At 39.5% G+C, this 72,089-nt stretch overlaps 2 protein-coding genes across 2 annotated transcripts; both read right to left on the bottom strand.

Annotated features, from left to right (window-relative positions):
- Window positions 1–21,674: 21,674 nt before the first annotated feature.
- On the bottom strand, window positions 21,675–23,036 carry LOC135465430 (gastrula zinc finger protein XlCGF49.1-like). The gene is made up of 2 exons (XM_064742669.1): window positions 22,562–23,036; window positions 21,675–21,808 (listed from the first exon to the last, which is right to left on the bottom strand). The coding sequence occupies exons 1-2, from the start codon at window positions 23,034–23,036 to the stop codon at window positions 21,675–21,677; spliced, it is 609 nt and encodes a 202-aa protein (XP_064598739.1).
- An 8,719-nt stretch (window positions 23,037–31,755) lies between these two features.
- On the bottom strand, window positions 31,756–64,830 carry LOC135465781 (3-galactosyl-N-acetylglucosaminide 4-alpha-L-fucosyltransferase FUT3-like). The gene is made up of 2 exons (XM_064743120.1): window positions 64,727–64,830; window positions 31,756–34,356 (listed from the first exon to the last, which is right to left on the bottom strand). Exon 2 carries the CDS (start codon window positions 34,333–34,335, stop codon window positions 33,034–33,036), a length of 1,302 nt encoding a protein of 433 aa, XP_064599190.1. The 5' UTR covers window positions 34,336–34,356; window positions 64,727–64,830; the 3' UTR covers window positions 31,756–33,033.
- Between the last annotated feature and the right edge of the window lie 7,259 nt (window positions 64,831–72,089).

Raw genomic sequence — 72,089 nt, 5'->3', positions numbered from 1 at the left:
ATGACTTAGCACATGATAAGGTTACTGTTGATCCCTTAATGGTTGATAAGCCTTCTCTGAATTCAGTCACAGAGCCAGTTGAAAGCGAGATAGCGGGTTTATATCCTTCCTGTGTTGTTACAAGAGCTATGTCTAGAAAAGTCAGTACGGACCAGGGTAGTACTGTTGATTTGAGCGAGACTTTTCTCAACAACATGTTGGATGATGATTCTTCCAAAGTAGACAGCCAGCAGGAAGTAGATACTAATTTTGTTAGTGGTGATCAGCCATTTTGTAGGACTGAGTTGATTGCTGAACAACACAGTGATCCAAGTATTTCTTGCTTGTTTAATGATGCAGCTAAAGATGGTGAATCTTTACCTGACCCATGCTACTATGTCAAATCTGGCATATTGATGCAGCAGTGGAGGCCTCCCGATGTTTCGTTGGAGGATGAATGGGCAATTAAGCATCAGGTAGTTGTGCCCAAGTCTTATCGAAAAGACATACTGACAATAGCGCATGAAACGCCGTTAGCAGGTCATTTAGGTGTTAATAAGACCTATCATAAGATTCTCAGTCATTTTTATTGGCCAGGAATAAGGAAAGATGTTACTGAATTTTGCAGGTCTTGTCATGCATGTCAGTTAGTGGGGAAACCTAACCAGACAATCCCCAAGGCAGCCTTGAGGCCTATTCCTGCAATTGGCGAGCCATTCAGTAGAATCTTAATAGATTGTGTTGGTCCGCTACCTAAGACAAAGTCTGGAAATCAGTATATGTTAACCATAATGTGTACTTCAACTCGTTTCCCTGAGGCAATTCCATTAAGGAATATTACTTCCAAGACTGTAATTAAGGCTTTAGTTAAGTTCTTCACCATGTTTGGTCTGCCTAAGTCAGTACAGTCAGACCAGGGTTCAAATTTCATGTCTGGTGTGTTCCAACAAGTTATGCATGAGCTAGGTATTAGCCAGTATAAATCCTCAGCTTATCACCCACAAAGTCAAGGAGCACTAGAGAGATTCCATCAGACACTGAAAAGTATGATAAGAACTTACTGCTTTGAGACAGGGAAAGATTGGGACGAGGGTGTACCTTTGTTAATGTTTGCTGTAAGAGAGTCTGTACAAGAGTCACTTAGATTTAGTCCATTTGAGCTTGTGTTTGGCCATACTGTGCGTGGTCCACTACAGTTGTTCAAGGAAACGTTTGTCTGGTGATAGTGACAATGTTAACCTATTACAGTATGTGTCAAGTTTTCGTACTAAGCTCAACAGAGTATGTGAGTTAGCCAGAGAGAATCTTACAGCTTCTCAGAGGAGTATGAAAACTAAGTATGACAAAAAGATCGTAAGACGCAGATTTGAAGTTGGTCAGAAGGTATTGGCCTTACTTCCAGTTAGTGGTAAGCCACTTGAAGCTCGTTATTTTGGACCTTATGTAGTAGACAAGAGGCTAAGTGATCTTAATTATATTATTTTCACTCCTGATCGGCGCAAATCTAGACAACTTTGTCACATTAACATGTTAAAGCCATATGTAGACAGAGATGGCACTGATCTCAATGTTGTACATCCTAGTGGAGTTGTTATCTCTTGTTTTCCAGTGCCAAGTTGTAAGAGAGAATTAAAGCGTTTTTTGGGCATGGCAGGTTATTATCGAAAGTTCTGTAGGAACTTTTCATTTGTTAGTGAGCCATTAACTCAGCTGTTAAAGAAAGGTGCTAAATTCTTGTGGTCCATTGAGTGTCAGAGATCTTTTGATAGATTAAAGGCCATGCTAAGCAGCGGCCCCATACTTGTAGCACCTGATTTTAGTTTACCATTTAAGCCAGCTGTTGATGCTAGTGATATATCTGCTGGGGCAGTTTTGTTACAAGAAAATGAAACAGATCACGTTGATCACCCTGTATGTTTTTTCTCTCGCAAATTTGACAAGTGCCAGAGAAATTATTCAACAATAGAAAAGGAGTGTCTGTCCTTGATTCTAGCATTACAGCATTTTGAAGTATATGTGACTTCGTCAAGTTACCCCATTGCTGTGTATACAGATCACAATCCCTTAACCTTCTTGCACAAACTAAAAGGTAAAAACCGAAGATTGTTACGGTGGAGTTTGCTTTTGCAAGAATTTAATCTAGAGATTAGACACATAAAAGGGAAAGATAATGTGATTGCTGATTGTTTGTCACGTGTCTAGGGTTTTCTGCAGCTTTGTTTTTATAGACTGTGGTAAACGTTATTATTATTCATAATTATGAATATGTTAAAGAAAGTTTTATGCAAAACTTTCTTTCCCTGAAGGGTGGGGGTGTTATGTATGACTATTTAACGTCTTCATGTACTGTTAGTCTGCGGACCTTTGTGTTATATGTTATAAGCATAACAGGCCCTGTTATATATGTACAGCACGGACCTGGCCGAAAGCACCTTGTTCAATGCTCTGTTTATTTAACTGGATGTTCATTGGCTGTTAATTCTGTGTCTAAGAATAGTTGAATCCACCTGGCACGTATATAAGCCGTGTTTTCTGTGCAGAGTGGAGGTATTTTTGCTGCATCCACTGGGAGCCAGGAGAGTGTGAGACGCTCTCGTATCGAGTCCATTATTTTGATATGAGCTGGTGATGCCAGTTTCATTTGGGAGGACAGTTTTTTATGCCGGCACCGTTTGTGTACCACAGTAGTACTGATGTCTGGTTTATGTGAATTTCTGCGGAAGTCACGTTTATTGGTGTTCGGATCTTGATTATGATTATACAGTGTGGACTGTGTAATTTGTTTAACACGCTGACCTCACCTGACCGACAAGGTCGTCAAGGACTCTAAACTGAAGTTTTCAGTTTTGCAAAGGACGTTCGTTCTGCCACAAGGTGACATTACTCTACGTCTCTGAACGGCTCGTTTGTGAGCTTCTGCGGGAGCTGACTGTTCTAAAAGTGGATTATACCTCCATGTCTGTGTTTACCCTGTGTTGTGCTCTGCGGGTGTGACGTCATTCAAAGGCTTGACTGTTCCAGTTCTGTGTAACCTGTGTACTGTGTTCGTGTTCGCTAACCTGGCGAAGTACCTGTCTAGGACAATTTGTGACAAGTGTGAATTGTGTGTTTATCCCATGGTCTTTACGTTGGATTTCCTGGAATACATTCCTTGGGATGCAAAGGTGAACTGGAAACTTGTAAAGACCGGTAATACTGATGTTGTTGTTGTTGTTGAACTGTCTGTAAAACTGTACGTCTCATTTTATATATAAAGCATTGTTTACATTGAAATATTGAGTCACTGAATCTGTTTTCTGTTGCTGTTTTCAATACCGTAACAAGTTGTAAAGTAAGACTATAAACCCCAAGCATTCATATATACACAAAACTTCTTAATCCCAGTAAATTGCTCAAGTAAGTAGTTTTTGCCGAGGTCCAACATGAAGCGTTTCTCGACATAACTTACGTCAAAAACTGTATTAGTACAGTATTATGTTGGTTAAGCAAAATACGTCGGCTTAAGTAAAGGAACTTATGTCACGACATATGTGCGAAGAACTTATACTAAATACCAATATCTAAATTAGATTAATTGTCTTCTTACACTGTGATTATTTACAAAGTTACAATAAACCTAAATTTACAGGAAAATCCATGTCCACATTTACCTCCAGGTGCTGTATTTTAATTTACTCGGTGCAGGGGAAGATTGTGGGGACTGAGGTCAGTGTCAGACTGGAGTGTCCGGCTGGTCAGACAGGAAAGTAAGAACAGAACTGGAACTTCATAGAAATACCGTGTCATCAGGTTATTAATTACTCCTGGGCGTGTATAGTAATTATTCAAGGCATGAAATGTAAAAAGAACTTAAGAATTAAGAAGGGCATTGAACTCAGCAGCTTGTCGCCATGTGCTTTGAATTTGACCTCCAGGACAATGAATACTAAACTTTAAACGGAACCTGCGATACTGTTTGCGTTTAGATTATATCAAACCATCTTCATTTTACTTACATTTGTGTTCAAGATTATTGTGGCCTGTATTCGCTACAACTTAAGCAGTTTCGTGAAACCTGGCCAAGATGTTTGTAATCTGCCTCTGTAATCTGTAATTGTTCTCACAATTAATTAACACTACAAACCTCAGATCTCAGTCACCTCAACGCTAGCTCCATTGACTGCATGGTTAAATCTTAGGGTGGCAATCACAACGTATGCATTAGGGTCAGTTCTCTATTTTAGTATGCCAAAAACATGTCTAGACCTAACCGTCTGAAAGGACTGGCCCCGGGGAGCTACAGGTTATGTCTGAAGATAAAAAATATAGGACTGCAAATAAAACGCGTCCACATAGTGACTAGGTCATTCGGAGCGTACGTGTAATCTGTTTATCAACAACATAGAAACATTTAAATAAACAAGCCACCAGTACCAACGGTACCAACCGTACCGGTACCAACAAATCATCTTCCAAGTTACCTATGCTGTCCAATTAAAATTTGTTTATATATCATCGTGAAGCCCAAACGACCTAATACTTCTTTTGAGATCATATGAATCATATGAAGAAGTAATAGAAGTAAAGAATAGTGAGTTCAAGTCCAGCTCATGCTGGCTTCCTCTCCGGCCGTACGTGGGAAGGTCTGGTAGAGACCTGTGGATGCCAGTGCGTTTACCCATGGCTCTGCCCGGTTTCCTCCAACCATAATGCTGACCGCCGTCGAACATGCCTAACGCAATATGTACCGTATGAATGCTACAGCTGATAGTGTGGTCATAGTAGACATGTTAAGTAAACAATGAATGTAATAATAAATATAATTTCAGACGAAATGAATGATGATTGTGTATTCTAACTTTTGTTTCATCTTCTTTTGCTTTAATGCATGGTGAAGACGCCTTTCATGACAACCAACTGGCAAAAAAGATTTTTATTCTAAAATAATTACCAAATTCGCTACCTTGAGGAATCCAACGGCTTTTCTCTGTGAGCAGTAACAGGGTTGAGTTTGGAGGGAGGGTTTCCCAGTAATCCCCGTCCACCCCTGTCCCGTCCTCTTGCAGTATAAGTCTGACAGGCTCATTGCCCACCTTAAACTTCCCCCTGCCTGTCAACTCACCATACAGCTGCCACGTCACCATGCGCCGAGAACACCTTTTATCGCAGTTCTTCTAAGCATTTTGTGTAACATTGCAAGAAGAAATTTGGAATTTGTCAGTAAACTTTATGAGCCTGTGGCGTTAGGGTGGTTTGTGCTGTTTCACAAAGGATAGTTCCAGTTGACTAGAGCTATTGGTAAATAATTACGTAACACCGTCTCATTTCTAAGCTGAAATTTCATACAAACGAACTTTGCGGTTTCTTGATCACTGCTTGTCTTGTTAACCCGATCATGGGGTTTGCTACAACCCCACTCTGCCGCAGTCTCTCAGACCCGGCACGTAAGAATTATGGCCCGGGCTGGTGCGGGACGACAATTCAAATTATAACAAGGCAGAGTGTCCCAGGGCGTAATAAATACGCGAATACTTAGTTTGCGACGCGAGATATAAGGACTACGCCGTTAAAGTATAAGCTCATTTTGAGGCGAGTACGGCCGTTGAGGCTGATCGCTGACGCCTGCTCGGGCGAAAGGCACGCACGGCTACAGCCCACCGCTGTACTGGCGTCGGCAGCGGGCTGACGTTCATTCCCCGGTCTTTGTATTGGTAATTTCTCACCTGCACCGGTGTGTTAGTTGTTATTTATTTATTTATTCATTTATTTATTTTTTGGCTATAGGTCATTCACCTATTTTGATTTTGATTGAACACACTGGAGGACTTGAACAGGGAACGGTTGCTCGGGGCGTTTTACGAGACCGAACTGCAACCGGTGACGGCCATGGCAGACAAGTTTTATCAGGTGGAGAAGATCTTAAAAAGTGAACGTCGCCAAGGAAAACTGTACTATTGGGTGAAGTTGGTCGGCTACCCACCCAGCTTTAATTCTTGGGTGCCGGCCACAAGGATGACGGGGGTAACTGTCACTCCCTATCGACCTACCTCAAGGGATGCGCGAGAATAATGGTACCGTGGCAGCCGTGCTCGGAGTTCTCTTGTACATCGGAGTTTTAGTGGTTGGATTGGCCGCGGAATTTAGCGTGCAGCTCCTCCAAGACCAGTCGACCCTTAATATCTACAAGGGCAATTGAACAAGACGCTCCTTCGTCGTTCTGGGAAGCGTTGTCCACGCCGCCGCCCTGACCACCACCACCATCACCACCGTCGTCGCCGAGTGACATCGCAGCATACATAATGACACTGGCATACAGTGGTGTTTTGACTTTTTATTTCTAACCTTCAACGGCAACACATTAGAAGGTGCATGGTATATAACCATCGGGGATAGTCCGATCAAATATCCAGGTAGATGGTGCTCACACCGTCCGGCAGTACTTTACGCTTTGCATTGTTACGGTATTGAAAACAGCAACAGAAAACAGACTCAGTGACTCAATATTACAATGTAAACAATGCTTTATATATATAAAATGAGACGTACAGTTTTACAGACAGTTCAACAACAACAACATACACATCAGTATTACCGGTCTTTACAAGTTTCCAGTTCACCTTTGCATCCCAAGGAATGTATTCCAGGAAATCCAACGTAAAGACCATGGGATAAACACACAATTCACAAATTGTCCTAGACAGGTACTTCGCCAGGTTAGCGAACACGAACACAGTACACAGGTTACACAGAACTGGAACAGTCAAGCCTTTGAATGACGTCACACCCGCAGAGCACAACACAGGGTAAATACAGGCATGGAGGTATAATCCACTTTAGAACAGTCACCGCTCCCGCAGAAACTCACAAACGAGCCGTTCAGAGACGTAGAGTAATGTCACCTTGTGGCAGAACTGAAAAAGCTGTACCACCAAACTCTTGTCAACCCTACTTACGAGAGCGTTACAAGAAGTAAAGTCATTCTGGAATAAGTATTGTTGTGCCATAACAAAAAATTCAGGTGTCAACTGCATGTTGATTCTTAACAACTCCAAACGTCTTACAGAAGAACTCGATGCTCATATGCATATACCGTGCAAAGACGTATCCACATGGGATTTCTCTACTCTCTATACTACGATTTCTCACAAAGATCTTATTGAAAGAGTATCGTCGTTAGGTGTCTCGGTATTTACTAAAACAGGTCACCGTTACATTAACGTCAGAAGCAATAAGGCTTTCTTTAGTTCTACTCTTTATACAGGTTACCACTCATGGGATGTTACATTATTTATTGAATTACTTGAATTTCTCATTGATAACATCTATGTGAAATTCAGAGATACCATTTACCAACAGTGCATAGGTATTCCAATGGGCACAAATTGAGCGCCTCTTTTGACAGACCTATACCTGTTTTCATATGAATACGACTATATACATTGTTATGTATGACTATTTAATGTTTTCATGTACTGTTAGTCTGCGGACCTTGGTGTTATATGTTATAAGGGGGGGGGGGGGGGGGGGGTTGATTTGCACTGGCGCTTTTCCGGCCCAAAGGGCCGATGCGCGCCAAAACTTGGCGTCATTGAAAATGCTTTTAAGCTGGATAGTATATAAAGGAAGAGTATATTATTTAGGACAAGGAGAAGAAGTTTCAGTACTAGTGCTATGGACATTGTAGCATTATAGCCGACGAATTTTGGGCTTCATGACTAAAAGAAGAAAAAAAAAAAAAAAAAAAAAAAAAAAAAAACAAAAAAAAAAAAAAAAAAACAAAAAAAAAAACAAAAAAAAAAAAAAAAAAGTGTTTGCAGAGGGTCATTATTCACTATGATGACCGTTTCTTAGTGTACAATCCATATTTACAGTACAAGATGGGCAGGTACATGGGTTAAAGAGAGATTTTTGGGAAAGGTGGGCGTTAGAACACTCACGATGTTATGCATATATGGAACACAGAGTATAGTACAGGAGGAGCTGAACAGTATACATACACAACACCTGGACAAAAAAAAAAAACAGTAGAAGCGTCAGCTCACATCAGTTCTGTTCGGGTAAAAAAAAAAAAAAACGACAACAACCACTTTAAAAGCAACAAATAGGCCGATCCAACCATGTTAACATTAAAAAAAAAAAAAAAAAAAAAAAAAAAAAAAACGATTATTAAAAACGACGACATCTGCTAAGAAAATTCGCCAGGGCCTGGAAAGTCTTACTTCGGTTCGCTTTAGGATTTAAAACAGATGCTAACGTAAAATGCCGAAGGCCAATGGAGCGTAAGTCCCGGTAAAGAACACGGCGAGCGTTAGAGTGCCGGGTACACGTAAATAAGAGATGAGCGATATCATCGTTAATTAGGCATACGTCACATAACCCAGATGGGTGCAGATTCATTCTGAATAAATACGTATTTGTAGGTACATGTCCAGAAATAAGGCGGAAAACTAGCGTTTCATCTCGTCGGGAACGTAATGATATTGGCGAATTTAACAAGACAGAACGATTATACTCGTGAAAAAACCTCCCCTTATTAGCTTCATCCCACTGCCGCTGCCAAATATCCACAAACTTAGGTGCGACATGACTCATGATTTCATTAATGTTTAAGGGCACGTGTATGGATATATCTAAAAAGGATGAAGCTCTCTTCGCCAGGGAGTCTGCCATTTCGTTTCCCACAATACCGACATGAGCTGGTACCCAGTCAAAACTCACAGAGACGCCCTGGTAACGAAGAGCGGTGCATAAATGCAGTATTTCAAACACAAGTGATGAAGAATTATACCAGACATAATTTGACATGGCCTGCAAGGAAGATAAAGAATCGGTAAGTATAACAGCCCTGGAAGGTTTTAGGTCGAGGAGAAACTGAAGAGCACAGATGATAGCTGTAAGTTCTGCTGTAAATACTGAGATAAAATTGGATAATCTAAAGGATTTGGAATATTTTAACTCTGGGACACAAAAAGCTGCACCAACTCTGTTGCTGTCTGGACACTTGGAGGCATCAGTGTATACCTGCAAGTACTGGGATAGGCTTGTATGTATATATTCCGTAGCACATAGTAAGGAAACATTCGGATTATCAGATTTTTTTCTATCATCGTTCAGAGTAGTCGAAATGTAGGGAGGTTCTAGATTCCATGTGGGGAAGTCAGGAACACGGGATGACTGCAAAGCAACATTATCACAATCTAAAGACGAAGATATGTTCTTTGATCTCAAACTAAATGGTAACCCAGCATAACTATTTAAGTCATGCAAGTTGTCATAAAAGGAAGGTTCGAGCAAACGAGACGAAGCATTATTAACCGAACATTTGAGCCTGAAAAAAAACTTGAGGGTGCGCAGGCGCCGACGGATAGACAATGGCCACTCGTTACAGAATACCTGTAGAACGTTAAGTGGTGTGGTGCGCATACCTCCTGTACATATCCGCAGCGCTGCGCACTGAACAGAATCTAATTTTTCTTTAAGCGTAATGCAAGCAGAATCATAGGCTTCACAACAATAATCAAGTTTGGTACGGATGAGAGAGCGATATAGCAGTAGTAATGATTTTTTCTCAGCCCCCCAACATTTGCCCGATACACACCTCATTAAATTTAGAACTTTATCACATCTTGCTATCAAATAGTCAATATGTCTACCCCAAGTAAGCCTATTATCGAATATAACCCCGAGATACTTAAAAGAAGAGGAGATTTTGATCGTCGAGTTATTAAGGGTTAGACAAACATTACCAGTATGGCGCCGTGTAAACACAACAGCTTCTGTTTTAACAGAAGAAAACTTAAACCCCCAGTCCCGGCTCCATTTCATTATATCATCTAGACCTTGCTGAATATGCTTGACACAAGAGGCAAGGGACCTAGAGCAAAACCACATGCATTTATCATCAGCGAAAAGCGTGCAATTTAATTTAGGGGATATGGCATTGGGTAAGTCATTTATGGCTACATTAAATAAAGTGGGAGATAAGACACTTCCCTGGGGAACCCCATTCTCCACCGGAACCATGCGAGAATAACTCTGTCCCACTCGAACTTTAATAAAACGTCCGGACAGGAAATCTTTTAAAAAACCCAACATTTTTCCACCAATGCCAATATTACGCAGCTTAATTAACACCCCAGTCCTCCAAACCATATCGTACGCTTTTTCTATATCGAGAAACACGGCAAGTAAATAATCTTTATATTTAAAAGAGTGTCTGATGGAGGTTTCTAAATTAACCACATGGTCAGTAGTACAACGTTTGTTTCTAAAACCGCTCTGTACTGGACTAAGTATATTGTGTTTCTCCAAAAACCACATCAATCGAGAATTTATCATACGCTCCATGACCTTGCAGAGACAGGACGTGAGGGCTATAGGCCTGTACGAAGATGTGAACGAGGGATCCTTACCTGGTTTAGCAACGGGCACAACAATTGCCGTTTTCCATTTAGCAGGGAGTTTCATACTAGACCAAACGGCATTGTACAGCAATAGTAATATAGTCATACAGTGATATGGCAAATTGTACAACATGGAGTACGTAATAGTATCCTCACCCGGTGACGAATCCGAACATGAGGATAAGGCCTGCTTTAATTCTAGTAAAGAAAAATCATTGTTAGTTGGCATGTCATCAAAAAGAATATTATTAAAAGGATGCATTTCTTCAATATTTTCCTTATGGGATATAAACTCAGGAGAATAATTGTTTGAACTGGAAACGAAAGAGAAACTGTCTGCCAAAATATTGGCTTTGTCAATATTAGTAACATAATTACTATTATTATGAACAATAGTTGGGGTGTTATTTGATTTTCTTTTACCTTTAATCGAGTTTATTTTATTCCAGACTTCTTTGGTATTTGTATTTTCAGATAAATTCGAACAGTATTGTCGCCAGTGATCTCTCTGAGCTGTTTTAATCACCCGCTGTGCTACAGCTTTAGCTCGTTTAAATAAAACAATGTCTTGGTATAGGCGAGTGCGTTTTGCACGATTTTTTAAACGTTTCCGATTTTTTATAGCATTAGAACAATCGTCGTTCCACCAAGGAACAGGTATTTTACTAGACACCTTACCTGAGGATTTTGGAATGCATTTTTGTGCAGCCACATCAATGGCATTAAGTACATTATCTGCAAAAATATCAACATCATTATTATACACATCCTGAGAAAAAGACCTCAAACATTCTTCTTTGTATACATCCCAGTTTGCCCTTTTCACACACCATCTGGGAGGCTGGCCTACAGGATTCACATGGTGGTCTATATTACAGGTGACTAGAACTGGTAAGTGGTCGCTAGGACAAGGGCTTATGGTATCAACGAACCAATTAAAAGACAGACCTATATCTGCTGAGCAAAGAGTAAGGTCTAAGTGAGACAGATTACCAGAATGAGGATCTACACGAGTGCCCGTCCCATCATTTAAAACACACATTTCATAATCATTAACTAGAGCAGTCATTACCCTTCCATTGAAATTCGTTGTAATGCTACCCCATAAGGGTCCGTAAGCGTTAAAATCCCCACACAATATATAAGTGCTATTAATATAAGACATAAGAGTATCAAAATCTTTTCTATCAATACGACTAGAAGGATTGTATATATTAACAACACTTGTGGGTGCACCAGACCTCGTAGCAATATTAAAACATTGTGCCTCAATACTGTTAAAGGGAGGTAACTTTAGTTCTGAAAAGGATAGGCCGTCTTTTAGAAGCATGGCCAGGCCCCCTCTCCCGTCTGTATTCCTATCCATTCTACCTATAAAATACCCAGGGTAGGTAAAATCCATATGTGGCTTTAAAAAAGTTTCTTGAAGACATATAACATGAGGAGCGGGCTTAAGATTTTGAATATAACACTTGAATTCCTCTCCATGAGCGCCAAGACCGCAAATATTCTGATGTAACATGTTAAAAGTCATTGATAATAGAGGTAAAACAAGATAGGAATATATATTTATATTATATAAAGGATACATTATGAATGTTCATCATCCGAGGACACAGTAAATAGAATATTGTTCAGTCTTTTAAAATCAACAGCCTCAGAGCCAAGACGACTCTGAGCGATGCTAAACACTACTTGTACCAAACTCTTAGGGTCTTCGATTTCGAAGACTTTTATTAGTATTTCCGAAAAGATGGCGATAAGCCTTGTGGCCATTGTGAAGGACATATCGTCTGTCTGAGTGGGTTCACCACGTGGGGTTTGAGTAGCTATGGACCTAAGGATTGGCTTGACGGGTGTAATCGTAATAGAATGGGGCTGTTCAGGGGGGGTATCTACTACCGGCCCTTCTGTTAGAGCTCGCTCATTTGACCCCTCTGGGTAAATTCTATGGGGGTTATCTTCTTCACGTACTGATTTTAAAGCATCAGCAAAAGAAATTTTCTTGGTAACCTTTATGAACTGCGCTTTACATACCTGCTTTCTATATGGGCAACCCATATACGCCGAGCTATGGCTCAGGGACCCGCAGTTGACACATTTGGGGCGATCCAGGTTGTGGCATTCATCAAATGTATGGGGGCCGCCACATCTTGGGCATCGCTGGCGCCCCCTACATTCCCCTGAAATATGCCCAAAGGACTGACATTTGAAGCAACGTATGGCGGGTGGAACATATTGCTTGACAGGAAATATTTCGTAACCGAGAGAAACTTCTTCCGGTAGTGCATCCGAATTAAAATATAGCAACATACATTTGGTTTTAGTTTTTTCCTTCCCTTTAGTCAGACGCTGTGCTTTCGTTACTTTGTATTTTTTCAGTGCTTGTTGTACTTCTTCTTCAGTGATGTCTTCCCCTAACCCATAAATCACCCCACGTGAAAGGGTGATATTGGAGTGCAGCCTGCAGGAGACATCTCTTCCCATCAGCGTTGTTATGCTGAGTGCCTTTTTGACTTGAGTGGCACTATTACAAACAATCATTAGGTCTTTACCGTTAATTTTCTTTACTTGTTTTACATTGCCAATTGCTTGTTGTAAACTCTGACCAAATTTAATTGGGTTCCACCCAGTGACAGGTAAGCCCCCCATAGATGAAATTACAACATTGTTATTTCCCTGCTTCTGACCCACCTGCTTTGCTTTCTTCCCTTCCTGGGAGCTTCTATCGGTTGAAAAATCGCGCGTTCGTTTTGTAGTGGATCGCGTTTCCACGACTTCCATGTCGTCTCCTTCTGCGTCATCCATGGCTGTAACTAATGACTATAGTGGTGTATGCACAGGGGAGTTATTACAAGACGACAGTTAAAAATAGCAGAAGTTGCTCGGGAGCTGCTCCGAGCCAGGGAGAAAAGACGAAAGGCGCTCTGTTAGGTGTGGAAGAGACAGTGTAAGTACAGGATTTCCTATCCCACAATTGTACACTATACCTAAAGTATAGTAACTTATAGCCCTATGCTACTATATAATACTAACGATATTACTATTATACACTATATATTACTATATACACTATATATTACTATATATACAATCAATTATAGAACTTTTTTTCTATGGATTAACTATATTTCTAATATCAGATGTGACTGCTTATCAGCCAAAAAAAACAAAAAAAAAAAAAAAAAAAAAAAAAAAAAAAAGAAACAAAAAAAAAAAAAAAAAAAAAAAATTGTTGCCAAAAAGCCCAATACTAAGCAACAAAGGTGTATTATTAATTTAGAATTTACAAGACCGAAAGCTATCACAAAAAATCCAAAAAATATCAAATATACAACACTATGAAAACCACTCTCAATGGACGCCTGTACAAGAAAGGGGGTTAAGTAGACCTTTGCCTCCTTTACCGCGTCCAGACATATCTATACCTTCTATCGAGCTGAGCAAGTAGAAATATATGTTATAAGCATAACAGGCCCTGTTATATATATGTACAGCACGGACCTGGCCGAAAGCACCTTGTTCAAGGCTCTGTTTATTTAACTGGCTGTTCATTGGCTGTTAAACTCTGTGTTTAAAAATAGTTGAATCCACCTGGCACGTATATAAGCCGTGTTTTCTGCGCAGAGTGGAGGTATTTTTGCTGCATCCACTGGGAGCCAGGAGAGTGTGAGACGCTCTCGTATCGAGTCCATTATTTTGATATGAGCTGGTGATGCCAGTTTCATTTGGGAGGACAGTTTTTTATGCCGGCACCGTTTGTGTACCACAGTAGTACTGATGTCTGATTTATGTGAATTTCTGCGGAAGTCACGTTTATTGGTGTTCGGATCTTTATTATGATTATACAGTGTGGACTGTGTAATTTGTTTAACACGCTGACCTCACCTGACCGACAAGGTCGTCAAGGACTCTAAACTGAAGTTTTCAGTTTTGCAAAGGACGTTCGTTCTGCCACAAGGTGACATTACTCTACGTCTCTGAACGGCTCGTTTGTGAGCTTCTGCGGGAGCGGTGACTGATCTGAAGTGGATTATACCTCCATGCCTGTATTTACCCTGTGTTGTGCTCTGCGGGTGTGACGTCATTCAAAGGCTTGACTGTTCCAGTTCTGTGTAACCTGTGTACTGTGTTCGTGTTCGCTAATCTGGCGAAGTACCTGTCTAGGACAATTTGTGACTTTTGTGAATTGTGTGTTTATCCCATGGTCTTTACGTTGGATTTCCTGGAATACATTCCTTGGGATGCAAAGGTGAACTGGAAACTTGTAAAGACCGGTAATACTGATGTGTATGTTTTTTATGTTGTTGTTGTTGTTGAACTGTCTGTAAAACTGTACGTCTCATTTTTATATATATATAAAGCATTGTTTACATTGTAATATTGAGTCACTGAGTCTGTTTTCTGTTGCCGTTTTCAATACCGTAACAGAAATTGGGGGCTTGTCCGGGAACCGATTGTTTCCCTTTTGTTTTGCACCGGATATTTGAAGTTAAACACAAGTGAGAAGCGATTGCTTAATTTTAACGGTGAATGATTCAGTGGCTAAATATTTACAATGGGAGATTTTGATCCTAAACAGTTTGTTAATGCGCCCGATCAGGATGTTTTTGAGAGTTTAAAGAAGGAAGACTTGGTTAAGTTAGGGACATTTTTAGGTTTGTCCTTAAAGTCTTCATGGAGGAAAAGAGATATGCAGTATACTTTGTTGAAACATTTAGTGGAGATAGGGAAGTTTGATAGTTCTGCATTATCTGATTATGAGTTCGAGGGTCAGTCTGATGCCGAGCTTAAGTTTAAGCAGTTTGAGTTAAAGTTGAGATTGGAGAAAGAGGAAAGAGAGAGAGAGAAAGAGAGGGAACATGAGAGAGAGAGGCAAGAGAAAGAGAGGGAACATGAGAGAGAGAGGCAAGAGAAAGAGAGGGAACATGAGATAGAGTTAGAAAAGTTGAAAATGCAGAGAGAGAGAGAGAGGAAAGGGAGAGGGAAGTGCAGAGAGAGGAAAGGGAGAGGGAAGTGCAGAGAGAGAGAGAGGAGAGAGAAATGCAAGAAAGAGAGAGGGAAAGGGAATTGGAGTTTCAAATGAAAAAGTTAGAGGTTGAGAGAGGTGAGAAACCGGGTCCTTCCGGTAGACAGGATTCAGGATTTGATGTGACCAAATACATTCGGTTAGTTCCATCCTTTCAGGAAAAAGAGGTGGATAAGTATTTTCTGCATTTTGAGAAAATTGCAAATAGCTTGAAGTGGCCTAAAGAGATCTGGACTATGTTATTACAGAGTGTGCTAATTGGAAAGGCCAGGGAAATTTATACTCAGTTAAGTGTAGAGAATGCTTCCAATTATGACTATGTGAAAGAGGTAATTTTGAAGGGTTATGAATTGGTGCCTGAAGCTTACCGCCAGAAATTTCGTAACTGTGAAAAAGGTAGAGATCAGACATACGCTGAGTTTGGTCGAGCTAAGGAGCAGTTGTTTGATCGCTGGTGTATAGCCAAGAAAATAGGCAAGGATTTTGAAAGTTTGCGTCAGCTTGTGCTGGTAGAAGAGTTCAAGCGTTGTATTCATAATGATGTAAAGGTGTTCGTTGATGAGCAGAAGGCGAGTACACTTGAAGAGGCAGCCAGTTTAGCTGATGATTATTCCTTGACACATAAGGTTACATACACGGGTAAGCCATTTAATTCATTTACACGTAGAAATACCCAGTCACATGCAACAGGTAGAGGTAGCTCTACACAGAAGAGTTCTACACCAGGCTCCAATGGTTCTACAGCTCATGGTTCACGTAGTTCAGATTGGAATGGTAGTCCTCGAAATAGGGTCACTTGTAATTTTTGCAAGCGGGTAGGTCACGTGATGAGTGAATGTTACAAGTTGAAAAGGATACGGGAAGCTCAGAATGAGTCTAAGCCCACAGGTCTTTGTGTTACAATGCACAAAACATTGCCGGAGGTTACATCAGCAGTTAAAAGCAGATCTGAGTTAGCTGATATGGGATTGGATAAGATTCCCAGATGCTCTATGGATAGCTTCGCTCCGTTTATCAATTCTGGTTCAGTGTCGCTTAGAAGCGACATGTCTTGTGCTACCCCTATAAAGATATTAAGGGATACTGGGGCATCTCAGTCTCTGTTGTTGATGAATACTCTGCCCTTTTCTGAAGAGTCATACTCTGGGGTTCGTGCCCTTATTAGAGGTGTAGAGTCTAGTGACTTTGTCAGTGTTCCCCTTCATGATATTTATTTGTCATCAGATTTGATATCTGGACCTGTCAGGGTAGGCATTAAGCCTTCATTACCTTTTGAGGGTATTCATTTGTTGTTGGGAAATGACTTAGCACATGATAAGGTTACTGTTGATCCCTTAATGGTTGATAAGCCTTCTCTGAATTCAGTCACAGAGCCAGTTGAAAGCGAGATAGCGGGTTTATATCCGTCCTGTGTTGTTACAAGAGCTATGTCTAGAAAAGTCAGTACAGACCAGGGTAGTACTGTTGATTTGAGCGAGACTTTTCTCAACAACATGTTGGATGGAGATTCTTCCAAATTAGACAGCCAGCAGGAAGTAGATACTAATTCTGTTAGTGGTGATCAGCCATTTTGTAGGACTGAGTTGATTGCTGAACAACACAGTGATCCAAGTATTTCTTGCTTGTTTAATGATGCAGCTAAAGATGGTGAATCTTTACCTGACCCATGCTACTACTATGTCAAGTCTGGCATATTGATGCGGCAGTGGAGGCCTCCCGATGTTTCGTTGGAGGATGAATGGGCAATTAAGCATCAGGTAGTTGTGCCCAAGTCTTATCGTAAAGACATACTGACCATAGCGCATGAAACGCCGTTAGCAGGTCATTTAGGTGTTAATAAGACCTATCATAAGATTCTCAGTCATTTTTATTGGCCAGGAATAAGGAAAGATGTTACTGAATTTTGCAGGTCTTGTCATGCATGTCAGTTAGTGGGGAAACCTAACCAGACAATCCCCAAGGCAGCCTTGAGGCCTATTCCTGCAATTGGTGAGCCATTCAGTAGAATCTTAATAGATTGTGTTGGTCCGCTACCTAAGACAAAGTCTGGAAATCAGTATATGTTAACCATAATGTGTACTTCAACTCGTTTCCCTGAGGCAATTCCACTAAGGAATATTACTGCCAAGACTGTAATTAAGGCTTTAGTTAAGTTCTTCACCATGTTTGGTCTGCCTAAGTCAGTACAGTCAGACCAGGGTTCAAACTTCATGTCTGGTGTGTTCCAACAAGTTATGCATGAGCTAGGTATTAGCCAGTATAAATCCTCAGCTTATCACCCACAAAGTCAAGGAGCACTAGAGAGATTCCATCAGACACTGAAAAGTATGATAAGAACTTACTGCTTTGAGACAGGGAAAGATTGGGACGAGGGTGTACCTTTGTTAATGTTTGCTGTAAGAGAGTCTGTACAAGAGTCACTTGGATTTAGTCCATTTGAGCTTGTGTTTGGCCATACTGTGCGTGGTCCACTACAGTTGTTCAAGGAAAAGTTTGTGTCTGGTGATAGTGACAATGTTAACCTATTACAGTATGTGTCAAGTTTTCGTACTAAGCTTAACAGAGTATGTGAGTTAGCCAGAGAGAATCTTACAGCTTCTCAGAAGAGTATGAAAACTAAGTATGACAAAGAGACAGTAAGACGCAGATCTGAAGTTGGTCAGAAGGTATTGGCCTTACTTCCAGTTAGTGGTAAGCCACTTGAAGCTCGTTATTTTGGACCTTATGTAGTAGACAAGAGGCTAAGTGATCTTAATTATATTATTTTCACTCCTGATCGGCGCAAATCTAGACAACTTTGTCACATTAACATGTTAAAGCTATATGTAGACAGAGATAGCACTGATCTCAATGTTGTACATCCTAGTGGAGTTGCTATCTCTTGTTTTCCAGTGCCAAGTTGTAAGAGAGAGTTAAAGCGTTTTTTGGGCATGGCAGGTTATTATCGAAAGTTCTGTAGGAACTTTTCATTTGTTAGTGAGCCATTAACTCAGCTGTTAAAGAAAGGTGCTAAATTCTTGTGGTCCATTGAGTGTCAGAGATCTTTTGATAGATTAAAGGCCATGCTAAGCAGCGGCCCCATACTTGTAGCACCTGATTTTAATTTACCATTTAAGCTAGCTGTTGATGCTAGTGATATATCTGCTGGGGCAGTTTTGTTACAAGAAAATGAAACAGATCACGTTGATCACCCTGTATGTTTTTTTCTCTCGCAAATTTGACAAGTGCCAGAGAAATTATTCGACAATAGAAAAGGAGTGTCTGTCCTTGATTCTAGCATTACAGCATTTTGAAGTATATGTGACTTCGTCAAGTTACCCCATTGTTGTGTATACAGATCACAATCCCTTAACCTTCTTGCATAAACTAAAAGGTAAAAACCGAAGATTGTTACGGTGGAGTTTGCTTTTGCAAGAATTTAATCTAGAGATTAGACACATAAAAGGGAAAGATAATGTGATTACTGATTGTCACGTGTCTAGTTGGTTTTCTGCAGCTTTGTTTTTAAAGACTGTGGTAAACGTTATTATTATTATTCATGATTATGAATATGTTAAAGAAAGTTTTATGCAAAACTTTCTTTCCCTGAAGGGTGGGGGTGTTATGTATGACTATTTAATGTTTTCATGTACTGTTAGTCTGCGGACCTTGGTGTTATATATCATAAGCATAACAGGCCCTGTTATATATATGTACAGCACGGACCTGGCCGAAAGCACCTTGTTCAAGGCTCTGTTTATTTAACTGGCTGTTCAATGGCTGTTAAACTCTGCGTTTAAAAATAGTTGAATCCACCTGGCACGTATATAAGCCGTGTTTTCTGCGCAGAGTGGAGGTATTTTTGCTGCATCCACTGGGAGCCAGGAGAGTGTGAGACGCTCTCGTATCGAGTCCATTATTTTGATATGAGCTGGTGATGCCAGTTTCATTTGGGAGGACAGTTTTTTATGCCGGCACCGTTTGTGTACCACAGTAGTACTGATGTCTGATTTATGTGAATTTCTGCGGAAGTCACGTTTATTGGTGTTCGGATCTTTATTATGATTATACAGTGTGGACTGTGTAATTTGTTTAACACGCTGACCTCACCTGACCGACAAGGTCGTCAAGGACTCTAAACTGAAGTTTTCAGTTTTGCAAAGGACGTTCGTTCTGCCACAAGGTGACATTACTCTACGTCTCTGAACGGCTCGTTTGTGAGCTTCTGCGGGAGCTGTGACTGATCTGAAGTGGATTATACCTCCATGCCTGTATTTACCCTGTGTTGTGCTCTGCGGGTGTGACGTCATTCAAAGGCTTGACTGTTCCAGTTCTGTGTAACCTGTGTACTGTGTTCGTGTTCGCTAATCTGGCGAAGTACCTGTCTAGGACAATTTGTGACTTTTGTGAATTGTGTGTTTATCCCATGGTCTTTACGTTGGATTTCCTGGAATACATTCCTTGGGATGCAAAGGTGAACTGGAAACTTGTAAAGACCGGTAATACTGATGTGTATGTTTTTTATGTTGTTGTTGTTGTTGAACTGTCTGTAAAACTGTACGTCTCATTTTTATATATATATAAAGCATTGTTTACATTGTAATATTGAGTCACTGAGTCTGTTTTCTGTTGCCGTTTTCAATACCGTAACAACATAAATTACTTAAAAGTAATATCTTTAAAGCTCGATCCTTTTCATTTACCAAAGCGGTATATTGATGATCTACTGGCGTTAAATAATCCCCATATTGCTAAAGCGGTGAAGGAAATCTATCCGTCTTCATTGGATTTAAAGGAGACAACAGATAGTCCTGATGGTACATCTTATTTGGATCTATATCTGTACAAAGACGAACAAGGTCTCCTTTCACGCCGCCTTTACGACAAAAGGGATAATTTCAATTTTGATATTGTAAATTATCCTCATTTAGACAGCAATATACCAAAGAGTCCTGCATATGGCGTTTACATATCTCGCCTTGTAGCATTTGTCAGATCTTGCGTTAATTGTGATGACTTTAATCTGCGTCACAAGTTGCTAGTTCAAAAATAGTTTGTCAAGGATACTCCATCAAACGCCTTCATTCTAAGTTTCTCAAATTTTACAATGAGTATAACACTCGTTGGCAGGTATGGACATTCAGAATGTCTGGCGACCTGCATTGTGATAGACGGCGCTGTTATCCCTATGTACATATCTATCACGTACATAGTATTTAACAACATAGATGGCTGGTTGCCAAGTGTAACCGTCTATCTTGTATGTCATGTGTAACGTCATAGATGGCGCCTCTTGTAGCATGAGATCTTTACATATTAACGGGAAAGACGTAATCGTCCGTTACTTTTGAATCACAATCTGATCGGTTAGGGTGTGTAACGCTCGTCATTTTCAAACTGTATCTAATACAAATTAACCTGGGGCTAGGGGCCGTAAAGGTAGCTATGCTAATTACATCAGCATGATGCCTTTATGAACAGTTGCAATCAACGCGCAACTGAGATACTTGTTTAATTGTTATTTGACATGGAACTCATTCACGGACTACGAATTTGAATTTTGATATGGAATTCATGCCTGGAATATTCATTGTCCGCCCGGCATCACTGAAAACTGATGACCACTTCTCTCTTGTGTGTTACCAGCTTCATTTCTTATTTGTATAATTTCTTACATACCTTTGTCTTTGGGAGTTAGTGTTAAACGTTGTTTTGGAAATGGATCTTGCGATTATCGACTTGAAACGCCCTTTACGGACTACGAATGGTATAAGAATGTCGGACTTGACGCTTATATCTAGTATTGCTGCACTCGAGCTTGCTTTGTTTGCGGTGGTGATGGTGGGAAAAGCGGGTCTCTGTAACACAGAAGCGTGTCGAATAGTAGCCTAAGTAGAGTAGAGTGTAGTATAGTTTAGTAGAGGATAACTGTAGTAGAGTATAGTATCGTAGAGTATAAGTATAATATTGTATAGTAGAGTATAACTATAGTATAGTGTAGTATCGCAGAGTATAACTATACTATTGCATAGGTATACTATAGTTAAACTACAGTCGGGGAATAGTATGCTCGCATAGCACGGTGACTGGGTGTAAAAGGTCTGGGGCGTGTGATGCCGTGAAACCCCCGCGCACAGTGTGTCAGCCAACGTCCGTGGGGGTTCGCCGAATATTTATAGTCTAGTATAGCTTCAGGATTGCATAGTATAGGTACAGTATCGTAGAATATAAGTACAGTAGAGTAGAATATACCTATAGTATATTTATTTATTTCTTTGATTGTTGAGTGAAAAATTATAGTAGAGTCACATCCCGTTTAAACATGTGGGCTTAGATGAACCATATAGCGCCAAAGACTGGTCCCCGTCTATAGCCGTGTCAACAAGCGGCCCAGAGTTATTCCCCATGAAATTCTCTCTCACAAATGGTATTGCTGATTCTGATGTACGAAATTGCATGATGGCAAGTGGGCATAGATTAGCCCTACAGCGCAGTCTGTGATGTCCCAACAATTATTATTTTATTCAATTTTGCATCAATCCGTTCAAACAGGTGGGCTTAGATTAGCCATACAGCGCCAAAGGCTGTTCCCCGTCTTTAGCCGTAAACAAGCGACCCAGAGTTATTCCCCCTGAAAATGCACTGTACGAAATACGACATGTGTTTGTATTGCAGGATCGTATGATAAATATGTCAGTTTTGGTCGACGGCCTTCAGGTCTAGCGTTATGTTGTACAAAAAAAAAACATCACATGAGTTCTGCAAAAAAAAAAAAAACACCTATGCTATCTGGAAAGCTGAAAATGATTTCAGTTATACCTTTTCATGTATGTGCAGAATCGAATAGCGGTGGGTGATGACCTAACAAGCATTATGGCAAGTGGGCATAGATTAGAAATGTAGCGCCATCTTTGATGTCTAATAATTATTGTTTTATTCAATTTTACATAAAAAAAGGCACCAAATCCAGAGAATATGAACACGGAAACGTGTTGGGCAACATATAGGTAAAAAATACGCTGATAACTTGGAAGCATACGGTTAGGTTACACTCGCTGTGCCGGTTCGAAAGCAGTTCACCAGTAAAGCTCAAATATCGAAAATTGAACTATTTATAGTACAAAATACGGCGTGTGTTTATACTGCATGACCGTATTACGTAGCCAAGTGGTACAAACCGTTCGTCTTTTACCAAACGATGTGTGGGTGGGTGTGTGACTTTCCTTTCCGTGTTCAGCACGTCGATGGATGGGCCAATGCCATAACCGGTAAAACGTCTTGTCACACCCTTCGCATATGTACACACGCTCCTGTTTTTCATGTCGCTGCTGGTGCCGGACCAAATGGCTCAGGCGGGAAATCGTCAGCCCGCAGGTCGGGCACGTCAACCTCGCTAGTCCTCCCTCCTCCTCCTCCTCCTCCTCCTCCTCCTCTTCATGACGCAGCCACGCGTCCCACCGGGAAAATGTCCTGGCGCACGCGCAGCAATTAAACGGAGACCTCTCCCTCTCGGCATGCTGTGTCTGAACATGTCTCATCCAATTGCCCCGCCGGGAAAACCGCCTGGCACACGTCCGACAAGTAAACTTTGCCGAAGCCTCTCCTTCTCCTCTCCCTCCTCTTCCTCTTCCCCCTCCACGTCCTCCTCCTCCTCCTCCGTAAGCCATGATGGCAGCGTAGCGTCTGTAGTGTACAAGGGGCTCCCTGGATGATCGTGGTCTGATGTTGTCTAGGCAGGTAGGATAGCCGGAATAAGCTTCACTCACTTTTTGGTTTAAATACTGGTTTTACGGTCACATTCCTGGCGGATATCGTGGCCCATCAAATCAGTGTTTTATGTTTTTTTTAATACATGAATATTTTTGATAGATAATGGCAGTGCGTTGGTATACTATTTACATATGTACATGAGTCAGTTACTGGAATTAATCCTTTTTGTGGTAGCATGTATATAGCTTATTGTAAAGGTTCAAATGCTGCCATGGTTATTTAACAGAAAGGGGATAAATAGTAAGCTATTTACAGAGATTTACGTTATCTTTACATTAGAAGTACATAGATCTACATTACAGAATTACATTGAGTTGCCTATACAGAAATTTACGCAGAGGGAAAACAACAGTACTGCTTTTATTTATTGGTTAACAGTTTTGTTCTCTTGCTTCCTCCTCTTATACCGGACGCCGTCCAGGAAAAACCAGCGTACTGGAAACCTGTGCCTGTAACAGGTGCGACAAGTATAATTGAGGAGCAAGGATGTCAGGCCTTATCCACTTAGTTGAAGCAAGAGATAGTCCTATTGTTATGATGTCTTTCATGTTTCTGGTCTTCGTTTCCTTGGTGTTAATTTTCTTTAGTCCCATGGGTCTTCTTATTGTTTTTCCTGTCTTCTTCTTTAGTTGATTTCCTTTTCTATTTCCTGTTTTTATTCGTGGGCTCCCATGGCGGCGCAGACAGCGCGTTTCATAGGCCAGTAGAACAGTTCCTGGCCTAGAGAGTTTAGGTGCCCTCCGTCGTTGGTTAGAATTTGCTTTTGTGGTCGGATCAGTCCCCTATGTCTCCAGAAGGAGGCCAATTGGTTGTTTGTCAGCTTCATGTTAATTTCATGGATTTTTGTGTTATAAGTGTGTAGCGAAATTTGCCGAGTTACCTGACGGTAAAGAAGCTGGCTAATGTAGATCCTTGGAATTTGGAATTTCGATTTAAGTGGACCAGCATAGTCTAGAATATCAGCGCAAATTGCTGATGCTGACTTGTTGGAGTCCGCATCGTTTCCCCCAATGTGGTGGATGACTAGGTCAGGTTTTGTCTGCTGAAGGAGACTTTCCAATCTTAGTATCTGAGTGTCCCAACAGCTCCCCCAGTGCCAAAGAACCGAATGCCCTATCCTGTTCTAAAGTCGATTCTAGAGTTTGGGATCGAATTTCGAAGGATACTATTCTCCAGCCTATGAACGTAACTGCTGCCGATAATTAAGATTTTCATCCTTGTTTTTTTTGTTCCAGTGAAAACAAAAAGAGAAAACAAATATACAAGATAGTTGTATTTTTGATAAGCGAATCGGTTTTGTTTATAAGATAATGTATATCTTAAGTAAGAAGATATTTGATCAACAGATACTTAGGAGCAAATTAGTAGTATAGCTCCCAATCAAAACTTGATACAGGGTCTCGTATGATCACATACACATTGGTAAATAATTAGAAAATAAATATCAACTAATAAGAATAAATAAAAACAACAAACAAGTGGGCAGATTAGTAAATGGAGAAATATTATTAACCACTACAGTCATCAACTTCTGTGGTTACATTGTTTTCGTGTGCTGTGTTTTTGCAAACGGGTTCATATATGTTTCATTTGCCCTCAAGATCAAGATATCGCCGATGTAGTCGGGGATAAAGTTGTAGGAAGGAATTATGTGTCCGTGGAATAAACGGCCCTCAAAATCAAGGTATCGCCGTTGTTAGTATATGTGTTTGTTAATTTCGGAAATGCACTGTCTTTAATCATAGAATAGTGACATATTGTTGACCAGAGCAGAAACGGCCCTCAGAATCAAGGTATCGCCGTTGTTGGTCAATAGTGTTTTATTAGATTCGGCTTTCGTAACCCGTCGATTTTATGTATTCTTTTTAGTAAGGAGAATATTTATGCTCTCAGATGTGGTTAGGGGTTAAGGATAGTCCGAAGGTCAAGCTGACCTTTGTAGATTTTCAGGCATTCTGCCAATCGTGTTCGTTCTTTACTGTGTTTAATACATTGTAGCAAATTGTGCTCTATGGTTTCATCATGCTCTTGACAGGGTGGGCAAGTTGGTGGACAATTTTGGATTATAGTTGCTAGATGTGCTTTGAGCCCTGTTTTCCCCAGTCTCAGGCGTGATATGTTTTTGTCATCCTAGTTATTCAATAATTGGAACAAATTTAATTTTGTAATCGTTCAGTCTAATATTTTATAGTGCCACCGTCTGCTGGATTTTTTATCCCATTCCTCTGTCCACTATTTGTTAATTTGGGTATTGACCAATGTATATATTTCCGTTTGGCTCATGGGGACGTCTATATCTTGTTGATATTTCTTCAGGCTCGATTTTGTTGCCTGATCTGCAATTTCATTTCCTCGAATATTAACGTGCGCTGGAACCCATGCTACAGTCAGTTCGGATTTTTGTTTCTGTATTTTGTTAGTTAGCGACATTATTTCTTGTAGGAGGTCTCGTCTGCTCTCAGATTTGGAGTTTTGGATGGAAATTAATCCGCTGAGGGAGTCCCTTAGTATGGTTACTCGGTTTGGTTTGTTGGCAAGAATCCATTGTAGTGCCTTTGTTTATTGCAACTAATTCACTGGTATAGACAGAGAGGTGTTTGGGTAGTTCATAATTTTTATCTATGTTTAGGTCTGGTATTGCAAATGATGATCCATTGTGACCCTGCACATTTTTGGATCCGTCAGTATATATTTTTAGATGACCGTTGTAGTGTTTGTGGAAGTGTTCTAAGGCTTGAGCTTTCATATATACTGGGTTTTCCAGTTTTGAAATTTGGTCGTGGAGTGCAGTGTCTATTTCGGCAGTTTGCAATTACCACGGGGGTTGTTGTTGATATGCGTTTTCTTGTTGCTTTGGCAAGGTATGTCATATTTGCAAAGTAGTCTGTTGATTTCATATCCTACTGGGGCTGAGTGTTTTGTCCATTTTTTTCCAGATATTCATATTCAGAATATGGGAGGATTAGATCGTAACAATGATTTGATTTTCCTGCATATCTGAGGGTTAGTTGTTCTCTTCTAAGGTGAAGGGGTTTTTCAAGTGTTTCTACTTGGAGACTGCAAAGCGAAGTGCCTTTGAAAGCTCCTGTTGCTACTTTTAAGGCAGAATATTGGATACTATCAATTCGCTGTAGTAGATTTTTGTGCTAAATTGTGCAAACTAGTAGATTGATAGACTATTGCACCATAGTCTGTTTTAGAGCGAATTAGACACTGGAACATTTTTATGAGTGTGGTTTTGTTGGCTACTCATTTAGCGCCTGAGATGCATCTCATTAGATTGAGATCACGTTGGCATCTGATTGTGAGGTCATCAATATGATCTTTCCATGTTAATCTGCTATCAAGAATCATACCTAGATATTTCACTTTGTCTTTGAATTCAATTTTCTTTTTACCTAAGAAAAGTTTAATATTTACTTTTCTTCTGTTTGTAAAGACAATACCTGTTGTTTTAGTTTATGAGAATTTAAATCCCCATTTGTCGGCCCAGTTCGAGATGGTGTTTAGTGTTTTCTGTATAGTATTTTTATTTTCTTTATAGATTTGCCTGTTTTCCATGTTGTCACATCGTCAGCAAATAGTGACTGTTCTATTTTTGGATGGTTACTGTCTATTGTATTTGGTAAACCGTTTATTAGATTGTTAAATAACGTCGGGCTTAGAACGCTCCCTTGAGGTGTACCATTTTGTTGAGTGTGTCTTTTAGATGAAGTTTGTCGAAGCTTAACTTTAATGTTCCGATTTCTTAGGAAATCATTTATCCAATGTTGGATTCTTCCTTTTATCCCGAGTTTATCGAATTGGAGTATAACTCCATCCTGCCAAACGAGGTCGAAGGCTTTTTCAATATCTAAAAATAACAGCCAGAGTGTATTTGCGCCTACTTATCCGCTTTCGGATTTGATGTTGTTATTTTGTTAGATGGTCGTACATACTACGTCCTTTTCTAAATCCGCTTTGTGTTTCATTTAAAACTTTATTTTTGGCAAGATGAAATTCTAGTCTGTTTTTGACCATAGTTTCCATTAGTTTACATAGGCATGAGGCGAGTGATATGGGAATAACAATGGACGATTTCCAGCTCCGTGGCAGCTGTTTTTTCCTCCAACTTGTATTTATGAATTTCAGTATTTTATTTTGTGTTTTTAGCGGTAAGTGTTATAGGATTTTGTAACCTATATTGTTTTCGCCTGGTGAGGTTTCTTTTTTTACAGCGAATGGCTTTGTGATATTCCTGTAGGGAGGAATCTTTGTTAAGATAATATTCAACGTGATCGTCGGGCTCTAGTTGTAGAAATGTGTTATCCTTGATTAGTTTGAAAGATGGATTAAGGTTTCGATCGCTGCTATTTTCTGCGAAGGTTCTTGCAAGGAATTCTGCTTTTTCCTCATTGATTTTGTGTTTGCGATCCAAAGTTGGGATTGGATTGATGATTTTGCCTTGTATATGTTTAAGTTTGTTCCATACCTGCTTTGAATTTGTTTTTGTATCAAGTGTTTCACAGTAGTTCTCCCAGTATTTGACTTTGGCACGAGAGACTGATTTTTCAGCTTCAGTATTTAACTGTATTTTTCGTGGTCTATATGTAATCTGGTTCTTTTGAATTTACGCAGTGCTCTTTTTTGGTTTCTTATATTATATTTGCACCAGGGAACAGGATTTGCAGGTCTTTTATGCTGGGAGGAAATAGGAATGTGTTGTTCTGCAATCCTGAGTATATCATCAGTAAGATTTTGGCTGAATAGGCCTATATTGGAGAGGCAGTCATCATCAATGATTATATTTTGGCAATCTTTCTTAAAATTTTCCCAGTTTGCTTTGTGGAACAGAGATTTGGGGTTGTTGAGATTTACTTCAGACCCAGTTCTGTCATGATAGCGAAATGGTCATTCCCGAGTGTATCTGGTATAACATTCCAGCCTGCTTTAGGTGCGAGATCAGGTGTGGTAATAGTGAGAACTATTGCTGAAGTGTTTGCCTGTGCCGAAGTCTATTCTTGTTCCTTCGCCGTCGTTTAAGTAGACTAGGTTGTGTTTTTCTAACCTTTCTTGTACTGTGTTACCACAATCGTCAATATGTTTACACTTTGCATCCCATAAAGAGTTATGGCTATTGAAATCGCCGCAGATAATAGCACTAGGGCTGAACATGGAAATAATACTGTCGCGCTCTGTTTTGGATATTTTCCTCCTACTTCCGGGAGAGTATATAATTATAATGTGAATTGGTTTATTTTCGTGGTATACTTGAATAGCTTGCCATTCAAGTAAGTGATTTACGTTATTCGCGCCCATATACAGGTGTACAATGTTTTCCTTGGAGAGGATAAGATTTCCACCTAATCGGTCTTGTAACGTATCCCATCGGTATGCTTTATAGCTGGGAATATTGAATTTGTTGTGGTTATTTCCTGGTTTGAGGAAGGTTTGGATGGATACAAATAACCTCTGTGTTAGTTTCAGAGGTATTTTAAGGTTGTCTACGTGTTTTTTTTAATGCCACGGGCATTCCATTGTAGGATTTTGATGTGATTTGGACTGAATTTATTGATCGAAATTTGGAGCCATGCGGATGATCATTGTTGGGACTGTATTTATATTGACGTATTTAGTCGTTCTGCTATTTTGGTTGGAATGGCTGTCTTCTGGGCACATTTTGGGTTCATTCCCCATTCAATTATTTCTTTTGGGGTGAATTTCCAATTTAGAAAGTCTATGCGATATTGGTCAGTTTTGGTTCTATTGGCTGACCGTTGATTGTGAACGGAGTTGATCACTATATTTGTAAAACCCAGAAATTCCAGTTTACTCATGCTAATTTTGTCGGTTTGTTCGGTTCCGGTTTCCTTGCATGATTTTCTTGTTCGGATAGTTCACTTTGCACTGCCATTGTGTCCTTAGAATTAAGGCTTGGTAGCGCGCTTTCTTTGGTGAGTTTTTGTGTCTGCCTGGCTTGCTTGACAGCTTCAGCGTAGCTTACTCCTTTATTTGCCTTTATAAACTCGATTGCTTTGGCTCTTTAATATGCGCTGCACCCTTTGTATCCTGCTGAGTGGTTTTGTTTACAGTTTGCGAAGGTGGCTTTTTTTCTGTACAGTTTTGATATTCGTGTTTTCCTGAACATTAAGGGCAAACTATGTCGGATTTACAAACTTTCTTTGTGTGACTAAATATTTGGCACTGGTAGCAACGTCTAGGCGCTTCAGGGAAAGGCTTCACAATAATGTTGTGCAGGGACAGCTGAACTGTTTCTGGTAATTTTAATCCTTTAAAGAGAAGCATTATACTTCTTGTTAGTGTATTATCTTTACTAAGGCGTTTTGCATACAGGACATGTTGATCTTTCAACTTATTCATTAGATCTTCCATTTTGGTATTTAGGTAAATGCCATATATTACACCTTTACATTGTTCTATTTACTTATTTGATTGGTGTTTTACGCCGTACTCAAGAATATTTCACTTATACGACGGCGGCCAGCATTATGGTGGGTGGAAACCGGGCACAGCCCGGGGAAAACCCACTACTCTCTCATCCTCCACGCTCATTGGACGACGCAGCGCGGACCTCAACGATGTAACCGAGCGGGAAAACACACACACCCAACCCAACAGGAACCCATTCCTGTTTGTTATACGGTTTGTTCTCAATTTTCTCTAGTGCTGTGGGAATATAGTAATTGTTATATTACATGTAATATACACGTTATTAATAAATATCTCCAACAGATGTCAGTTTATGTACTGCACAGCAATTTTTTGATGAGGTTGACAGGAAAATTTTTTTGGTATTTCCGAAAACTATGCACGAACTATGATTTGATCTCTAGATCTCCGTTCGACCTTAAACTGGTTCGATTTTACACAACTTACAGTCGATATCGAAGTGTTTGGGGATATATTTAATACATTCAGGGTGTGAACTATAAGTTTAGCGGGCATCTGTATGGAGAAACGACTGCATAAATCTATGCTGTCCATTCAAACTTTTAAAAAAAACATAACACGTGTTGTTTCCACATAGGTAACGTTCCTGCATGTAGACTAGTTTATCTGATGACCTATTGTATCTTATACATGTACGTACATCTGTAATGTCTGCTTTCATGAAAAACATATAGGTTCTGTGCTGTACTCCTCCTCTCAAAGGAAACTTTCAAAAATGTATCTTTGATTTCTGGTTACTCTTATGGGTTTGATTGTAATGAAGAATGCCATGTTAAATATTTTTCCTTGTAGTATTTGGAAACACATGTACCTGTTATTCGCGGCCTAGTCTTATCTAGTTTTACACTGAATTCAAGGTATCTTGGGGGAAAGGTCATATACTGCTAGCGTAAATTGAGGTAATGTATTACGAATTCAAAAAATGGATGTTGAGTAGTCTACACCGATAGTAGTTTAATCTGTTCAATATATTCTTTGCGTGGATACTAATGTCTCGCGCCGTACACTACGCGCCGGGCGCTAGACTTGGTCATAGTTCGAATTGTCGTCCCGTGCTGGTCCGGGTCGTAATTCTTACGCGCCGGGTGTGAGTGATCGCGAGAAAAAAAGGATTATAGCAAACCGCCTGCTCGTGTTAACGAGACAAGCAGTGATACTATAACGGCAAAGTTCGCTAACATGAGATTTCCGCTCAGAAATGAGACGGTGTTACTGGAATCAAATAACAGCCAAATTTCCGCTCAGAATTGAGGCGGTGTTACTGGAATCATATAACGCCCCCGGCACAAGCTGACCTTTGTACATATGATAAATGTTGTGCGGTCTACTATGAATGGCCGTGGGTTTGCCAAGGGCTATGTCCAGCTCCCTCTCACCATAATGCTGGCCGTCGTCGTATAAGTGAACTATTCTTCCTTACGGCTTAAAACACTCATCAAATAAAATAAATAAAATACTATGATGCGAATGCACGTGTATGTGTAGTGCAGATATTATATCATGATAATAATACGTAATATAATTAAAGACTTACAGCATAGAGAGAAAAAGCAGAGCAGCGTCGATAGTGTGACAGATGGCAAATGATCACACGTCAGCAATAACATGCAGCCCGATCAGGACGTTTAGGGGCAACAATGACAAAACCAATTCCCCAAAACAACAGGCAAGTGTTCACACATGACGGATGAAATACAACCTCTTGCCGATTTACCTCAGCGAGGGTTTACCTAACTGTTCATGTAAATACTTAAATAGTAGAAAATTACACGCCCCATGCGTCATGGCTTAAGCAGAAATTATTTATTTGTTTGTTTGTTTGGCTCTTTACGACGTACTCAAGAATATTTCACTTATACAACGGTGGCCAGCATTGTGTTGGGAGGAAACCGGAAATATTGATTGTATACTGCTTTAGGCTCTTAGTCATACGTTCAAAGATAAAGAAATCGAGATAACACCTCACATGTAAAACTATTCACAAACTTTCGAATGAAACAAGAAGCTTCGTGCCGGAACAACCATTTTTGCTTCAAATGATATGCAGTGGAACGTTACATAGGAGAGTGTCAGTTTTAGTTTTTACGTGTAACCGTGATATTACATCACAATACAATTACAAGATCATAACCACACAAATATATGTAATGTAATACACATGTAATAAACATTTTATTGATGTAACAGTAATAGATGTACTAAATATAGGCATGAATAATGAAAAAAATAATATTGAACTAATTATACTTGTCAGATGTAAAATTGTTTAAAAAACAACAACAACAAATTTACATTTTTGTAATGATAATAATGTTAAGTAAGTTACTTATACTATACCGAAACTCAGGCATTCAATTAATTAACATATAGAATGAAGTCTCCACAAAAACATATCTCTATTTCAGTTTCTTTTTCCACAACCATTTAGTGGATGAATGTATTTATTAAAACTCAATATTTGGACCGTCGGCCATGTGGCTAATTGACTTTTTAATTCAATTGGTGTAATTAACTTATGGCATTATTACCAGCATAATTGTGGGAGGCAACCCGGACGAATATTTGTTGGCTGCAGAGGAATTATATAACATTGTTTACTTCGTTTCCAGGTTTCGGATTCACGAATTTGCCCTCATACCTTAACTGACATGACAGCGTACGCAGCGCACGTAGCTAATCGTTACTTAACACGGAGTACGCATGACGAAACTGACACCAGGTTGCTTCAATCATCCTTCAATTATTTCAGCATGGCCTCAATAAATTTAAAATGTCTACCTATGTGCGCGATGCTAAGTTTGCGTATAATACGTTTTATTGTAAAAGTTTTCTCACACAACAACCGCGATATTTCCACTCCAGAGCGACACGCTATTGTTATCATAATCAACTAGTGAAATTATGGTTTCTGGCCTAGAATAACCAATGAAAGAAAGCTTTCAAAGTGGCGGAGTAATATTCTAACCTAAGTTATACCCTCAATTACACAAATCAATGTTAATTTGTCAACGCCAAAAAGTGTTAACCAATAAAAATCACGTTTACAAATTGTGGCTAATTTTACTCAAAAAAGCAGGCCTTGACCTTTCCACTTAGGTATCCATGTTTCTTTAGACATACCCTGGTCAGTAAGATGTTGCAAGTTCCATCAGACTGTGTGAATGAATGTAAGCACGAACAAAATGTTGACAACAATACGGAAATACTGCCTACTGTGGCTGGTTTGTTTTTGACGTCGATCGTGTTTCTTTTTGTTTTTCCTACCCTTATAACATTTCATGTAAACCATTGTTATCAAGACAGTTGAAGACAGATTGCATTATAAAAATGTTTTCTTTTTTCTTTCCTTTTCTTTGCCCAGATTTCAGTTTTGGGATCAATACAAAAAATTATCATAATCTTATAAAGTATAAATTTTATGTTCCATCATTGACCTCTTAAAAACTAGGGCTTGCATGTGTCTTCTGCATACCATTCAGAAAAGTCTCGGTACGTTTGACTGGGCTTTGTGTCACCATCGTACAAAGCCTGGCAAACGTCGCGAAATCCTGCAACCAAATCATTGTCGCCGTCATGAGTTTTTCTCCACTGGTGATACATCTCGTACAGTGCTGGGTTTTTATCCAGGAACAACAGATAGTTAGCTAGATGTTCAGGCGATTCAAACCCAGAACTGTGGATATAGGAACCCGGCGGGAGGTGTCGTTCGTAATCCGAGGGATCTCCCCCACCCATCACAACCGGAACAGCTTTCCAGACAAACAACGGCTGACCAACTTTCTCCGTTATGTAGTCGCGACAATTGCCGTTTTCCATTGCCAGATAAAATTTATACTGAGTCAACAAATTGGTGCAGTCTTCAGTGTTTATGTGGCACTTAAGCTTAAAACAACCCCCGTACATATCAACCGGAATATACTGACTAAGTTCTTTCATATATTCAAGTCTTTTCGAATGAGGTGTGTGACAATGGCTATTCACATACGAGATGAGCTTTGATTTAGACCTGTAAATATTTGCATATAATTCTCTATAGTTTGCTGGCGTTAATGGTCTTTCTCTTTTTCGCACATGAAAATATGGCATGGCAACATCGGTATCATCTCTGTATGTTAGAGTCCAGTTAAATATTCCGTTGAACTGACGAACATCAAGCCCTCTATTAAACGGCGATTCCAATACGAAATAAGCCCATCTCTGGAACGGGCGTCGTTCAGGTGGCAAGCTTTTTGCACCTTGCTTCATATCCCTAGCGTGCATTATCACAAGATCGCTCGACAGTAATTGTGTTCTGTTGTGTGTCCCTATACAGTACCTGTTTTTACCAATTGATATGTTTTTAGGGATAAAGCTGGTGTTGCCGAAAAATCCTGTCCACATCAATATTTTTTTAACCCTTGTGGAATTGGACGGTAACATTTTATAAACTGGTTCTCCAAATTCTTTGAACAATTTTGCTGACCGATACTCTGGTCGAGGAAGTCCGGCTAGTCGTTTTAGGTACGCATTCCTCATTTGATTGTGTTTTTGGTTGGTTTCTGGTGTCAACGAACTGTCGATGTGTTCCAGCTTCTGGTTCCTGCTGATGTTCGGCGGCCTCACAGAAGGGTACAAATATAATACTTTCGGATCCAATGTAAAACTGGACATGACATCCAACTGCCAGGCGAATGTCACGAAGCATATCATTAACAGAGGGATTAACATTCTCCTGAGGCTAACTAAGTCCTTGAGGTTCATCGTCATCTTACCTTGGCTGCGAACGATCTGCAAGATCAGAAAATAACACATTTGTTATGGATGTATAGTGTTTTGATGGTTACAGTTAAGGTCTACAGGATATTGTAAGGCTCAAGAAAGTATGCTCTTTATGAAAAAACTACTGCAGAGTGTATAATGGGGATTATTGACGGGATGGGGACTAGTTCTGAGAACTAGTTCTGAGAGCAAAGCGGAAGTTGAGGGGATTGCATGAAAGGCTAGTGCTGAGAGCTAAGGAGAGGCCATTCATGAGGGGGCATTGGAGAAAAGACTAGCCCTGAGATGCTATTGACGATATGGGGGAAAGGTCAGTGCTGAGAGTTTATTGACGGCCGGCTGTTAGGGAAAAGACTTGTAAGAAGAGCATAGGAGAGATTATTGGCCGGATGAAGGAAACGGCTAGTGCTCAGGTGACGATCATTGTATAAATGAAAAATTATTGGGTGTATGGTTGCACAACAACCAAATAAACAAGTTAGCCATAAATATAAAAGGCATAAATATATCAACATAGTCAAAAGTATACCAACATAGTCATACATATACCAACACAGTCATAAATATAGGAGCTTAGGTATAAGAATACAGACATAGTCGTAAATATACCAACATATTCATACATATATCAACATAGTTATAAGTATACCGGCATTCTCATAAATGTACCAGCACAGTTATAAATATACCAACAATTATTTATTTATTTCATTGGTGTTTTACGCCGTACTCAAGAATATTTCACTCATACGACGGCGACCAGCATTATAGCGGAAGGAAACCAGACAGAGTCCGGTGAAAACCCACGACCATCCGCAGGTTGCTGGAAGACCTTCCCACCTATGGCGGGAGAGGAAGCCAGCCTGAGCTGGACTTGAACTCACAGCGACCGCATTGGTGAGAGGTTCCTGGGTCATTACGCTGCGCTAGCGCACAAACCAACTGAACCACAGAGGCCTCGTAAATATACCGACATAGTCATAAGTATACCAACACAGTCATAAATATATCAACATAGTCATAAGTATACCAACATCATAGAGTTTGCCATTAGAGTTCAGCCGCGGCATGATTATGATCATCATTATAACTAATAGTTACAGCGGTCTCCACTAACCCGTCATATTTTAAGTTTAACCTGTGCTTCATCCCAGTATGTAGGCCAACCAGTGGCAATAGGCACGATCGAGACAAGCCAAGGGAAACTACACAGAGTTGCGCACGTCAGATACCAATGAGAGGAATACGCAAATTCGTGTCAAGGCGCGTTTCCTATTGGTTCGCAGCTTTACTGGACGGCTCATGTACGACGAGTTCAAATCATCTCCTTCCTCTCCAGCCATCTGCGGATGGTCGTGGGTTTCCCCCGGGCTGTTCCTTACTTCCTCCTAACATAATGCTGCCCACTGTCGTATAAATGAAAAATACTTGAGCACAGTGTAAAACACGTTAGATAAATAATTATTTGTTGGATTGGAGCTGTACTCCGTATTCAAGAATATTTCCCGTATACGACGGCGGCCATCATAATCGTGGGAGGAAACCGGGCAGAGCGATTTTTCCTTGACGTCGTACTCTAGAATTTTTCGCTTTTACAATGACGGTCAGCTTAACGTGTTGAGGATATTCAAGGCCCCGCAATTCGAACGATTACATGATTATGACATAAAACGACATCGGCTATATTTCAGTCATGTTGTAGCGACACAATTAAGAAGTAAGAGAGATTAACAAATGTACAGAAATATATAGATCTGTATATTACTCTGAGATGTAAACTCTGCTTTTCCTAACTGCGCATCTGCTCTGTAGTCGTTCTGTCCGTCATATCTTAACACGGGACTCGGTCGTATCTTTTAACATGAGTCATTCCTGAGTGACTCAGAATCAACCACAGAAATGTGCGTCGAGAAAAAAAAAAGCGAGAAATATTTCTTGGCATCGGCTTAGGGTATTTTGTAAAGCGATAGATAAATTGGTAAAAGCGACATTGGGTCACAGTAATTTGTAAAGCATGAGACAACGTGACAAATATGGCCTGAAATTATTATTTTCTTATTCATAAAGGTGCGTAAGTAATAAGCTAAATTCACTGAGTATTTGATTTCTTGATTGATTATGGTGGGAGAAAATCAGACAGGGCCCTAGGGGAAGCCAACAGCCTTAGCATTGGTGACCTGCTCCTGGGTCGATACGCTGCACTAGTACCCTAACCACTGAGCTCAGCACATGTAAGCCTTATAACTGTTGGTTTTTCAACTTGCGGCTGTCCATATTTTTCACGAGAGCAGCATCAGGTATCAGTATTTGTATTGAGATGTAAACGGATACAGAAAACGGAACTCTAAAACGAAGATTATGGTTTCAACGGAAATCAAGAAAGTTAGGCGAAAAACAAAATTGCAAGAATATACAAGGTACTGGATCAAACCGGGCTTTGGGCCGGGAATTAGTAAACGTCCAGCTATAAACAAGTTCAGGAGGCCTTAGTGACAATATGCAGCCGACAACAATCTTGTAGCCGTTTGCATATACGGTTCGTTGAAAATTACTTATCTTACACCAACATGATGTGCATATATGTAAATCCCATGTAGGAAAGTTCGTCAGTGACCTATCCAAAAATGGTGGTTTACCTTAGGCGCCCCAGTTTCCCCCACCCTTTAAACTCACAGCCATCGCTTAGGTGGGAAATATATTGAATGTGGCGTTAAACAACTACTAAATAAATAATTAGGGCAAGTATATACTAGTATATAACAGTATAATAAGATAAGGTGATGACGGTCTAAAGCTGGGTAGGCCAGGTGGGCTTCCTGGTCAGACTGTATAGAATCACTAAGTCACATTGACAAGTCTTAGTCTTTTATTTATTTATTTATTTATTTATTTATTTATTTATTACTTATTTATTTATTTACCTAAATTCATTTCTGTCGTACTCATGAATATTTCACTTATACGACGGCGGTTAGTATTTTGGTCGACGAAACAGGGATCTTTATACAAAGCGGGATTAAATAGGTCTCTTGCCTTCCAATGGTGCTCCATGGAGTTATGTATTTTAAAAAGCTCTTTAGCTCCTTGTAACCACATGTCTATTTAACAGCAAATTCTACCAAATGCATAGAGTTGTCAAACTATTTGTAAACAGTATTTTATTCGCACTAATATATTAGCCAGAAGTAAATACATTTTGTGATATTAATAGCCATAAACTGGGTAATCACTACCAACAGTGTAATGCACTAGATTACACTATGGGTATCACTACCAACAGTGTAATGCAGCAGATTACACTATGGGTATTACTACCAATAGTGTAATGCAGCAGATTACACTATGGGTATCACTACCAATAGTGTAATGCAGTAGATTGCACTATGGGTATCACATGCTACCCATAATGTGACAATGTTACATTATAGGTTGAAATTTCGACCCACATTATATTAGTTTTATTACATTTCGTGATTCTAGAACACCACGAGCGTTTGCAGAGCATCTTCGTATGCACACGCATTTCTGAAATTCTTTATCTTCCGATCAAATACTGTACATCTGATTACTGAATCGAAAAGACGTTCTACAAGTTGAAATGCATACGGGATGAACGGGGTACACAACTACATTACAAAATCTAACTACGTTATGTTGACCGAGTGATGCTATAATGTCTTCTGTTGCTATAACGCAATACTGTGTCATTTTCAAGGTGATATTTGTCTAATACAGTTTTCATTTTTAAATTAATAAATACCTGTGTTATATTTACCAGGATAATATGCTGCAATAACAGGCTACATCCTAGCACCACTCCTACTGCAGACATTTTTAAATCTCAACTTTAAAGGATTATTTTCTTAGAGTAAAGCAAGTATATAAGGTTACGACAGAGAGTAACATTGTCTTACGATGTGTGTTTAAACATGGGCCAGAGTTCACCTATCTTGAATAGTTTCAGGCATTTTCTCATTTGTCAAACCGACCGACGGCACAGTGATGTGTCACGCAAATGAGCAAAAGCCGGTTTTTGTTGTAACATCCGTGCAAGTGTGAACGTGATTCTCAAACGAAGGCTTGTTGCTGTCTCGCTTGGCGCTCTGCACTGAGAGGTCAGATCAAAGAAACAGGACTGGCCCGGTGTCAAAATATTGTGACTGGTTGGGGTGTCATGTATATTGTCTTCCGCATGATACTTCAGGGGCGGCAGCAATTGGCGTCATGGACTCATAAGACGACACAGTACATGTGCACACACCTAATAAAGTTAATAGTCGCCATATGACTGAAACATTCTTACACCGTCAATGAAGAAAAAATCTAAACCACAACGTAAAACCCTAAGCATGCATACATACATACAAACGTACATGCATACACGCATACCTACTCACATGCATACATACATGCACACACATACACACAAACGCAAGCACGCACGCACACACACACACACACACACACACACACACACACACACACACACACACACACACACACACACAAACGCACGCACGCACGCACGCACACGCATACACACATGCACAGATACATACATGCATACACAGGAAGGCATCAGGTTCTTTATGATTTAGCCAAGGAGGTATTTCGGATTCCTATTTTCTGGAAACCTGTGACATTTTAAACTTAGCATGTTAGAAGATAATTCCTGTAATTACGGGGAGCCATGTAAACTGACGGCCAAAAGAAACTTTTCAACTCCGTCAGTTAAATTTAACCAGCCTTTTCAGCAAATTAATACCAAATTTTTGTAGGAAAACATTGTACGAAGCATATTCCCATGTGCGACAAGCGTCATATACGCCCACACCAATTTGTTTTGAAACAACAAAGAAAGTTGAAAAAACACGTGCCGCAACTGCACATGTAATAAGTGTATAAAAACGTTACACACAGTGTGCTGGACTTGCACACTGACTAAAACCCACCAAAGTGATGACTCGATTGACCCTGGGTATGGTATACATGGAGCCACCCATGCCCACATTGCAAGGGCCTTCGGCTGCTCTCGTGTAACTGTGTCAAACTTGGTGCAACGTTACAGGCAGACATCGGACAGGCCAATAACAGGCAGGCCTGGGGTAACTACGCCCAGAGAAGAAAGGTACCTGCACACTTTACACCTGAGGAACCGCTTCCTGAAAGTGACGCCGTCGTCAATCAATGCCTTAGGTCACCGGATCAGACGGCACATCCTGTCCATGTGACCTATGGCTCACGGAATTAGGGCCTATCGACCATTCAGAGGGCAGTTGTTGACAGCCGAACATCGTCGACAAGATGTTGTGATGGGCTCGAATTTTTCGCCGTTGACAGCGACGTGATTGGCGACTTGTTGTTTTCACGGATAAAGGCTGCTTCTGCCTGTTCCGAGCCGATGGCAGACAGCGAGTTTACCGTCGCGAACGAACGGCTGTATCATGCGTCCAGGAGATGGTACCGTTTGGTGGCGGCAGCGTGATGGTGTGGGGTGGGATATGTGGAGAGGAACGGACACCACTGGTCATCATCTACGGGAACCTAACAGCTCAACGTTACGTGGATGAAATTCTACGTCATGGCGTCCTCCCATTCCTTCAACAGCAGCCACGTGATGTCCTGTACCAGCATGACAACGCCAGACCTCATAGAACTCGAGTTGTGCAGAACTTCCTGGACGCCAAAGATGTCAACGTTGTGCCGTGGTCTGCACGTTGCCCAAATATGTCCCCCATAGAACACCTTTGGGATATCATGGGTCGTCGAGTAAGACAACGGCAAAACCTTGCAGCCAACCGACAAGAACTGGCGTTCGCTCTCTAAGATGAATGGCAGCGAATACCACGTCATCTCATCAGATGATTGCCTTTTTCTGTGCGTCGGAGAGTTTTTGCATGCATTGAAGCAAGGGGTGGTCACACGCAATATAGATTGGTTTTGATATTGACTGCCTTTTTAAAAATAATAAACTTTTTGTATACTCTGCCCATTGTTAACCAAGATGGAATGGCTATTTTTCCACCCAGCTCTGTTTGTTCACTTGTAAAATGATTTGAGGGCTGCTTTGTCCGTTCTTACTCAAGACTTTCAATGTCTAAGGTCATTGGTCTTTTCAATATACTGAACTTCTGTAATCTTGTTTTTGTTTTGGCAAAATGTATTGATTTGAACTTCTGGTAAAGTTTCTTTTGGTCATCAGTTTATGTTAGGACAGAGAAGAATGAATGAATGAACGAATGAATGAATGAATGAATGGATGAAATCAAAAATGGATTAATGATTAAAGGTTAAATTAAGCCACATTAACAGTATTTCTGTCACACACAGTGGCGAGATCATCCCTGTTAGAATTAGGAACGCTAACACCCAAAATCAACACAAACAGGAAGCAGACCCTTTTAGAAACAAGTAAAATAAACAAAGATTAGTTAAAATTGGAAAACTGTTCAGCTGACGCTAGCAGGTACCGGGATACTTGCCTTATTCTCCAAGTTTACCGAGTGTGCAGAGTTTTCTTTTCACCACGAAGGCCCTGGGGAGGTGAGGAGCACGGAGAGGCCATAAGAAAGAGACGTGCTAAATAATCATTAGTTAGCAAACCCATAGGTTTAAGGAAGACAGGTGAACCTTAGGTTAGGTCTATAGAGAATGCTTACGACGGGGAGTGTCAGCAATATGCCTAGATAACCTATAGTTAATGATGTAAATTTACGAACATAAGCCTAACAGCATTCTATTGATTTGTGGAGTTAAGTATACAAGATGTTTGCTCAGCCATCCATACAATAATACAGAGACAGTTTCAAGCACGTCTTATGGACATCCAGTACCGGTATAGGCAAACTCTACCTTCCACACGAGATGTGGTTAAGATGGAGTTCGTGACCACACAACTGTTTGGACTTCCTGCTTAAGCTTGTGAAATTCACCAATTCAATAAACTTGTGATAAAAACATTTGCCCCAAGGTCTATATTTTACAAAAGTCTTCAGACTTAAGTAAAAATTTCACAGCTAAAGCTAAATGTTTTTGCTCTGGAGAGTGTAAAATGTGTACACTGATCCTTTACTGTAGATCATTGTACCAAACACAGTTTTAGTTCTTTCCTATTCTCATTTAAGCTTTTTAAACCCTTTTTGTGACTTAAGTTGCTCGGTAAATACAGACCCTGGCTCACAAAGCTGGTTAAGGATTTAAATCAGACGTAGTGTTAACATGTCGTATTATTCCTAAACAAAGATATGGACAATCACGTCTAAGATAAGTCGTAGTATTCAAATAAAAATCCTTAATGTTTTCAAGCTTTAAGCTTTTTCTGACGTTAAACTTTTTCTAACAAAGCCTGACTTAAGCCTAATACAGTTAGATCATCCTGGAGCCAGAGATAATCTCTCGGATATTTTTGGTATAATGTCTCCTGTAATTTACGTCTGCATATGGGAAACTGTGTGTAGTCTGGAGGAACCTATGCGCCGTCGTTCGCCAGGCTCTTGTCAAATTCTCTGACATAAGGCCGCCGCCAAATGAGCCAATAGACTCGACCACGAGACCTCCCTAGTCATAAGTTTCTAATGGAAGACCAACAATTAGATCACTGAGCCAGGGAGAGCCAGGCCTACGTCTCATGTCTATACCAATATCAGGGTCAAAGCTCATACCAATTTTAACAGGAATGTCTACCTTGTGCAGGTGTTAACTCATCTGTAAACAGGGTGTTGTTTACACAAAATGATTATTACCAGTTTAATAATTAGTTTACAATAATTTTTACCCACTGAAATAAATAATGTAATATTGTAATAAATATTACAATATTGAATTTTATTACAGTACGAAAATACCCCCCCCCCCATATGTTAAATAATTGCCCAGTTTTGAAAAATCGCCTACATTTGTAAAAATCTCACCGAAAATGTAAAAATGTTTATTAAACGAAAATATACAACACTCATATGACTATGTTAAAGGGCAAAAAGTATGGAAAAATTCGCAGCAATATTCGGAAAATAAAGAATGATTTGCTAAAAATGAGCACGAAAATTCCCACTTCTGAGACATATTTTATACTTGCTAATAAACCCTCTGTTTTATGCTCATTTTCCATTAATGGTCGGAAATTCGGACTCTCACCCCAAACAAAGTCGTTTTCACAGTTATCCACTATCCAGACTGACCAGCCGGTGCTTTCCGACAACTGCAGCTTAAAGCCAATTTTACGCCCCAAGAGGAAAGGTGATAGACTTTCTTGTAGTTTTATATGGCCACATCATATATCTTTAATCACAAAAGTCGGTAGCTGACCACTTTCACCATTTTTTTCACAATTTTACAGATAAACAAAAATGTATGAATAGCCATCTTATTCAGAAAGTGGCAAACTTGCAGATTTACTTAAAGGATTATTATACATAGTTTTTGTAATCTTAAAAAAAACTGTGTATTGTCTCAAAAGGAACATAAATCTGAAAGTATGATAATTAAAGTCGATAGTTAATGAAGATGGTTTTAATGCATTTTTTCCGCCAACACTCGAGTAATGCTTCATTACCCCGCACGCAGTTGTGATTACCATCAGTGAAGAATGCTTTGGCGCTCATATACCGACGGGCGCGGATTCACAAGCAAGTAAATTTAACCAAACTTCACTTTGGATAGAAAAAAGCAGGAATATGTGACGCTGGTGCCCGTGTGTGGCATGGCTTGTACATTGTAGTCCAATCATTGCCATGGTTAAATAATCCTTTCGATTGTTATAGAACAGGTGCATTATACAAGATATGAAACGTTCGCCCAAGTAGGTGACGGAAATTGCTTAGCGCTTGGTTGTAGATCGTTCAGGACAGTGAATCTTTTGTGTTTACTGGATTTAATTCAGCTTCAAATCTTTGTAATTGGTTTAACAACGGTAACAATGGTTTAAATACTGGTTCTTACCCTGGAAGTTAAAGACACGGTCCTTTCGTGGGTATGTCACACGGAGACATCACCAAGTGAATTGGGTACACACAAGTGTACATAAGCACATACATACAAAGGTGGATTTACCAGATAATCTTGAGGGATTATTTCATTTTAAAGACCTAAAGAACCCGTCGAAGTATTGCCATAGTTGAACATTGCTTCCGGTTGTTAAAATAAAAGCAGTGTTCCTCTATCCTATGTACAGCAGATAATATTTTCCACATAATACAACATTAAACAGATTTTTCATTGGTCAAAATGTCACACATGAACATAACCAATTCACATCTGTGAATGGGGCACGTTTGTTGTATTATGAACAAAAGAAGCAAAGATTGTCTATTGAGTTGCACGAGTTTGTTTCTTCGGTCCTGGTATTTTCAACAATGAGGGAAGTTGTTTGTCCTTCTGGAATAATGTAACGACCTGTTCACAGAACGGTTCTGTCTACCGCGTATTCTGGGAGCTCAAAGTTTATCCACACCGTCATTACCAATGTTGCGTATCGAAACGAGTTCGAAGAGACGTATAGCGATGAGGAGCAGCCCGAGAAAGTAATAAAATAATCACACCCACTTCAAAGACAAATGTACGCGTCCAAAAGAGTGGCGCTAAGCTGGAAGCTAGTAAATCACTCGTCAAAATTGTCTCCCAGCTGCTTGCCACCACTTGTTCCAGTATTTCATGGCAGAGACTTGAACTCATTGACTCCTACAACCCGATGCAGTCGCCATTACAGCGGTGGGCTGTAGCTGTGCCTGCCTTCCGCCCGAATAGGCGTCAGCGATCAGCCTCAACGGCCGTACTTGCCTCTGTGTGACCTTATAATGTGACGGCGAGTGACTATTTCTATTTTAGCATTCCAAAGCTGGTTGGATTTTGTCACTTATGTTTATTCAACGTAATCTTGTAAAACATTAGTGTAGTTGTGGACGTACATTCATAAAGACATCTATAAAATGGGATTATCGAACTGAACATTCACAGAAAATGCCACACAAGCGAAAAGTATCGTAATTTTGGAGGTGATGATACGCGAATTTCTGTACATAACCCCCGCTTTTCTGAATAAAAGTGTGTGTCATCAAACTTTGAGGTAATACAGAGAAACCAGTTATCTATCGTGGCTTTGTTGAAGTGTTGAATAGAGCTGTACTATAGTCTGTCGTTTTTTTTTTCACTTCAGGTACGCAAAAATACCAAAACATTTTTTCGCCGAAGGCATTCGTCGTTCATTGGTCAGTAGTTGCCCTAGATTCTATCACGTGACACAGCGGGACAGAATCATTGGTCAGTGATATTCAGTTCCGATCTACACTCCTTTCAGAATAAATGTTAAACACAAAACAAAACAATGTCATCGTCATCAGATTCACTTTCTGATAGACTTATATCTGATTCAGTGTCACATTCCCTGTCAGCAGACATCGGTTGTGAAGCCTAAACAATCCTCTTCTTCGCTCGGCCCGGCCAACGAAGACATGTTGACACTCAAGTGTGTGCGACTCGAAAAATAGGTTCTAATTTTGTTGTGGTTAGGCATTCAAACCTATAAAAACCGCCAAAATACTAGTAAATACAAGCCTAAGACATCAAGACAGGTGTGTTTTGATTGATTTATACTTGAACAAAACATTTGAAAGCAAAATATGCACCCAGTAAGAAGTGGTGTCATATCCGGGTTTAGCTGCTCCTCGGGAAATGAGGTTTATCGGCCGGGCGGATATACTCGCACCTCGGGTTGAGACAGAGCGCTGTACATGCTGCCTGATCCATGCGTCGGAGTGAATGAGTTAAACATATCCACTCATTCCGAGATTAATCTCTGCAAGCAACTTCCGTTCGCCTGGATATTTTCTTGTCGGTATTACTATTTAACGCGCTCATATCTCAATCAAACTGTTGCGCACCCACTGGGCCGGCATGTACAGAAATGACAGAAGACTGTCTACATGCTCCACGAAGCTGGCGTTTTTCTATACCGATGAACATCGCAGACACAATGGGCCAATATGGGAGCTGATAGCATTCATAAGGTAATAGACAAAGTACATAAAACGCAGTTTGCAAAATACTCCTAACAAAAGCCAAGTAAGAAAAATAATAACAAAAATGATATAAAATATTATATTGGATTATATAATAAAATAATAATAATGCTATACAATAATATAATAACATTCATGATAAAGTAACCCCATAGATCCAAACAAAAATATTATATTATTCAAAAACAATGTTATACAATAAGATCATATTAAAACGTATATGTAAAACTCAGCTCATTCTTTAAAATGCACTGAAACTGAAATATTTTCATTGCATTTTTTGGAAACTGGTAAAGAGTTAAATAAGTTAATATCTGTATACTGCACACTATCAAGAAATGTGTGAGCGCGATCAAAAATGCTGGTGCTTCAAAGATTGATGTGGCTCTTTGGTGGATAAAACAGTTTGGGATAGCTGGACAATCCAGTCTGAACTCGATAAAAATATCATTGAAAACATCAGATTAAAATATCTCCTACGGCGCATTAATGTAGGCATATTAAAGTTTATACATGTGGATTGATACATAGATTTGTCATAAGTTCTAAAAAAAATTTAAGAATCAAGGAAAATTCTACTCGATTAATACTATTTAGCCTGACAAGCTTTTTTTGTTGAGGCGAACAAGTTTCACACCAAAATCCACACAAGATTATCATAGCTCATTGATAAAAAGTCGTTTGTAAGCAGAAAAATATCCAGATTCAGGGAATCGATCACAGTTTTCTTATTGAAAATATTTGAAGAAAACGACTGTCATTATGTTGGAATCCGTGGTTTGACAGTTTTTATGCCACATACAGCCAGCATCCAACCATTTGGATTTTCAATTATCTTATCTTGCACAAAATAATTAGGCGTTTTTCCGATTATTTCACCTTCTGCAGCATTTTTAACATCTGATATCAAGTCAGAAAAGAAGTAGTGAGACATACAGAGTTCCAATCGTTATTCGGAGCCAAATTTACCCGGCATCTTATTTTTCTTTTATTATAGCGATAAGACTACAGTCATACGAGCTAGAATATTTCCTCCGCCGTATCGTTTAGTATAGGAACCCTCTCATTGTCAACACACTGTCTTATATGATAGGCGAAGTCCCAGCAGTCCCAACCGGTGAAACAAAATTGAAATTTACATTCCCAAAGAACCGTTTCATTACTAAAATTAGCATCACAATTTCTTAAAATTACGTACATATATATATAAATGTAATCGAAGACAGTTATCTAAATATAGGCCATTTTTAAAACAGTCAGCAGTTTTCTAGTCGAGAAGAGTATAATGACCGATGCGACAAATCCAAAAGTATCTAAAACTTTATTTCACGCCCGTATAAAGCTATACTGGGCTGACAAATCAGTCAGAGGAAACAATTTCTTAATGGAGCCAAAGTCTGCTTATCTGGAGTCAGTCAAGTGTTTTGATCTTTGCTTGATGTTTGAGATATTGCCTTGCGCCAATCTCATGGCATGATGGGACTAATTTACACCAAAGCGGTATGGGCGGTTACGAAAATTCTAAACATTATTCTAGAAGAAGAAGAAAAAACAAAAAAAAAATCAAAAACAATAAAAAAAACAACAACAAAGAAAATAACCCGAGAAATTTAAGCAGCAACAGGGGTAAGTCCCACTTGGTGTCCAGCACCTTACAATACATGGCTTTCTTGCTCTAGGGAAGAACTGGACCGGAATACTACAGTCAGTTGTGGAGTTAATGTCTTCCGGTACATTTTAAAAATCTGAAATAATAATTACCATTTTCGTAGACGCCCATCTTGTTGTGGTATAAATCAGTCATACCAAGGTACTGCCACGTGCCAATATTCCAAGTACAAACCAAGGCCGCCATGAGCTAGAAAGAGGCTGTTCTAGGGCTAGATCTAAAGTATCCTTTCCCAGAACTTTCTGTTGAGTTGAAATCACCACACACAAGTGCCAGTCTGCTTCGTTTGAATATACTTGATTCAGTGAAACTCCAGTATTTCCATCTAGTTACATATTGAAGTTGGAAGAGCATATAAACTGATCCACGAAAAACACGTGAGTCGATCCATGCGATTAACTTGTGCTCTGTATAGTGAAGAATGCTATTAGTACTATCCAGCACTTTAAAAACCTCGAATTATCACGATCTGTCTGTAAACAGTACATTGCAAATTACTGGGTAAAAACATTCAAAATACCAGAGTCTTGCCATGTTTGACTAATACCCTAAATGACTATAAATTTTGTCGATGACTGACTGCTATTTTTCTTGATTCTGAGAGTTCTATTCAGTTTAGAAAGATGCCTTGAGGTTTGCTTGGAACATTCGATAATATTATTACTTGAAAATTGCAAGTTTCAGCACCAAAAGTAATATTTTGTGACATTTGCTTGCCTCTAAACATGCACTTTTGTCGGCGAAATTTTAGGTAATTTAGAGTACACATAAAACCATAGTCTTTGCCGCCAAAACAAAACATGGGTTAAAGTCAGTGAACTTACAACTTAATCTTTATGTTGGACGTGTTCTGCTAATATGTTGAGTTGAACTCACAGAGAACACATTGGTGAGAGGTTTCTGGGTCATAGCGCCGTTCTGCCACGCTAACCGCTTCCGTCACGGAGGCCACAAATGCCCCGAATGGAGAAAGAATATAATACATTGGTGTACCTGTACGATTATTGACACAGTGACTTCTGAACACCACCTCCACCTCTAGTAGGGAAACTCTGGTCTACACAGGATTCTTGAAATGTGCACAGTCAGTGCTGCAAACTTACTCAGCCAAAGTTTGGGGGCAATATTGTCATCTGCAGTAAATAAAAACATATTATTTGATCTGGAAAATCTTCTGTTATACATGTATATGTACTGCACCAATCGTCAATGAGTCCGACAGTAATGGATACAAACAGCAAAAACTATGTAATTGTATAGAGCTCTATATAGCTGACGTGAGCAATGTATTCGCCATCTTCCTTCCATGCCCTCTACTTTGTCTAACTACATATAGGGATGGATGGACTGCTCTTAAACGGTTCTCTACAAATAATCCGGATGTAATAATGAAGAGAACCTCAGATATTCTCGACATATAGCTTCCAACATCGCTGAAGACCACGCCCAACTTTATGGTGATGTCTGTGTGACATACACACATAAACTGGTACTGCCTTTTATGTCGAATATGAAAGCAAACAAGTGATTGACACCAGACACTTGTTATGCAAACTTGCGCTCTATTTACTGAGGCACGACCTATATATATATATATTTATCTTTCAACGCGTCCGAATCGAATGTTCCGGCATATTCTTGGGTATAAGATATCATTTCTGCAAAATAAGTTCACAAGTTTAAACCGTCTTGAGCAGATCCCCATTCAGTCACTTATAAATTAGTTGTCGAATTTCACAAAGTTCTTTGTTGCTGCCTCTCTTGGCTCTCAGCACTGAGAGGCTAGATCAAGGAAACAAGACTGCTTGGCCCGGTCGGCATAATGTGACTGAGGGGACTGTCGTATGACACTTCAGTGGTTGCAGCATGGGCTAAACCTAAATTTACAGGAAAATCCATGTCCACATTTACCTCCAGGTGCAGTATTTTAATTTACTCGGTGCAGGAGAGGATTTTGGGGACTGAGTTCAGTGTCAGACTGGAGTTTCCGGCTGGTCAGAGAGGAAAGTAAGAAAAGAACTGGAACTTCATAGAAATACTGTGTCATCAGGTTATTAATTACTCCTGGGCGTGTATAGTAATTATTCAAGGCATGAAATGTAAAAAGAACTTAAGAATTAAGAAGGGCATTGAACTCCATGTTCCGCTTGCCGCCATGTGCTTTGAATTTGACCTCCAGGACAATGAACACTAAACTTTAAACGGAACCTGTGATACTGTTTCCTTTCAGTTTATATCAAACCATCTTTATTTTACGTACATTTGTGTTCAAGATTATTGTGGCCTGTACTCGCTACAACTTAAGCAGTTTCGTGAAACCTGGCCAAGATGTTTGTAATCTGCCTCTGTAATCTGTAATTGTTCTCACAATTATTTAACACTACAAACCTCAGTCAGTTGTTGAGTCCAACGCTAGCTCTATTGACTGCATGGTGAAATCTGCTCAGTGGCTATGAGAAGGACCATTTGCACTGCCTAACTGTTCTTGTGTCATTTGTTTTTACAATGGTGCATGCGTTTTGTGTGTAGTGTATGTTTGGTTGCAATATTTTACACGCGTTGAAGCAGCTTAACTTTTCTACAGTTAACACAACCACAGTAGTACTTCGTGTCACTACCAAAGTCTTTCTTGTCTGGTTTAAGTCAGGTGTCCACAGCCTCCAGACCTGTCCAAACATTAAAACTGGCGCGTGGGAATTGGGCAATCTGTGTCTCTCTTCTGTTCTGTACAAGCCATAATCAGTGGATTAGTGTTGTGTCGTTAAAGCTGATTATATTCAACATTTGCTACATCGGACACACTTGTCCACATTTACCGTAAACAAGTGGTAATAACATCCTTGTCTTATACATAGACATGATCTCTATCAGATCCTGACCATTCAAGGAACAACACTAATGAATTTCGACTGGATTTCCGTTGGTTCTAGACGCCTTTTCAACATAAGACCCGCGATTATCTGAAGCAGTTTGAATCTAACCGATTAATCAACCAATTTCCAAAACGGAAGTGACCCGCATGGTACATGTAGGCAGTACAACAACAACAGCACAATACTAATGTCAGCATACGACCAGGAGTATGATGTAGCTATTTGCCAAAATATATATTTATCTCTTATACCATATACAGTTAAACAACACTTCCGTCCATTATAAGGTGTAAAGCTGCCGAGTAGTGTCTTGAGTGGTGTATTTTTCCTAACGGCGGGATATCGGGATATGTTTCCTGAACATTAAGTGTGGATACACGCGTGAAACCAAGTTCGTCAGTTTAATCCCCATCTCCTTAACTCAAAATCTGGGCAAGATGTTATCTAAACCCAATTAACGCAATAATCAGTTTCATGTCACGTGACATCGTGCAACCCCGATCTTGATTTTCACTTGATTTTGTTTACTGGGCCTTAACGACCCGTAGGGACTGTGCGTGTTTGTTTTGAAGCATTGTTTTAAAAAACCTATGTTCTGCAGCCGATACCTCACATAGAGTCACAGACCTGTTGGACACCCTGTCTGATAGTTAGTGAAGTTAGTGTGGCTCTGTCTGCTCGGCACATAAGTGCATCCGTTGAGCCACGTTCGTGCGGCTACATCTCATGCTGGCTTCTTCACCGGCTGTACGTGGGAAGGTTTGTCAGTAACCTACTATCTACCCGATTTGTTCCCATCATAATACTGCGTGGCTGCCGTCGTATATGTGAAATATTCTTGAGTATGGCCTAAACACCAGTCAATTAAATAAATAAATATTACTTTGTATGACAGGACAATCGCTGGATAGCCTACACTTTATCCAGGGCTAGACAGAACCGACAGAGCCGACAGAAGTTGGGTATTCCTCTATTCGACCCTTAGGCACGATACGGTTCATCTGCTTGAGAACGACTTGACTAGTCACATTTAACGTTTGTTAAAATTACTGGTGTAACATATATTAGTGCATACATTTATACCTTAATGGCGCAGCTGTTTATCTCGTATTCTGAACAACATCAAAGGGCTTCCCCACAGCAAAACTGAAGACAGCTGTCAAAACAGTAGCCTATAGAGTGTTTAAACAAGAATCAATCCCACTAATACCTTATATTGGATTTCTCTACAAGTCGCCAGACAGTGTTGTGTTCGCCCCGTCAATATTCACCGCATCGTCACTTCCCTTTTAGAAACTAGTTAATTAATCGCTTTTAAGATGGATTAAATGAGCACAGGTTTCATGTTTATGAAAAAATGTATACTAACCCAGTCAAATTCGTAACTACACATATTCTCGGAACTGCAATAGCCAAAACTGAATTCTTCATGAAGAATTAATTCTTTAATCACAGGTTATTATAACGTTAACTGCCATGCATACATTTTTCAGCTAACTTCAAGCAGAAAGCCGCACCCTCGGTATTCTTATATGTGCTATTATATAGACCACATACCCAGACCTGGCACCCGCTACCTGGGCTCGTTCCTTGTCATGTATGGGGGAATGCCGTATTCATTGACAAGCACCTGCACTGGTTTTCCGCCTTGTTAAAACACCGGTGAAAATTATTAAGAAACCAAAAATCGGCTAATACGTAGTGAATTCCTAAAGAAACCTTATTTGGTCCACGGCCGATGGCTGTTAACCATCGAATATACTATTGGAATAGAAGGCAGTGTAGGGAGAATGCAGATTTCGTGTACAGCTATGTTATATATGAACAGTTACACTTTCCTTGATTTTAAAAATTCTACTCATGTTTATTTTGTACAGACATTGCAATAATTTACAGATTATATCTTTGCAGCAGGTCACTTAGACAGCACTTTGGCCTCCGGTAGTAACTGACAGTTCAGCTGGATTTGTACTCCTAGAAAGGGTCAGTGTCGGCCATTTTGTTAAAACAGCCATCACGCTTGTTAGCGGTGCTTGCTGAGATGGATCAATAACCACATTTTTGCAGATAACACTATGGTCTATCTGTGTGCTAAATGTGTGCTTTTTACTAACTGGACAATTGCTGTGTTTTTGTTATACGTCTGACTATATTAATGCCATGCATCTATAAAGGTGCAGTAGACAATTTACTTGTGTACCTGCATTTCTCATTCACCCTACTCAAACTTGGCTTATCGATTCTGGAATGGGAAGAATACGAAAGACTACTTTATTCAGAAAATAAGGCGCACAAGCTATCTGCCCCCAATACCCGCGGGCATATTAGTCTGTAATGAGAATGGATGTATAAAGAAATCTTTCTCAATGGTGAATTAAAGGCCAAAGAAAAATATCTAACGTACAATAATGCTGGAAAAAGCATTACCACGTGCGCTCAACGCCCACTATAAGTCCACTATACATATATACGGTTCGGACCCCAATACCAACAGTGAGCTTACCTGTGTTAGATTGGAACGGGAGTACTGACAAGTAGCTGCCTGTTTGTCTTTAATTTTCCTGTGCTCGCAACCAGCCGTATCTTCCCTCGCAATGCAGCATTATTGACAGCATAATGGCTGGTATCTACTACTTATACTGGAATAAAGCTGCCTCATGTACCGTACAGCTGGCCTTTTGCTATCTGCAACACTGAGCGCAAGGGATGAGGACCCTCCCTCAGCACACACAGGTAAGGGTCGCACTGCCATGACTGAAGTCAAATAACAGCCCCAGACGCTAGCTGACCTTTCTAGATATGTTTACTGTTGTGCGTTCTACTATGAATAGACGTGGGTTTCCCACGGGCTATATCCAGTTTCCTCCCACCATAATACTAAGTGAAATATTCTTCTGTACGGCTCAAAACATTAATCAAATCAAATAAATAAAATGTTGTGATGCGGAAGCACGTGTATGTGTAGTGCAGATAATATATCATAATAAAACGTAATATAATTAAAGACTTACAGCATAGAGAGAAAAACCATAGCGTCGACACTAGTGTGACAGATGGCAAATAGTCGCATGTAACTGTTGAAATGCAGCCCAAATGTTTAGGGGCAACAATGACAAAACCAATTCTCCAAAACAACTTTCAAGTGTTCACACATAACCGGAGAAATGCATCCTCTTTTCGATTTACCTCAGTGAGGTTTTACCTAACTGTTCATGTAGATACTTAAATTGTAGCAAATTACACGTCCCATGCGTCATGGCTTAAGCAGAATTTATTTATTTCATTGGGTTTCAACAATGGATCTAATGTTCCACCACCACATCTCGTGATAACATTACTTTCTATTCCATTCTCAATGAAAGCTACACTCAAAAAAAAACCAGTCTGTTATAACTAAAATATTTAATAAAATATACGTGTTATATTTAAAACAATAATCTTATGCAATAACAGAATACATTCCAGTATCACGCAGCCAACGGAATTTCTGTTCAATTTAATATATTTTTCTTGAGAGTACTCTGATGCCATGTGACAGAAAGAATGAACATTTGTGAACAATTTGTTGTAAAACTTGGTTGAGCTACTTCGAACAATATTGATTGTATACTGCTTTAGGCTCATAGTCATACGTTCATACGTTCAATGATGAATGATAAAGAAATCGAGATAACACCAAGTACATGTAAAACGATTCATGAACTTTCGAATGAAAAAAGAACCTTCGTGTCCGAACAACCATTTTTGCTTCAAATAATATAAACGGTATGCAGTTGAACGTTACATAGGAGACTGTCAGTTTTAGTTTTTACGTGTAACCGTGTTATTACATCACAATATAATTACAAGATCATAAGCATTTCCGGAAAATATATGTAATGTATAATACACATGTAATAATCATCTTATTTATGTAACAGTAATATATGTACTAAATATAAGCGTGAATAATAAAAAATAATATTGAACTAATTATACTTGTCAGATGTAAAATTGTTTAAAAAACAACAACAAAAAATTAACACTTTTTGTAACAATATATCTTCACAAAAATATATCTCTATTTCGGTCGTTTTTTTCACAACAATTTAACGTATGTCTGTATTTATTAAAACTCAAAATTCAGACCGTCGGCCATGTGGCTAATTGACTTAATTATTCAATTGTTTTATTTTACTTATGACATTATTACCAACATAATTGTGGAAGGAAACCCGGACGAATATATGTTGACTGCAGAGGAATTAAATAACATTGTTTACTTTGTTTCCAGGTTTCGGATTCACGAATTTGCCCTCATACCCTAACTGACATGACAGCGTACGAAGCGCACTTAGCTAATCGTTACTTAACACGGAGTACGCATGACCAAACTGACGCCAGGTTGCTTCAATTAACCTTCAAGTACTTCAGCTTGGCCTAAATAAATTTAAAGTGTCCACCTATGTGCGCGACGTTAAGATTGCGTATGCCCTCGCTGGAACACTCTTTCGCGTTAATTGTAAGTCGTTTGAGGTTTACACAACCAAACGCAGCTAGCTAAACGACGAAATCATTAGATTAATACACATCCATTATTACCATATAAACTTTAAGGATTATTGTCCAGATGTTGCTACTGGCCCTTGTTATCAAAGTGTTATTACATTACAACCCCGATATTTCCACTCCCGAGCGATACTCTATTGTTACCATAATCAACTAGTGAAAATATGGTTTCTGGTAACAAATAACCAATGAAACAAAGCTTTCAAAGTGGCGGAGTAATATTCTGACCTAAGTTATACCCTCAATTCCACAAAGCAATGTTAACTGGTCGACCTCAAAAAGTGTTAACCAGTGAAAATCACGTTTACAACTTGTGGCTATTTTTACGCAAAAAGCAGGCCTTGACCTTTCTACGACCTCAGTGATTCTTTTTGTGCTAAATGGTTTCACACGCGGTATTCCTTATTTGGCGAGAAGTCCAACACTGTCGCGTAAAACTTAAACATTGTTTGTGTTTTTCCCACTGATTTCAAGGACTTGAAAACACTACTTCATTTGAAATTTGTAGATTTTAAAAAGAATATTCACAACTTCAAGAAGATACCAGACGGTCATAGTGAATGAATGAGGGATTGTTTTCAAAGACATAGGTCTGAGTCACAAAAAATGAACAGATGAAAAACAACTTCTTGTTTAATAGCTGGTGTGTTATTCATTCACAGTGTTTAAAACTATTTTAAAAAATCTTTAGAAATAAAGCGTGCGAAAACAATATTTGATAGATTCGTCTTTCATTAAAAAATGGCATTTATGTTATGACCTTAGGGATGCATATGAGTTTCACAAAACAGTGTCAAAATTATAAATTTACAATGACTGTAATTGTTTTTGTTCTTACATTCATACATGTTGATATCCTGTCATTCAGATGTGTGCTTTTTAGCATCAAAATATACAGGCGTTAAATTGTGAATAAACGTATATCATGTCGGTGTCACTATTAGGGGCCTCCGTGGTTCAGTTGGTTAGCGTGCTAGCGCAGCTTAATGACCCAGGATCATCTCACCAATGCGGTCGCTGTGCGCTCAAGTCCAGCTCATGCTGGCTTCCTTTCCGGCTGTACGTGGGAAGGTCTGGCAGCAATAAGTCGCATAAGTGAAAAATTCTTGAGTACGGCGTAAAACACCAATCAAATAAATAGATGTCACTAATATTATATTTTTTTTAAAAATAAAACATAGTTATCTGCTGCATGGGCATTCAAGCATGCATAGCTTTGCATGTATGCATAGAGGAACATGATAAAAATCAAATTAATGTAGTAACTTTACAATTCAATTAGATTTAAAGGATAAATTACTAATTTTCGCTCTAAAAATCTCACACACAAGTTAAAATGTGTGTGTGCAAGTCATCATGGGTTTCCATTCTTGTCACATTTGAAGTCTGAATAAATGAAGCAAATACCAGAATTAAAAAAAAAAACTTCTGATCAATACTGAAAATTTTAGGAAACTGAACTAAAACAATTTCCCTGAAAACAGTGCATGGATTGAGAAAATCATGCACAGACTACAACAGTACTTAATCAGCGACATGTTTCAGGATCAACAAACTGCTTTTCAGTGATGTTTATGTATTGGTAATTTTCCACGCCCTGATTTGTCAGATAATGATAGTAATCATTCAAGTTGTCGTCAATGTATATAGCCAAGGCGCACTGTTACTCAGTGATAGCCCAGAAATAGCTTCAGCCAGTTGTACATGCACTCATCAAATGAATCAGCCATTTATTTGGTCCTACATATTTTTTGGACATCATAACTTATACTTTATTAGCACACGGCAGTTTGATGTTTCTTCATTCCAGCAACATTTCTGTAAAGAAATCCACAAAATTACAATCGCACAGATCTTAGGTAAACGAAGCCTTGTTTTAATAAAGTTTTCACCGCTTATGTTTTCGATAAGTGTCAAATCATTTTATCAGTGATAAACTTTCCTCGTGTAAATGTTTTAGCATCCAAGCATAGTTGGCTCCGGCTTAGACTGCAACACAAGCAACACACGTGTGTTTCATGCGTGACACGTATCTGAACTATCAAACGTGCGTGAATGGTATGTGATTCGCGTATGTGCCATGTATGTGATTTGTGCAAAGTTATCATGCGTGGGCTTTTACACAAATGACAGTTGTGAAGCTAACCACATATGTGATACACATACATTTCCCCTATGTGAAACGCATTTCAGCGTACGTGACAGAGTAGGCCTTCTTCACACACGTAACACATGTATAGAGTTTTCACCACAAGTAATACAAGTGTAATTTACATATTATTTCAAGGCATGTATATAAATGTAAGCCTATAGTTAGGTTGAATTTATTTTACGCATATGATGATCAAGCCTTTGACTTTTCACTGCTAATTAAAGTTGAAAATTATCTGGGCCTAATTAGTGAATTATCCCAGCAATTTTCCCTCCTGAAGACATATTAACATGACAGGAAAGTCTTGGAAAACAGGAAAACCATAAAATCTGGTTTTTCAGTTTCTTTTTTTTTTTTTTTTTTTTCAATTTTGGACTTTCTTAAAATGTCAACTTCCACCTAAAACACAAAATATAATTTGTTTCCACTTCAGGGAAGCGGTAAAAAAATTAAAAAAAGGTGAAAATAAAAATAATATAAAAAGTAATGTGCAGTTGGATATCGTGAATTTTCTGATCAAGTCTTGGTATATCCGACGATGAAAAGCTCTGGCAGGTTTTACGCCTTGAATCCGAGAACTGTCTGTTTAAGAACAGAAAAACGTGTCAGCACGAAGCAGGGACCTACATTACATTAGGCCGCATGTACGTACATTGTGTGCCTGTTATTAATGAAGAGCTCTTGTTAATTAGCTGCATGTAAGAGCATGTAAACTTTGGCAAGTGTTCAGGTAATGTATGTATTGGGCATTTCTTGTGTACTTCAACGTACATCGCTAAGAGAATCGTATGGTTACAAAACCGCCCCTAGTTCCGAGAGTTTGTGGTAAGTAGAACTCTTCTTGTAATCCAACGATGTCAAGGAATGTGGATTCTGTGCTTGAATAACTAAAATTCTGTATATCATAAGAATGTCTATGGCCTTAAGCTTACTTAAGTTGCATTTCTGTGGCAAATGTCTCGTTTCTGTCCCATTACTAACGGTACTCTAGAAGGTAAACAAGGAACGCGGACATTGGCGAGCTGGTGAAATTATTCACTTGGGGTAGGAAAACCGTTCCTTCATCCCATAAAACTAAAGTTTATTAGTGTTTGTTTTTAGCTCTATGTGGTTTTTTTCCCCGGTGACTACCCACCCACAGCATGCATAGATTAGGCCGACCATGCCGACGTTTACAGAATGTCGGGTAACGCTGGCAAGCGTCGACATCGGTTGGCCAACGTTGACCCGATGTCGATCCACCACATACTCGCGAATGGTAGCTTAGCACAATCTTTGCCGGTTTTGTTTGACATCATCGGCTGTATATAATGATGACAAAGCATTATTCTGTGGCCTAAATATGAAGCGGCTCGGTGTAGGTTTAACAACATTGGCATGATGTAGGTAAAACGTTACCCATCTTTGAGTTTACATTTGCCCCTGATGGTCAATACTTGGGCCTATGCTGGACTGTCAAACTGAATGGAATTTTAGTTTGATGACAACTTCATTTAATTTCCATCGGCAAGACAACATCGTGCTACTGGATCATTTGTCAATGTCGAGCTGATGTCGGACCAATGTCGGACTGACGTTGGACCAATGTCGCACTGATGTTGGACCAATGTCGGACTGATGTTGGACCAATTTTGGACTGACGTTGGACCAATGTCGCACTGATGTTGGATCAATGTCGGACTGATGTTGGACCAATGTTGGACTGTCGCCCTCACTGGAAAATCTGTTAGACAAAAACGGTTTGATGTTGACAAGATATGATTCCCTCTGCATCTCAGCCATGAGATAGACAATTGCCACTGTCTAGACATTTTCAGTGTCGGACTTTCTAACTATATATTGATGATGGGATATTAAACCATAATTGCGGTTCCTCTCAGTCTTGCAGGCGCAAGCTGTAGTCACACGAAAGAAGCCTATAGCTAGCCTATATCTTGCATAAAGTTATAGAATGTATTACAGAAACAGGGCCTGTAATTGTCAAATATTATTCATGTACAATATTTAGCACACAGAAGTAATCTGTATGGTCAATTAGTTTGTTTCCTTCATCATGCACAAGGCTTGCCCTAGACCTATTCCAGTAATATACGTCTACGTATGTATACATATGCCCAGTGAAAGGTGACACTGCAGGAAACAATAAAAAATTGCCCAGCCTCAGAATTTAAATGGCCTGATGGTGACCGGTTGTCCACTGAATAGTATAGCCTGCATGGTTGTGACCTCATTGCCCACAAACACCTCCCTCCCTCCCCCCCCCCCCCACCAACCAAGGAAAGGGGTTTGATATCACATGGTCCAGAGACTTGGATCTGCGAGTATTGTTTGATCAGAAGTGACCACTTTCTCAAGAGTTCTGATCAGCAAGATTAAATTTTCCAGTGTGCCAAGAAACTGAATCGATCAGATGAAATCGGTAATTAACTTAAATTTCCTTAGACTTTATTATTTTTTCAATAATTTTAAGTTTTGTTAGTCAATTCATTGTTCATGTCTTGTTCACAACTCATTGATTTCAAATCTAATATACTTTCACAAATGCGCTTCTCCAAGCTAATGTCATATGTTACATATATAATGTGTGACAGACTTTACAGGCATGTTCTGGTGGACTCCCGTACACAATATGTATCTCAGACTTTACAATCACAAAACTTGAATACACAACTCTCCCAAAGCAATCCCACTAATATTCCTATACATTTGTTTGTGCCTAAAATAGTGAGAAAGAAATAAAATCACAGTGGGTCTGAGACAAGCACCTAGCTGTGTGAAATTGTTTTCAATTTAATTTGCAGAAGCAGAGGCGATGAATGCAATTAACAAATGCATCGATTTAAATGGTGACTGGGGAAGTTTTCCAGTGGTTCTGCTAGCAATACGGGGGGGCCTCCGTGGCTCAGTTTGTTAGCGCGCTAGCGCAGCGCAATGACCCAGGAGTCTCTCACCAGTGCGGTCGCCGTGAGTTCAAGCCCAGCTCATGCTGGCTTCCTTTCCGGCTGTACGTGGGAAGGTCTACCAGCAACCTGCGGATGGTCGTGGATTTCCCCCGGGCTGTGCCCGGTTTCCAACCAATGCTGGCCGCCGTCGTACAAGTGAAATATTCTTGAGTACGGCGTAAAACACCAATCAAATAAATAAATGAATACTAGCAATACTCTTTGCTCATTTGGCAAAGTACTGGGATTAAATGTGGGGATGTGAGTTAAATCCCAGTGTGATACACTTATGTAACACTTATGAACTGCTGATAAACTGTAATCAACCCAGCTGCAAACCTTGCAAATCTTACATGTAAAGGTACAGGTCAACTGAATATTCACTTAATAGCGTACATGAAATATAGACAAAATGCTAAATTTTATTTACTTCATAAAGAATACAAACCACTCTTTTAAATTGTTCTTATCATATAATCAACCGAGAGTCCACAATATTTCGATGTTTTTCTTCCTTTTTGTAATTTGCGCAAACGCCTTATAATGGAACTTTTTATTTTATCAAAATGTGTGACAAAGCTACCATCTGAGAAAACCAACCACGTCCTAAGTTACTTTTGCTGACCCTATAAACATGTTAGTACCAGTTGGCTTGGCGACCTCAGGTTGAACCAATATCATGTCTGGTCCATGGACTAAAGCTTAATCCTATGTTACATTGTACATTTATTTACTGTCCTTTCACTCTGTCTGCTTTACAATAAATATCATTCTACTCCCCGAGGTATTCTAAATTCATACCAAGATGTCATGACAACTATATCTTCTTGCGAATTGGGGGTATAAACAGTATAAATGAGGGCGTTCGCTTTAGTATACAGAGCTTTGCTATCTGTATCAGTTTTCAGCTCAATTAAGCTTCAAGTTTCAGCCGACTGCGGCTCTCTTAGAGGGAAATTCTTTGGAGTTCAGCACATAGCCGATTGCGTGTGCTCGCCAAAACAAGTCAGTTTGATCAAAATCACTTTCCAATTGATGTCTAAAACACACACTGTTGTTCTCGGATAACCAGTATGATTGAATACTGAGATATCATCCATATGTTACAACTACGTATGTTACATGCACTTACCCACTGTGCAATCTTTTTTATGAACCGCTACGCAGATTCATACAGTTTGCACAGTGGTTTTATTGTTTATATCCCGATAAACCTAAAAATCCTGAAATAAATAAAACATCAAAGAAATAAGAAAGTACGAGGATCATAAAATTATACACAGGGACGCATTCAACAATTTTAAGGATGTTGGGAAGACGTAAGGGATGTTTAGGCAAATGAATGAAATCAGTATATAATCGTGTATCATGTCAGTTTACACGTTCTCGACAGTTACCTGATAATTTGCTTCCCGTCCGGACAGCACAGTTGGTAGAGCGTCCGCTTCGGGAGCGGTAGATCCAGGATACATCCTGGGTCGAGTAACACCTAAGACTTTAAAAGAGCAAGTTGTAACTTCCTCGCTTGGCGTTCAGCGTGAAAGGGATAGTGCAAGGACTGGTTGACCCGCGGGGCAGCTTACTTGCCTTCGGTAAGTCGTCTCAGTGAAGCAACACTAGATAAAGAGCGGTGGAAATCCGTCATGCAACAAGGATATACATTATATATACATTATATGACTGAAAACTTTTTGAGCACGATGTTAAAACTCACTCACTAATAATTTGCTGGATTTCGTCACAATTCTCACCTGTCAAGAGCCTCGTACTGCACGCGGGGTTTGCATTCATTATTTACATATCTGGAGGATACCCATGAAGTATACCACCGTCGTGTGGAAATAGTACACCTTATAACCCACTGAGTGAGTGAGTACTTGGGGTTTAACGTCGTGCTCAACAATTTTTCAGTCATATGGCGGCGAAGGAATTCTTAGGATGTATGTAATGGACCTCGTTGTTGCAGGACGGATTTCCACCGCTCTTTTATCTAGTGCTGCTTCACTGAGAAGGCAAGTAAGACGCCCCGAGCCCGAGCTATTACACTGATACTGGTCAACCAGTCGCTGCACTTCATGCTGAACGCCAAACGGGGAAGTTACAACTTCCTCTTTTTTTAAAAAGTCTTAGGTGTGACTCGGCCTACGATCGATCCTGGATCTATCGCTCTACCAACTGTGCTATCCGGGCTGGTCATTGGAATTGAGTCTCTGCTCTATAACCACTAGGAAAAGATAAACGATCTTGTTGAAACTTGAGTTTTGTTCTCCATATTGCATTGTCTTTTTGTATTATGTTTTTCAATCACGCTGAAACAGATGCTCATTCGCGCCGACTAACACACACAACTTTTCATTTCTTTCTCTTCCCTATATGTAATGGGCTGGCGGTGTAAAGCAGCTGTCTACAGCTTCCATGCAGCCTTAGTTCACCATCGCGGCAAACATCATGCAATTCCTTTTAGATGGTCCATAGATGAGGTGGTTACAACGGTTACGATAATTAATCTAATACACGTGCTAATTAAAGTATATAAAAACTTTTAAAGGGCTCATGTCCGTATGATTCGCAAAGATTATCTGTACAAAACTGCATAGGAATTATAGATACAATGTTACAGCGGTGACAAAAATACTGCTATTTAAATAAATTAAGCTAATTAGTGTGGAATGAGTGCATGATGGGATAAATCTGAAAAGCGAAAAGCTATGCACATGTTTTTTTCACAATGAGTCATTTTAGCAAAAAGTTTTTTCAATAAACTCAAGATGGGGCCGATAGACGGACAGGCAGACAGAGACTTGACCTTGAAAATACTGCTTGTCCGTAAGCGGATGAGATGTAAAACCATTCAGCTTGAGAATAGCATGGTGTTTACAGTGTTCTATACATTTCCGCTCTCTCTTATCTTGCTGGTTTGGTGCTGGCATTAAACCTCAGACCCCTATTAATTTTCCATACGTGACAATGTTACCGTTTAGCGCTGTAACTGAGCCCCAAACGTTCTGTGGCCAACAAACATTGATGCCTACCTTTGACCGTTAAAATCTGGACCTTCTTAAATTACTGTGTAAATACATCACATGATAGCTATGTTAAGACCCTGCGAAGAACGTCCGCAAGGGAATGAGGATAAAACCACAGACTATAGTTCGGAAATCAACAACCATCCCTAATAATGATACTAGTGTTACTATGCTTCAACTACTACTGTTACCCCCACTCTCAACGCTTGTGAGGTCTCGGGGATAATCCTTAATTTCAAGTTGTATCGAGTGGCCAGGTAGCAAAACGCTCTCTGTCCCTGTCTCTCTTTCCTTGTCTCGCTCTGTCGCTATGTCCTTTTCTCGCTCTGTCTCCATGTCTTTGTATCGCTCTGTCTCCATATCTTTGTCTCGCTCTGTCTCCGTCTCGCTCTGTCCTTGTCTCGCCCTGTCTGTTTGTCCTTGTCTCGCTCTATTTCTCTGTTTTTGTCTCGCGCTATCTCGCTCTGTCTCTCTTTGTCTCGCTCTGTCTCTCTGCCTGTGTCTCGCTCTGTCGCTCTGTCGCTCTGTCCTTGTCTGGCTCTGTCTTTTTGTCCTTGTCTCGCTCTGTTTCTCTGTCTTTGTCTCGCTCTGTCTTTCTGCCTTTGTTTCGCTATGTCTCTCTGTATTGTCTCGCTGTCTCTTTGTCTTGTCTCACTCTGTCTCTCTGTCCTTGTCCCGTTGTGTCTCTTTGTCCTTGTCTCGCTGTGTCTCTCTCCTTGTCTAGCTCTTTCTCTCTGTCCTTGTCTCGCTCTGTCTCTCTGTTCTTGTCTCGTTCTGCATGTCTCTCTTCACAGAAAAGTCTGTTGTGTAATCAATTTTATCAGTCAGATAAATTTGACATAATTGGATATTATGTACACGTAAAATTTTCAAGCTGATTCAGTTTCAGAGAAAGGCAGATGTCAAACATTATTAATCCTAGAATTGGGGTGATCACGCAACATTTCTCGCTAGTTTTACAACACATTGTTTGTGGAAAGAGGGTTATCAGCTCCAGTGCACTCAAAAATTAATTTGTTTGAGTGATGCTAGAATGTATTATGTAATTATAGCGAAATATATTCTGTCACACTAAACATAATATTCTGTTAGTTGAACAGAATCTTTATGCTGAATTAATAGAATATGCTTGTTATATTTAACAGAATAATCTGCTGCAATAACAGAATATATTCTAGTATCACTCAGGCAACCGACTTTCTGTTAAAACTTAACAGATTATTTTTTAGTGTGATAGTGGTAGTTGTATTTTTTAACTCTCGTAAACTGTAACACATTGAGAATTACAAAACATAAATATAAATCGACGGTGACATACGCTTGTACAGTGCCGAAGGTGAAGGGCATCTTTGCTCAGTGTCTTTCCGTTTACTACTGTTGTGTACAGGGGTTCAGGATCAATGCTGATTGGAGATAGGGTCTCCACAATAATCCAGGAGCTTCTAAACAATGTGGCTGCTGTGAGTTCAAGTACAGCTCATGCTGGCTTTCTCTCCTGCCTTATGTGGGAAGGTCTACAAGCAACTTGCGGATGATCGTGGGTTTCCCTTGGGCTCTGTCCGTTTTCCTCCCACCATAATGCTGACCGAAGTCGTATAGGTGAAATATTCTTGAGCACGGCATAAAACATCAGTCATTTAAATAAATAAATCACAGATGTAGGAAATATAAGGGTCTCACTGCAAATTCCAAAACTGGCATCGTGCAAGAAACAACCTGTTTATTCAATTCTTTGATTTATCGTCCATTTTCGGTATTTTCTCATTTTCAGAGCTAACCAGCTCTACCTAAGGAATCTATTGGCCATTCTCCCTGAAAGTAGTGCTCGGTTCATGGACTTTTGGACTTCATGGTCAATTTTCTGAGCAACAATATTCTTCCATCACAAGAACAGATATTAAAATATAGTCTAAGATGGCCTGAAATGTCATCATTCGACCCTTTATGCATGCACTGCTAGGCCAGGCGGCGCACTGAAATTGGGGGAAGGTATCAAAGCGGTATGAGAAACGGACGTACACACATAAGAGCTCAATTACAAGGACACAGCCACGTACGTGTTACAGTACAGAAGAAAAAGGGCCCGTCGCATGGACGGACTTGATATAGGTGGGCAGTGTTACCCATTCTGTACCAACTGAACTGAAAAGGTCTTACCTGACTGCAACATACAAGGAAGGTAGATAGCCCAGATAACCCAATATTGATTAGAATTTGAACCCTTTTTCTGTCTGTATTTTTAAGTCTGCACTGACCGTGTTCCTATCTTTAAAAAGGCAAACTAACGAAAGAACAAAAACTGATTGGCTTAGGTTTCGGAGAGGTCATTCTGTATATGCTTATCAGCACACACGTAGGTTGTGTCATAAAGTAATATTTATGTATATATTCTTGAGGTTAAAGATCATACTTAGCAACTTTTCAGTCATATGACGAAGAGTCATAAGATTCATACATGAGGCAAATCGTGTGAAAGCTTGGGGTATACATTTTGAAAAGTAATTTTAGGTCGGCGTTAATGTCCTTCTTCCTTGTAATCTATACACCGATAGCCTTTGTGGCCTAGTTGTTAACGTACTAGTGCGACTGCTGTGAGTTCAAGTCCAGGTCATGCTGGCTTCCTCTCCGGCCTTACGTGGGAAGGCCTTCCAGCAACCTGCGAATGATCGTGGTTTTCCCCCGGACTCTGTCCATTTCCCTCCCACTATAATGCTGGTCGGCGTCGTATAAGTGAAATGTTTTTGAACACGGCGTAAAACAGTCAAATAAATAAATCACAGATATAGGGAATATAAGGCTCTGGCTGAAAATTCCAAAACTGGCATGGTGCAAGTAATTTATCGTCCTATTTCGGTATTTTCTCCTTTCCAGAGCTAAACAGCTCTACCTGAGGAATCTATTGGCCATTCTCCATGAATCCAATGCCTGGCTGCGCAATCCATGAAGGCATTTATGATCTATATACCGACGGCCTTTGAGGCTTAGTGGTTAGCGTGTTAGTGCAACGCTATTTCCTCACACCACAAATGAAATACTCTCGAGTACGGCGTAAAACACCAATCAAATAAATATATAAATAAACATAATGCTGACCACCGTCCAATAAGTGAACTATTCTTGGGTACGGGGTAAACGAATCAAATAAATAAATAAAAATGAGCTCATAACAGCCATCGAATTGACTAGGAGTGGTCACCATTCACCCGGACTGTCCATTTGGGATGACGGCTGGTTTACAAATGTCTGTTTTGACAGGAAGATACGGCAAATCTAACTACGAGTAACTTCTGGGACGCGTAATGTACTGAGATTAAATAAATCAAATATTAAGCATTCGCTGACCATTGTGGCTTTAAGCATGAACATTACTTTTGCTCGCTTAAAATTAAGTAGCGTTACACAACTTTAATACTATAAAATCAAACAGTTTGGCTGTGGTGAAAGCATGGATAATTGATAATGATATGGTTTTTATTTACAATTATTAAAAAACTATTGTATTTTACTACTATATGTATCTTATGTCTTTAATATTTTGTGTTTTAAGAGAGTAGACAACAACTTCTTTTACTTTCTACCATATATGTCTTCACATCGGTGTTAGAATGCACACAGAAATGTCACAAACACATGACTACGTCGTTCTATGAACACATGCGCAATTCGTTATGTGTTTGATCTCCATCAAACTTCAAAATGTCTCTCAGACTGATTCTGCTGTTTTTGGAGTTCACTGTTTTTTCTTTACGATTTCTTCACTGGATTTATCAAGGCTGTAGAAGCTTTATGTACATTTATGTGTTTTGGCCACTGGCGTTCTCTTCTTGCTATGCCCATAAGCAATGTACATTTTTTGAAGTGAGCGCCTTTCCTTCCCTGAGCTTCGAATCGCATCGCTGAGCCCCTTTGCTTTGTAGAACCCCAATCAGTTGCTCTTAGCTTTCTCACTTGCTTGACGCATTTTGGTTGGGTTTATAGATTGCTGGAGGCTTTGTCACATGCAGGTTATTATATGCAGATGGAAGGTAAATATAATATCCATATCCCAGTCGTTGCATGTGTTCATAAAAGCAACATGTTCATAAAAGCAGCATGTTCATAAAAGCAACCCGTTTTCTTCTTCAGATAAGAAAATAGATCACTACCTTGTATCGACACTGAGTAATCCGGAGTCTGCGACCTCATGCTAAATTTCTGTTCTTTTTTACCAGCAGTCACACTCTCGCCCCAGCTCTAGTTTTGCTAACTATGTGATGTAGTCGTTCATTCCACAATTTAAAGTAACTTAACAAATAAACAACATATTGTTGTTATCTAGTGCTAAAACATATTTAGCACTAGTTAAGAAGTACTTTGATCTTGACTTCACTGACACGAATATCGATCTCGTTTCTCAGAAATACGAATATCTATCATCCAAGGCAGTTACAAGCTGAATGATCTTTATCTTGTCAGAATAACAAAACATTTTGTATGGATTTTTTTTCTGTCAGTCCAAAACAACCCCAACGTGAACCACTTGATTTTTGCTTTTAAAATAAAATACTCAGAAAAATCATCTGCTACATGTATGTGTGTCTAATGACAGTTTTACAGTCAGTGTACACGAAGTGGTTATTTTAGTTTCTAGGCGTACATATACGTATCTCAGTCGCGCATTCTTTGCAACTGTTCAAAAAGCACCATGTTAATGTACTGAATATGGATGTTTATACAGCCCTAGCATCGATCAAGCAGCATTAATACAACAATGACACAGATCACCAGAGCCTGATCGCTCTGCCCAATTTACCAACAACAGTGTTACTTTTAAAGTAAAATCTCAGAAACAAAGACTACAACTAAGAGAGTAAAACCAGAGCACGGACATTAGCGTGAAAGTTGGCAAATGGTCACACGTAGAAGGCATCTATTTCAATATACCTCAGGTACGGTTATATTCCAACTGTTCATGTAAATACCTAAACTAGACCATTAGCGCCATGAATTTAGTAGAATCAGGTAAAAGAAATAGTGATATTAATTTTAATTTATTAGACATCACAGGTCTGGAATTTAAGTTCACATTTAACATTAATAACATGGAACTTAACATTAACTTAACATGGAAATGCGTCGAAACATTTGTACATCTGCTCTAAATAAAAATGGACGTTCCGGGATCAATAATGGCAAGACCAATTCCCAAAATGACGATTGACACTAACACTAAAGAACTAAGAAAGCATACGAAACTAGGAGAGAATCATGCAAAGTAAAAAGGTTTTCAATGATATTTGAAAGTCGCAATGAATGTTCTGAGCGAATGAGTGAAATCAGTATTGAAATGGTCTACCATGCTGGTATACAAGTTGCCGATAATCAAAATGTATATCCCATCCAGTTGTTCTGTGATTGCAGCTGTTTCTATATTCAACCTGGTGCTCGCATTCAACACGATGAGTATACATCCCCTAATACCGAGGTTTAACGGAAACAGTTACAACTGTGAAGCAAAGAGCCAGAGCTTCTTTTCTGTATTATATCTTGACAGTGATGATTGCGCTATGTGTTGCTTTACGTGGTATGTCTACCTAACCACATGCCACAGGCCCAGCGTGTGTACACCTAACTGGACAAGTTCATAGCGGATGAAGTTGAAGAGTTCTGTTTGCGAAGGCAATGCAAATTGCCTGAACTTGTCAACTTGTCAACTTGAGTGAACTTGTCAGCTAGATAACAGATTTGTGTCAGTTGGAGCTGGTCCTATTTGTGGCACGTCGGCCCAGGTCAAGGTTTTCAATTTTTTAATTACATGCAAGCTGCGCTTCCTGTGTTGTTCAGCTGGTGAGCCAATAAATCGATTAAGGTGTAGTGGTGTCACAAAAACCAGTGTACTTGAGACCTACATCAGGCTGGAGTATAGTGGAGGTGGAGGGGAGGGAGGGAGTATATACCGGTGTGTGTGTGTGTGTGGGGGGGGGGGTTCCTTGCTTTATAGAATGCACCTAGCCCCAAGTTTCACAAAAAGTTCAGTAAATTGCCTGTATGTAGTCCAACCGACTGAAGTCCAACATCGAACGTTACTCAACAAAGCAAGGGAAACAATCCATAAGTATATTAGTAGTGAGTGGGTGAGTGCTTAGGGTTTAACGTGGTACTCAACAAGTTTTCAGTCATATAATGACGATGCCAGCAACCTGCGGATGGTCGTGGGTTTCCCCTGGGCTGTGCCCGGTTTCCACCCACCATAATGCTGGCCGCCGTCGTATAAGTGAAATATTCTTGAGTACGGCGTAAAACACCAATCAAATAAATAAAAAAAATAAATATGATGACGAAGTAGAGTAGTAAGCAAAATAAGTTTTGTGTGACCCAACCCAGGTTTAACACCGCAAATAATTAACAAGCGCTTGGGTGAAGACGCGGAAGAATGTTAAATGAAATTTAATGAAAAAATCGCGTAAATACACATGGAAATATAATTCTAAAGCGTACAATAATCAAAGGGATCGTGTCAATTCCCTTATCAAGTGTACCTAACAGTTGCACTAAAATGAACTGACGGCAAGACTAAAAATCTGGGAACGTTAATTCTACTGGAAACTATGTACGTCCCTCTTAAACACAATTTCTTAGGTATCCCCGACACTCCCGTTTAAATCTAACAACTCACATGTGTATGTATTTGACAATGTCGGGAAGGCGGCTTTACCTAATGACCGTTTGTCTAACGTCTGTGGCCTTGACTTCACCGGAGTTATTCCCCCTGATTCATTACCGAGACCAGGCCCTCCATTATCTCACACCTCTACTGCGCCATGTGAAATTCTTGCGGAACTTACATTATTCATCACAATGATGGTCATAGGACCAAATGGAAATAATCCGAAAATGCTTTTTGAGACCAGACATGGATTTTCCTCAATGGTATCATTTCTTTCAAATCGTTTAAAGTCAACCGCTCCTTGGTCTCTGTTTTGACACTACCAAAACCTTGGATGGTGGAATAAAAGTTTATTTATATTTTAACATCTCAAAAGCCTTTGGTCGAGTCTGGCATAAAGGTATTGTATCTAAGGTTGCGTCACTTAGAATAAATTTTACACTAACAATCGCTAACGTGTATTTATGTTTTAAATACACGTGTTTGTTTTACAAATACGTGGATTTATTACATAAACACATGTAGTATATTATAAATACTTACATTTAATGTATTAATACAATCATTCATTGTACAATTATTTACTATGAGTTGCAAGGAGATGTTTATTACGCTTTTAAATGTTAAACATATGTTTTTTCAGTGTAAGCTTCCCACCTGGTTTGCAAACTACCTGGATCAACGAAATCAGCGGTTTGTATTAAATGGGTCTCAATCAGAGTTCAGACCACGCTTAGCCGGTGTTCCACACGGTTCTGTTTTATGACACTAGTTATTTTCATATTTGTCAATGATTTCCTTGGTGACATTCTAAATATTATAAAGCTATTTGCTGCCGACAGGCCTTCAATATTTGAAGATCTTTGGTCCGTGAATACGAATGTAAAAATATGAAGGATGCCAAATAAGACACTCAAGTTGTATCTTCGACATGTTGACGACTTTCCTAAGCTACGTTCTCTTCTCCAGGAGAAAATATTTACGCGACTAATATATATAAACACTTAGGTGGTGTCTTATTTGACAGTAATTTTAATTGGGACTATCACATAGAAAATCTCATTAAAAATTCTATCAAGAAACTGTTAATGTTTAAGACTCTTAAATATACCGCCTTAACACGAAATGCTTGGAAATAATATACAACAGTATTACAAGACCAGAATATGCCGACGTAGTTTGAGACAATGTGTCCGAAGCTCAAGTTTCTGGACTTGAAAATATCTTCTTTATGAAGAATACCGGGCAATATGCAACACAAATATGGCCTGTTCGCGTTTCACAAACAATTGAATAACTGATTAAGCACTAATCCAGCTAGAGAAACCGCTTCTCACACCAGCCAAATCCCAAACCCTTCAAATTTTTTAACCACCTCATTATTTACAGATGCAAAACATCAACAGTTAGTAAATCCTTTAGAAAGTAAAGTATAGATCATCAGTAATTTAAGACTATAAAAGCTAAGATGTTTAACAAATACCACCTCCATGGTACGGTATACGATTGCGCCACGACACCTCCGCCAATGAATATATGCATAAATACGTTCCCCTTTGACAAAGCGGGTTCGTGGGACTCATTGTACAAAACCGCCATAACACTGCCTCAAGCGCATTTACCATGATAACGTATCTGTTCAAGGTATGGAAATTGCGCCAGAACAGAGAGCATGTAGAGAAGGGCAACAAAGTCACAGATATTCAGTTTCAATAAATTAATACAATAAGTAAAAAAGTCATTTACAATAAAAAATATCTTATCATATCTTATATTATACCTCATAGACTGACTCTTGTTTTCCATTGGTGAGTACACGGTTACATGATATTCGGCAAAACGTATGTACAACGATCACGAACTCAAAATCAAAAGTAGAGTGAATAAACGCAATTCAGCAACTATGACTGTCCAAACATTGTCGAATCACGGGGAACAGCTCTCTGCGAGACAATATTATGAAGGATACTTATGTAAACGGTGAGTATATAACACTCATGACTCAAGCAGGATCTGTGTGACGTTCACTTTGTAATTAATATAATAGCCAAATACAAAGTTCTCGAATAATTCACAAAGAAATCAAAAAAATTGATACTGTAAGATTTTATTTATTAATTTGATTGGTGTTATACGCCGTATTCAAGAACATTTCACTTATACGAAGGCGGTCAGCATCATGGTGGGAGGAAACCGGGCAGAAACCGGGGAAACCCAAGACCATCCGCAAGTTGCTGCAGACCTTTCCACGGACGGGTTATTGTAAGGCAGGTTTGAAAGATACTATATTTTCCAAAAAGTCGTGACACAGGCCCTAGATAAAATCCACGAGCGACATCTGGAAATAGTCAAATGTCTTACTGAGGTAAATTGAGGCCGTGCTTCACCAATTAAGTGTGACCACTGGCTGCTCTACTTTTGCTCTTTATGTTGTACGTCTTTAATTATATCCAGAGAGTAGCAGAAAGTGTGTGGTGACATGGCCTTAGTAGAAAAATTCAGGTCATAGTGGAAAACTGCAGAACCTGTGAAAAACAAAAACCTTTGATTCCATCACGAGTGTTGCATGTAGTTGCCGTTGATTTCTTCTACCTCCGGAACTGCAACTACTTGACAGATACTGACTAATATTGTAAGCAGATTGAAGGAAGGCTCGGGCCAAACATTGAATGGTACAGACAAAAAAAACGTGTGACAAAGAGAAACAGAACCTATTTACGACACCCATAAACTGTAGAAATACCCAACCAGTACTATTTCCTGATACAGATGCGTTAATATTTCTTTATCTGATTTGTTTTTTACGCCGAATATTTCACTTATACGACAGCGACCAGCATTGGGATGTTAGGAAATAAGGCAGAGCTCGGAAGA

This window comes from Liolophura sinensis, chromosome 5 (genome assembly GCF_032854445.1).
Source record: "Liolophura sinensis isolate JHLJ2023 chromosome 5, CUHK_Ljap_v2, whole genome shotgun sequence".
Lineage (NCBI taxonomy): Eukaryota > Metazoa > Mollusca > Polyplacophora > Chitonida > Chitonidae > Liolophura > Liolophura sinensis.
Note: the sequence above shows the minus strand (reverse complement) of the source record. Positions and strands in the feature narration are given on the sequence as shown.

Coding starts and splice junctions, on each gene's coding strand:
- LOC135465430 (XM_064742669.1), bottom strand. CDS start 23,036: ATGGCTTACGGAGGAGGAGGAGGAGGACGTGGAGGGGGAAGAGGAAGA. Junction 21,809..22,561: donor ACCCACCCACACATCGTTTG/GTAAAAGACGAA, acceptor TTCGTACATCAG/AATCAGCAATACCATTTGTG.
- LOC135465781 (XM_064743120.1), bottom strand. CDS start 34,335: ATGACGATGAACCTCAAGGACTTAGTTAGCCTCAGGAGAATGTTAATC.